The 72,089-nt window shown below is 44.8% G+C and overlaps 1 protein-coding gene across 1 annotated transcript; it reads right to left on the bottom strand.

Annotated features, from left to right (window-relative positions):
• Positions 1 to 4,597: 4,597 nt before the first annotated feature.
• On the bottom strand, positions 4,598 to 58,423 carry ITGAM (integrin subunit alpha M). Its single transcript, XM_080678522.1, has 30 exons — positions 58,345 to 58,423; positions 56,712 to 56,817; positions 50,880 to 50,983; positions 50,501 to 50,571; positions 50,202 to 50,319; positions 44,209 to 44,339; positions 43,630 to 43,775; positions 42,124 to 42,277; positions 41,073 to 41,223; positions 37,467 to 37,540; positions 34,271 to 34,400; positions 33,898 to 34,040; positions 18,931 to 19,071; positions 18,630 to 18,839; positions 16,007 to 16,137; positions 15,765 to 15,928; positions 13,946 to 14,100; positions 13,707 to 13,838; positions 13,481 to 13,554; positions 13,118 to 13,259; positions 12,900 to 13,019; positions 9,807 to 9,886; positions 8,905 to 8,988; positions 8,493 to 8,568; positions 7,645 to 7,752; positions 7,372 to 7,455; positions 7,124 to 7,240; positions 6,930 to 7,031; positions 6,578 to 6,688; positions 4,598 to 5,926 (listed from the first exon to the last, which is right to left on the bottom strand). Exons 1-30 carry the CDS (start codon positions 58,406 to 58,408, stop codon positions 5,855 to 5,857), a joined length of 3,495 nt encoding a protein of 1,164 aa, XP_080534648.1. The 5' UTR covers positions 58,409 to 58,423; the 3' UTR covers positions 4,598 to 5,854.
• Between the last annotated feature and the right edge of the window lie 13,666 nt (positions 58,424 to 72,089).

Consider the following 72,089-nt stretch of genomic DNA (forward strand, 5'->3'; position numbering starts at 1 on the left):
TAGGGGTATGCAGGAGGCAGCCAATCAATGATTCTCTCTCATCATTAATGTTTCTACCTCTCTCTTCCTCTCTGAAATCAATAAAAATATATATATTTGTTAAATGCAACTATTCCTGGATATTTATTTTGTATCCTACTACTTTACTGACTTCATTTATTAGTTCTAGTGGTTTTTTGGTGGAATATTTAGGGTTATATACAGTGTTATGTTATCTGCAAAGGACAATTTTACTTCTTCCTTTTCAATGTTGATGCCTTTTTTCCTGCTTTTTGTGTGATTGCTGTGGCTAGGACTTCCAGTATTATCTATATATATAAAAGCCAAGCGACTGCAACGCTGGAACAACCAGAATGACCAGTTGCTATGACGTGCACTGTGGCTGGCCAACCGGCCCAATGGGGGGGTGGCCCCTCCCCCTGGTTGACCCCTGGCTGGATTGGGGGTGGGGCCGGCCAGCCAACTGCCCATGGCTCCTCCCCCTGGCCGGCCCCACCCCCGATCGGCCACCCTCATCCCAGTAAGGGGATGGGCCAGCCGGCCAACCTCCCGAATCTTCTCCCCCTGCACCCGGCCCAATTGGCCCCCATCCAGGGGGGCCAGCCAGACTCCACCAGTGCATGAATTCTTGCCCCAGGCCTCTAGTGTTGAATAATTTCGAGTCGTGAAAATGGACATCCCTATCTTGCTCCTAATCTTAAGATAAACATTTTTCGTTTTGGCTCATTGAGTATGATTTTGGCTGTAGATTTGTCATATATGGCCTTTATTATATTGAGGTATGTTCCCTCTATTCCTACTTTGCTGAGAGTTTTTATCGTAAGTGTATGCTGGATTTTATCAAATGCTTTTTCTGCATCTGTTGATATGTTCATGTGATTTTTATCCTTCATTTTGTTTATGTGGCATATCATATTTATTAATTTGTGGATACTGTACCTACCTGCATCCCTGGAATAAATCCCACTTGATCATGGTGTATGTATTACTGGATCAGGTTTGCTAATATTTAATTGAAGGTTTTAGCATCTATGTTCATCAAGGCTATTAACCTATAATTTTTTTTGTATTGTCTTTATCTGGCTTTAAAATTAGGATAATGCTGGCCTCATAAAATGAGCTTGGAAGTCTTCCCTGTATAGAATTTTTTGGAATGGTTTGAGAAGAATAGGTGTTAGTTCTTCTTTAAATGTTTGGTAAAATTCATGTGTAAAGTCATCTAGTCCAGGACTTTAGTTTTTTGGGAGGGTTTTGTTTTTTACTGCTTCAATTTCTTTAGCTGTAATTAGTCTGTTCAGATTTTCTGATTTTTTCTGACTTAGTTTTGGAACATTGTATGTTTCTAGGAATTTGTCCATATTGTCCAGTTTGTTGTTTGTAATATTTTCTTACAATCCCTTGTATTTCTGTGGAGTCACTTGTTACTTCTCTTCTTTCATTACTGACTTTATTTATTAGGGTCCACTCTCTTTTTTTCTTGATGAGTCTAGTTAAAGGTTTGACAATTATGTTTATATTTTCAAAGAACCAGCTCTTGGTTTTATTGATCTTATGTATTTTTTTTAGACCCCATTTTAGTTATTTCTGCTCTGATCTTTATTATTTCCTTTCTTCTACTTACTTTGGGCTTTGTTGTTCTTTTTCTAGCTTCTTTAAGTGTGAAGTTAGAATGTTTATTTGAGGTTTTTCTTGTTTCTTGAGGTAGGCCTGTAATGGTATGAATTTCCCTCTGAGGACTGCTTTCGCTGTGTCCCATAGATTTTGGATTGTGTTCTCGTTTTCATTTGTCCTTAACCTTTGCCATTTTAATTATGATGTGTATTGGTGTGGGCCTTTTGGGGTTCATCCTGTTTAGGACTCTCTGTGCTTCCTGAATTTGTGTGTTTTTTTTTCTTTCATCAAGTTAGGAAAGTTTTCAGTCATTTCTTCAAATTGCTCCCTTGCCCTCTCTCTTCTCTTTCTGGTACTCTATGATGCAAATGTTGTTAGACTTCATGTTGTCCCCAAGGTCCCTTAAATTATCCTCATTTTTTAAATTGTTTTCTCCTCTTGTTTGCTTCTTTTTTTCTACCCTATCTTACAAATTGCTGATTTTATCCTCTTCTTCATCCAACTTACTATTTATTCCTTCTGGTATATACTTAATTTCAAATATTGTATTCTCATTTCTGACTTGTTCTTTTTTACAGTTTCTATGTCATTTTTTATGCTTGCTACCTCTTTTCTAAAAAATATTTTTTTATTAATTTCTGAGAGGTAAGGAGAAGAAGAGAGAGATAGAAACATCAATGATGAAGGCAAATCATTGATTGTTGGCCTCCTGCATGCCCCCACTGGGGATCAAGCCTACCACCTGGGCATATATCCTGACCAGGAATGGAACTGTGAACTACTAGTTTATAGGTCAATTCTCAACCACTTAGCCACACTGAATGGGCTTGCTATCTCTTTATTGAAGTTCTCACTGAGTTCCTTGAGAATCCTTATAAACATTTTTAACTCTATATCTGGTAAATTGCTTGCCTCCATTTCATTTAGCTCTTTTTCTGGAGATTTCTCATGTTCTTTCATTTGGGGCATGTTTCTTTATCTCCTCATTTTGTCTGCCTCTTTGTGTTTGTTTCTATCTATTCTATCTATATCTGCTATGACTCCCAGTCTTGGTAGAGTGTCCTTATGTAGTAGATGTCCTGTGAGACCTAGTGGCACTGTCTCTTTGATTACCTGATCTGGGTGCTCCAGGAATGTCTCTTGTGTGGGTTTTGTGGTGAGTCTTGATTGCTATTGGCCCATTTGTGTGGGGGATCTACCCTCAGGCTGGCTTACATGTGAGCTGCTGTGCAGGTGCTGACCACATGAAGAGGAATTTGCCTCAGCAAGGTCTGATGCCAGCCAAGATGTCCCCTTGGATGTGCTGCTTGTGCAGCTAACTGGATCCTACCATGATATTTTCTGAAGCTGGCCACTTGGGTGTGTTGTTTCTGGGGCCTTTGGAAGGGACTCTGGTGTAGGCCCATGTCAAGTGCTGCCTGTGACTGACTCTGGGCAACCTGTTTGGAGCAACAAAGTAATCCACAGTTTGCTGGCTGCCTCTGCTGAAGCTAAATGTGCAAGGGAAGGACCAAACTATGCACCAAGGCCGGGTTTTATCGGCACAGGCTCTGGGGCAGCTCAGCAAAAGTCCCAAGTCTCCCTGAGATCCACCTCTGCCTGCTGGTTGCCTCTTAGGCTCAGTCACTAAAAGAGCCTCTGGCAATATTCCAGTTGCATGAGATAGGTTCTCAGTGAGTCACCAGGTAGAGGTGAGTGGTCTTCATCAGATTGATACAGGTTCAAACGCTGTACTCCTGCTGGGTCTGAGGCCACTCAGAAAAAGTCCCAGGGTATACCAAGTCTAGCTGCCCCTCGCCAAGCGTCTGCAGACCTTTGTTGTGTGGCGGGGTCTCAGGAAGTTGTCAGAGTGAGGCCAGCAGAGTTTATCAGGCCCAAACAGACCAAGATTTGGCCACGTGAAGGTATTCAAGTTGCATAAGGTAGGTTCTCAGTGAGTCAGGGTCCTGCACTGGTTGGGCTTGGGAGGGAAAAATGACCCCTGTCCTAGAGCCACACAACTCAGTCTGTCCGAGATTCTGCCCAGACCTTGGCAGAGTGGGGCCACCAGATGTTGAGAGGGTGGGGCCACCTGGAGCCTGGAGGGAGGGGCAAAATGGTCTCCCATGAAGGGAAGGCACCAGTCAGGCTCATGGGTAAGTGGGGGGAGAATGGCCCCTGACCCAAAGTCACACCACTCAGGCACTGATACCCCCTGAGTCTACCCAGACAGCCACACCCCAGCCCAGGCAGTTGACTACTCAACAGTGTGCAAGCTCTGCAGGGAGAGCTCTGTGAGAGGGAGTCCAGTGGGTGGGGCAATTGCTTTTCCCCAGGCTGATGCCATATGGAGGGGAGTGCTCCACCCAAGAAAGATGGTATCTGCGGTGCAGTAGAGGGACTCAGCACAGAGTTCCCAGCAGCTGTCCCTTTAGCTGTCTCTCCCAGAGCCACAAACTCATCTCTCCTCACATGATTCCAGTCTGCTATGCCCTCCCATTGCTAGAGCCCATGGAAGGTGGGGGGGGGGGGGCTGCAAATGAGATTTTGTGCATTGGCCCTTTAAAAGGGCACCTGTGTCTCTAGCAGACTCCCATCTCTCCCTGGCAGACAGAATCCCTGCTGATGTTCACAGCCAGATGTTATGAATGAACCCCTGTGCCTGAGAGGGCACCTGGCTCTACTGTTCTGGGCTGGGGAGCCTGTCTGAGGGTGAGACCCTGTGCCCCTCACGGGGAACCTCTGCAGCTGAGCTATCACTCTGGGATCTCGGCTGCCACTCATGGAAGCAGGGCCAGTGCTTTCTGTGTCTCTGCCCTTCCTACCAATCTCAATGTGCCTTCTTTTGCAAGTCCTCAGTTATAGGCCTTCTATTCTCTATTGGTATTTTCTGATACCGCTCTGAAATAAAATTCCTTCACTTAAATTCTTATTTTGGGTTTGCTTTTGGGAGAATGCAAACCTCTGGGAATATATCCTTTAAATTATCTTTACACATATGCAAAAATGACATATATTCAATTTATTAATTCACCATTGTTTTAATCACAAGAGATTGGAACTAATATATCAGAAGGAGACTGATTAAGTGCATTATGATTCATGACACAATGAACTACTGTTGAGCTGTATAAAAGACTGAAAAAGTACCTTATGTCTTATATGAAACAATGGCTGAGCTATATTAATGAAAAAGGCCTGATGCAGAAGAGGATAAATAACCTGTGCTATCATTTGTGTGAAAAGTGTGTGTGTGTGTGTGTGTGTGTGTGTGTGTGTGTGTGTGTGTGTTTGCATATGCCTAGAGTCTTTGGGAAGGAGACCTGAAAACACATGGACTTGACTGCCCTTCAGAAGTGACTTAAATGGCTGGGGCGATCAGGCTGGAAGGAAGACTTTTGACTTATACCAGTGGTCGGCAAACTCATTAGTCAACAGAGCCAAATATCAACAGTACAACGATTGAAATTTCTTTTGAGAGCCAAATTTTTTAAACTTAAACTATATAGGTAGGTACATTGTTATTAACTTAATTAGGGTACTCCTTCAATTGCACTGTACGTGCATGGCCACATGTGGTATTTTGTGGAAGAGCCACACTCAAGGGGCCAAAGAGCCTCAGTTTGCCGACCACTGACTTATACTATGAACATGTTTATCAATTCAAAAACTAAAAGTAACGTTAAAACAATCAATAAATGATAAAGGGAGGTGTGTCATTGCCTATTGGACGTTTTTAGCTCTGGTGTGGAGTGGGTTTGGGCAGGCTCCTGTTGGCCAACCAGGTCTGGGCCTTAATGTGGCTTCTCCATGCAGCCTGGGTCTTGGCTGTCCAGCTTCTGCAGGTGTGCGTGCTCGCCCACGAAGGGAGGCCTCTCTTCCTTCAGCAGGGACAGCATCTGTTGCCTTCCCTTTGAGTCCTCCCACAGGAACTGCCATCACCTCTGTCCTGGAGGAAGGCTGAATGGCGCCTTCACCCACTCGCGAGCGAGCCCAAGCATTCCCAGTGACTGAGAGGGTTTGCCAAAGCTTCTGGCCCCCATGCACGAGACATCTGAGACACACAACCCACACACTCACGCGCGTGCACACACACACACACACACACACGGATGGAAATGGAAACCTAAGCAGGTCTTTTCTGAGTGAGACATCACCACCAGTCTCCGGGTGGACGGACGGACGTGTCTGTCTAGCAGCCTGTGCGTTGGTCTAACCAGAGTCCTGCTTGCCGCAGGAGACACCACGCAGCGGGCAGGAGCAGCTACTGGGGTGGGGCGGCTTCAGGAGCGGCTTCACTCATCATGTCCTTGTACTGCCGCTTGAAGAAGCCGAGCTGTGGGGCAGGATCAGGGGAGTCAAGGCCGCCAAGGCCAGGGCCATGCAGACCCCGAGTGGAGACAGAGGGACCAAGAGGAGCAATGAATAATGTGTCAGAGTATAGAAGGGACCTGGGAAAAGTGGGGCAGGGAGGAAGATGGCATCAATATTGGGGCCTTAGCTGGTATGGCTCAGTGGCTAGAGTATTGGCCTATGGACTGAAGGGTCCCAGGTTCTATTCCAGTCAAAAGCACGTGCCTGGGTTGCAGGCTTGATCCCCAGTAGGGGGCGTGCAGGAGGCAGCCGATCAATGATTCTCTCTCATCATTGGTGTTTCTATCTCTCTTTCCCTCTCCCTTCCTCACTGAAATCAATAAAAATATATTTTAAAAAAATACTGGGGCCAGGAAAGAAAGAAAATAAAATAGAAGAAGGAGGAGAACTGCTCCAGATATAGTGGTCACTCTGTACCAGGCATTCTAGGTGCTCTGCACGAATTAACACAATTACCTTCACCAAATGGGGATTTATGTTCCCATTTTACAGCTGAAGAAGCTGAGGCCCTGGGACTTGCCAAAGGTCACACAGCGGGCTGCACTGCAGCAGTCAAACCCGAAAGGAAGCAGCGAGCGGGCTGGAGGGACAGGCAGAGGGCGCCCAGGGGTACCTTGTACAATGCGGCTGTGATGAGGCCGAGGAGCACCAGCCCCCCCACGGAGCTGCCCACGATGAGCGGGACCGGGTCGTGCACCTCAGATGGCTCCACCTTGGTCTCTGTCTGGGGCAGGGAAGGGGAAGAGAGGGAAGCACCAGGGGAGATAGGCTCTGGTTTCTGGGGGTTCCCCAGGCAGACCTTGCACCCTGGACCTAATAACTAACCCCTCCCCGTGCCCCCAACCCCAGCCCTCACTCCCCCTCCTCCCCACCTCTCTCAGTCTCCCTCTCTTTACCCAGACAGCCCCACAATCCAGCCTCCCCTCCCCCTTCCAGGAGCCTCTCTGTGCCCCAGACAGAGATACCTGGGCCCTCACTAACGCCTCCTGTCCTGGGAGCTGGACAAACCTCGGGTCGTCCAACAGGATCTCCGCTGTGCTCACAACCTGAAGGTGGTTGTGCGGAGTCTGGGGAGAGAGAGGCAGAGCTGGGCCCGGGCCTCGGCAGGCAGCCTAGGCAGCATCATGTCCAGACCCGCTGGGCCTCAGGCCCCGCATACCTTGATGTACCAGTCAAACGAGAGGCTGCCTGTGAGGGTGACGCTGAACTCCTCCTGGCTGCCGAAGGATGCAGCGATGTCACACTGGACTCGCAGGCACACTGCGATGGAGCAGTTCTGGGGAGGGCGAAGGAGGGGGACTAGGGAAGCTGGGTGCAGAGCACGCTCCACGCGCCGCCCCCGGCACCCAGCAGGGCGCAGTGCTGAGTCTGCGCATGGCCTGAAGCCAGGGTTACCCCTGTTCTTACCAGCACCGGAGCCTTGCTCAGCTCAGCCAGGAAGCTGGAGCGAGGGGGCACCCTCTCCTCCCTGCGGCATGTCCTGTTCAGGTTCTGAGGAAAGAGGGGGCACTGTGAAGGGAGACGTGTGGCCTCCTGGGTGCACCCCAAAGGAGGGGGAGATGTCCTAGGTCCAAGAGACGGTTAGAAATGGCTCCAAAACCCAGCAGAGGAAACAGAGATTTTAGGAAACACCAGGGCTGTAGAGGGAGGGGCCCACTCCTCAGGCCCCGCTGGGCTTACCGGGGAGAAGACGGCGTCGGGGTCGCCCCACACCGGCACCTGGTTCAACCGGATGGGGATCCAGAGCACCACACTGATGCGGGGGCTCCTCTGCCCCAGGTTGTTGAACTGCAAGCGGCGGGGGCGGGTATGAGGGCGCTGACCTCGCTGTGCTGCACTCTGCCCCCACCTGCCCAGGACACCCGAGGACCAAGCGCCTGCCACCTGCTCTTTCTGGGAGGCACCCGCTTACGGCCAGCGGGGCTGGTGCTAAGCGGCGCTCATCCACTTACTGTGGTGGACAGGGGCTGTTGTTAACCTCGCTGAGCCCGGTTCTTTATCTGTAAGCCAGGCGGTGCCTCCACCGCAGTCATTATGAAGGTAAAAGGAGTGACTATGTACGTGTGTGTACAGCCGCCCTTCTGCACCCAAGGGTTGGGCGTCAAAAATATTCAGAAGAAAATGTTATGTTGTTGCTGATGTGTGCTATGTAGTTAGGCCTACGGCGGTTGCCTAACCTGTGCTGACTTCTTTTTCTTGTCATTATTCCCTAAGCAATACAGAACAGCAACTGTTTACATCGCATCTACACTGCACTCGGGATTCTCAGCAATCCAGGGTGTGCGTGGGTTATGTGCAAATACGGCACCATTTATCCAAGGAACGTGAGCATCACGGATTTGGGTAAAGGGGGGATCCTGGAACTAACATCCCGCGGATACCGAGGGATGACTGTATGCACATACGTGTGTGCACGCCTGTGTGTGTAGAGTGAGAGCGAGCTTGGACAGAGCCTGGCGCACAGCAGGCCCCCGATGCACGCTTCCCATCAGTATTCTGCACCCGGGCCCGCCCTCTCGGCTCCCCACCTGATACTGATGGTTTATAACATGGCTGGTCTTCTTTGAAGCTGGGAAGCTGAGATATTTGATGGAGTCCTCACGGCTGATGGTAGAAAGAAGAAGGAGCAGGTGAGAGAACATCAGGAATGTACTGGAAGGGGAGTCTAAGACTACGTGTGTAAGGGGTAAATAGGCACATGGTTAATGCAGGCCTGAGAGGGTGTGAGCAAGATGGAGTGCAGGGGGTGATGTGTGTGGCTGGACCTCACACACATGTGCATGCACATGCACGCGCACACGCATGCACATACACACGATCATGCACACATGCACATTTATCCTCAGAGCACACAGGCACACGTGTGCAGACTGACACACACAGGTGCTCAATGGCCCGTCCAGCCCATATGCAGCGGGAGGGGAGTTCTGGGCGCAGCACCTGGCGACCACCATGTAGACCGCGTACTTCACAGGCAGTGCCAGCTGGAACTCCGTTTGGTTGGTTCTCGGTGAGTTGTTCTCACTGAAGGGAGACAGAGAGCTTTCCTTCTCCCTCTCCCTCCCCCTGTCCCTCCACCTCAAACCAACCACCCAGTTAGTTCTTTCTGCATCCCAGCCACCACTGTTCTCCACCCCTGCCTCCCCCTCGCCCAGGCCCACCCCCACTTCCTGGATGTCTGTGCTGCCTTCTTCTCACTGGTCCCTGAATTCGAAACTGCTCTCCCCTCACCCCCCCGTCCACCCCCGTCCCCAAGCCCCAGCCCTCCTGGGGGTGGTCTTTCTACCATGCAAATGTGACCCTGTCATGCCCAGGTCACGCTGCAGATGTCCTGACAGCACCGATCAGCCAGTTTATGACACTATCTCAGTTTATGCCAACATCTCAGCCACTCCTTAAACCCTGTGTCATGTGCCTGGGCCACGCTCCCACACGGTCCCATCTTTCCAGTCTCCGGCTCTTCCTCTGCACGCTCTTCCTTCATTCTGTCTTCACACTCCCCTCAATTTATGCCTTTATTTGGCCCACTGACAGCCTCAGCACATCTTCTCCGGGATTCCTCTCTGAACATCAAGCTCCCGAGAACACAGGACAGCCCATTTCAGTGTATGGTAATCGCCTGCGCTCCTGTCTACCTTTGCCACTAAGTGATAACCTCTGTGAGAGCAGCCACAGTGTCTCGTCCATCCCTGTCCCACTAGCACTGGGCCCAATGCCTGGCACAGGTGGGTGTTCATTCAGTGTTTGTTGAATGAATGAGCTGAAGCAAGAACCAGTTGGGGGGGGCGGGCAGTGGTTCACCCTGGGCAGAGGGCGTGACCTAACACAGAGGATGCCTGTACCTGGTCACATTGGCCTTGAAAAGCAGTCTGTCTCCAAGGGAAGCATCAGAGTCCACGTCCAATGTGATGTTAAAGGTGACCTGGAGTTGGAGAAAGGAGAGACTAACAAGAAAAGGAGGGAAGAAACAACCAGATGTTCCTTAATTGAAGCATGAATAAGTCAAGTGTGGTGCATCCATCTAACGAAATAGCACTCAGCAGGCAAAAGGAATGAAGTTCTGCAACGGGGATGATCCTTGAAAACCTGCTGCTGCGTGAAAGGAGCTGGTCACAGAGGACCACACGCTGTAGGATGCACTGGTATGACATGTCCATGATGGGAGAATCTGGAGGCGGACAGGGGGCTAGTGGTTGCCTGGGGCTGGGAAAAATAGGAGAACGGGGGCTGATGGCTAAGGGGAGCACAGTCATTTCTTGGGGTAAGAAAATATTCTAAAATGGATCGTGGTGATGGACACACAAGTCTGTGAACAACCTAGGAGCCATCGAATTGGAATGCTTTAAATGGGTGGGTGGGAATAACAATGTACCGAGAAACCAAGATGGCGGCATAGGTAAGCACCTAAACTGCTGCCTCGCACAACAATTTCAAAACTACAACTAAAAGACAGAACGGACACCATCCAGAACCACATGGAAGCTGGCTGAGTGAAAATTCTACAACTAGAAGGAAAGAGAAAAGCTCACAGAGAATTGGAGGTACGGCAAAGGGTCTTTGTGCGCGCAGAGAGGAAGGGCGGCTGAGAGCCTGGCTGACTTTCTCTGGAGGAAGGGGGAAGGAAGCCCCCAACCGCACTGAACCCCAGTTCTGACTGCACTGAACCCCAGTCCTGGGCGAAACCCCGTGGACCCAGGCTCATACAGGGGGAGTCTGGACTGTCAGGTAGAGAGAAAGGCACTCGGAGACCCGGGGGAGACCCTGGAGGAGCCCCGGCAGGCAGGGTTCCGGAGGCGCCCGCACCAGTGTGCACAAAGGCTGTGGAGGTTGCCACAGGCTTTCCCTAGCAGAAGGGAGTCCGAAGCTCCTGACTGCACTGAACCCCAGTTCCAGGCGAGCCCCTGGGGACCCGCGCTCTTACGGGGGGAATCTGGATTCTCGGGCGGAGACTCAGGAGCCGGGGAAGGCAAAGGTCTGCAGGCGCGTGCATGCCAGTGCGCACAAAGGCTGCGGAGGTTGCCACAGGCTTTCCCTAGTGGAAGGGAGTCAGAAGCTCCTGACTGCACTGAACCCCAGTTCCAGGCGAGCCCCTGGGGACCCACGCTCTTGTGGGGGGAATCTGGACTCTCGGGCGGAGACTCGGGAGCCGGGGAAGGCAAAGGTCTGCAGGTGCGCGTGCGCGCAAGGGCAAGGCTGACTGGAAGCCAAGACTGTCTGCTCCGCCCTGAGACGCCACCCCATCCAAGCTGAGCACAGAGGCTATTGCAATTTGGCAAGTCTAATCCTATAAGGCTGTCTCCAACACCGAACTTCTCCCAGCGTAGACACAGCTGATCCTTACAGCCAACTGGCCTGGAGGTCATTTCCTCCCAGTGATACCAACAACAATCAAGACTTAACTACAACAAGGCTGTACACACAGTCCACAAAGGGGTGTACCAAGAGTGTCCACCTCAGGTTAACTGGGGAGGCCGACCCACTGGGCCATATAGGAAACCTAGCACACAAATCTACCCTACCAACTCAGGGAAGCAGTGAAAATGCGGCGCCAAAGAAACAGATCACAAACAAAAGAAATGGAGGAAAACAAACGACTGGATATAGAATTCAAAACCACGGTTATAAGGCTTTTCAAGAATATCCTAGAAAAGGCCGATAAATATAATGAGACCCTCGCAGATATGAAAAAGGACCAACTAGAAATTAAACATATACTGACTGAAATAAAAAATATTATACAAAGACCCAACAACAGACTAAAGGAACACAAGAATCAAGTCAAAGAATTGAAATACAAAGAAGCAAAAAACACTCAACCGAAAAAGCAAAAAGAAAAGAAATCCAAAAACTTGAAGATAGTGTAAGAAGACTCTGGGACAACTTCAAGCGTACCAACATCAGAATTATGGGGGTGCCAGAAGAAGAGAGAGAGCAAGATACTGAAAACCTATTTGAAGAAATAATGACCGAAAACTTCCCCCACCTGGTGAAAGAAATAGACTTACAAGTCCAGGAAGCGCACAGAACCCCAAACAAAAGGAATCCAAAGAGGACCACACCAAGACACATCATAATTAAAATGCCAAGAGCAAAAGACAAAGAGAGAATATTAAAAGCAGCAAGAGAAAAACAGTTAGTTACCTACAAGGGAGCACCCATACGACTGTCAGCTGATTTCTCAACAGAAACTATGCAGGCCAGACGGGAGTGGCAAGAAATTTTCAAAGTGATGAATAGCAAGAACCTACAACCAAGATTACTCTACCCAGCAAAGCTATCATTCAGAATTGAAGGGAAGATAAAGAGTTTCACAGATAAGAAAAAGCTAAAGGAGTTCATCACCACCAAACCAGTATTATATGAAATGCTGAAAGGTATTCTTAAAGAAGAGAAAGAAGAAAAAAGTAAAGATAAAAATTATGAACAACAAATACATATCTATCAACAAGTGAACCTAAAAATCAAGTGAATTAAAAACCTGAGGAACAGAATAATCTGGTGAATATAATAGAATCAGGGGCATAGAAAGGGAGTGGACTGATAATTCTCAGGGGGAAAGGGGTATGGGGGGGTTCAGGAAGAGACTGGACAAAAATCATATACCCATGGATGAGGACAGTGGGGGGGGAGGTAAGGGCAGAAGGTGGGGTGGGAACCAGGTGGAGGGGAGCTATGGGGGGAAAAAGGAGAAACAATTGTAATAATCTGAATAAAGATTTATTTAAATAAATAAATAAATAAATAAATAAATAAATGGGTGGGTGGTGTGGTATTTGAATTATATCTCAGTAAAGCTGTTTCTCAAAAAAGGAAGCTATACGAATAAGAGGAAGGAGGAGGGGAGAAGGTGAGGGGAGTGGGGTAGGAGGAGGAGGAGAAAAAGGGAATTCAGAAGAAGAAAAAGGAGAAAAGGTGAGGGGGGTCCGCAGCCTGACCTCTGAGTTGCCTGGGAAGATGGGGTGGTTTATGCTGCAGCTGCCGCTGTGCAAGGTCCTGGTTTGGGTGGAGGGGTCAGACTCACAGCTCACACGCCAGGATCGCCATGAGTGCTGGGACTGGAAGGCAAGGGAGGCAGACAGAGGTGGTGACGTCAGCCACGGGCCTGGGGACCCAGAAAGCAAGGCCAGGTGGAGCCTGAGAAGTATTTGGCTACCTGGACCCCTGACACCATCCGATAGGACAAGCCAGGCGGGTAAAAGAAGGCGACCCGAGTGCTGTAGGAGTCCTCGCCCTGGTTCCTCACAGTCACCGTCACGTTGAAGTTCCGGGGACCACCCACCACCAGAGTGTGCAGGCTGTGGGGGGAACAAGCCAAGCCATGAGATGCTGAAGGCTTCCCTGTGGGAAGTCGGCTCTGGGGGAAAAGAGGCGTGGACACTTGGAGAGAGAAGACAGTGGATGGGCAGCCACGCAGACACCTCCAAAACAGCTGCTGTCCCCGGCTCCTGGGGCAGGGGAAGCCGAGCACCAGGTCTCGGCATAGGCTTAGAGGCAGCAGCGAGGAAGAGAAACTCACTTCGTGAAACTGAAGCTGATGCTGAGGTCATCCTGACAGACACTGTCATTGCCACAATTCTTCTCAAAGGGAAACTGCAAAGAAATAGGGTCAATGAAACGAAATGAAACGATTTCATTGTGAAATGAAACAATAAAATAAAATATTGAAATGAAATAAAATGAGTTTCAACCATCTTGGCATCTGGTCCCTCCCATGCCCTGCAGGACCCACCTCCAGGACTCACCGAGGCTGTGAAGAGTGTCTGAGCATCAACAGCCAGCACTGGCCGCAGGTTCCCATAGGAGGACAAGGGCTGCCCCTCCAGAGAGAAGTTGAGGCGCAGGACAATGGGGGTCACTGAGTCCTCTACACATTCCTGAGAGATAGTGGTGGTTGGGGGTCTGCCTTCTCAGCTTCCCAAGCCCCCCTCCCCCAACCCCCGTCCCCGGTGCTTAGAGGGCCCTGTGGCTACTTCCTGCTCACCGGTAACTGTATCTTCAGTGTCTCACACGTCTGACTCAGCCCCAAGACCCGTGTCTGTCTGCGTGTGCTGTTCTTCGTCTCATCAAAAATGGCCCGGGGACGTGGGCGAGTGGAGTCTAGAGCCAGGTCATAGATGACAGTGCTCTGGATCTCTCCTGAAGGGGCAGGGCATCACAGTGGTGAGCAGCCTGGCTTGGGAGTCAGACAGGCAGGTGTGCAGCCCAGCTTCCCTGCTCCCCAGCTGTGTGACTTTGGGCAGTTTATCTGACCTCTTTGAGTCTCAATTCCTTATTTTTAAATTGAGGACAATAATTGTACCTTCACGGTGGTGAAAATGAAATGAAATAGTGTCTGCAAAGCACATAGCACAGTGCTTACCACATAGTAGGTGCTCAATACATGGTAGCTGTTCTGTTACATACTAGAAAACTACATGTTTTTTTCTGGCTGCTTTTAACTTTTCTTCTGTCTTTGGTCTTCAGCAGTTTGTGCCTTGATCTAGTACAATGTATAGTGTTGTGTACACCAGTGTAATGTACCATGGTGTGATTTCCTTTCTATTTATCCTACTTTGATAGAGAATCTTGATATCTTTCACCAGTTTTAGAAAATACTTCATCACTATTTTTTTAACTGTTACTTCTTTCTTGTTCATTCTCTCTCTCTCTCTCTCTCTCTCTCTCTCTCTCTCTTCCTATTGGAATTCCAATCAATGTTTATTAGATCTTTCACCATGTCCCATACATCTCTAATGGTTTCTTTCTATAGTTTCATCCTTTTTTCTCTTTCTGTTAATCTGTATATTTTTAATTGCTTTACCTTCCAGTTCACTACAGTAATTCTCTGTTCTGCTTCTAATCTTCTATTGAATCTATTTATTGAATTCTTAATTTCAGTTAGCATGTTTTTCAGGGCTAGAGTTTCCATTTGACTCTATTTTATGAATTTCAAGTCTTTTCTGAGGTTCTCCATCATTTTGAATTTCTGTCTGATGACTCTAATTTATGAATCACCTGTGGGTCTATTTCTATTGTCTATTGTTTCTCCTGATTGCTCGACTCAATGGACATTGTCCCAATAGAATGAACAATTTGTTTACAAAGGCCCCTCCTAAATCTCCATTTCCCCAGCAGCACAAAGCTGCTGAATTTCTGCTCAGCTCTTTAGCTCTCCAGTTGCTGTCATCAGCTGAGTTCCTTGGAGTACTGACCTGCAAATGACTTAAAAGGCACTTCTATGTAGATTTGGGGGTACTTTCTCTGCAATCCTCTAATCTCCAAGACTTTGCTTTCAATTTCTAGCCATGCTGACTGCCCCAAACTCTGCCTGCTGTCTCCTCAGCCCAGTAAGATTCCTGCTAGAAACGTAATTCTATGAACTCCCCTATTTCTCTCTAGTACCACCACTACTATCCCTCACCCCAGCACAATGTCGCTCTTTAAAAGTAGAAAAAAGAAATCAAGTTCCTTACGATGAAATGCATGTCTGAGTGCTTTGTGAATTTGTGTTTAGCTTCATCAACACAAACTCCCCTTTAAAAGAGTTCCCCATTAAAAAATAAAAAAGATCCCAGTTAATTCACAGGTGGGGGGGCCCGGTTATCTGGAGAACAGAGAGTAAGAGACTGTCACAGGCTCGCTTCTTCCACAGGGTTTGCTGGGCCTCCCCACCCAGCAGGGGAATCACCCACTTGCTCCAGCCGAGCTTGGAGAAGGCTGTTGGAGCCAGTGAGCACTTTGCTCTGAACTGCCAAGAAGGCTGAGCCACCTGTCAATGCTCCCAGCCACTTAACCTGCTGAGACTTCCCCCGCAGCCTCACCTTGTCTCAGCCGGTCCCCTGTGCTCTTCTGCACACGGAGGCAGACTCTGACCTCCCCAGCAGTTAGGCCTCTCACCATATTTTCCCGACACTCAAACACACTCCTCGCCAATTCCCTGGGCGTGAAGGTCATGGTCACCTCAACTCTCAGCACAGGCTGGGACCTGTAAAGACACCAGAGGTGTCCTTAAGCTGCTCCTTAAAGGGAAGACAACCAGGTATGCTCTGAAAGAGGGTCTCACCTGAGCAGCAGCGCCTGCCCCTGCGCCCCTACAGCCAGGTCCATCAAACCATCCATAGTGAGGTCCTGGCCCCCACTCAGTGACTGACCAAAATACTGGAGCGTGGGGGAGAGCTGGGAGCCTGCAATCCGCTGAGAACAGAAAAGAGGAGGGGAGAAAGGAAGCAGGAAAGAACGGGAAGTGTGTAAGTCAGTTGCCCCAGGTGACCCAAGTCACCATTCAAGTCTCATCTCCCATAATTTCTCAAGGAATTAGGGCAGCCATTCAGCTTTAGACCACAGTCTTGAGATGGCACCCAAAGTTTCCATTAGTCAGCTGGGGTTTTTAGGAAACAAATAGTTTTACAGGAAAGAAGTGGTATAGCATACTATTTGACTCAGCTGAATCTCATTTACATGGTCCGGATAGTGCAAACCCTGAATACTGATCTAACCAAAATCATCATCGTGTAAATATCAGGAGTGGGGGGAGGGGTGGAAGGCATGGGAAGGCGTGGCCAAGGGGGTCTGAAAGTGCTCAGACCTCACCTCCCACAGCGGGAAGTCCATGTTAAAACGACAATCAAGAAGCAGCAAAACCATGTTGTTGGGAAGTATGGAGAATCAGTAACAGTGGCTTCCTGGAAATCCAGGAAATAAAGAGGAAATCGAGTGTAGGTGTGGACATTGCTATTTCCATAATCAGTCTCTAAAATCGATTTTGAGCCTGGCCGACTGGCACAGTGGTCACAGTGGTTGAGTGTCAACCGATGAACCAGGAGGTCACAGTTTGATTCCCTGTGAGGGCACAAGCCCGGATGTGCGGGAGGCAGCCGATCAGTGATTCTCTCTCATCATTGATGTTTCTATCTCTCTCTCCCTCTCCCTTCCTCTCTGAAATCAATAAAAACATATTTTTTAAAAAAGAGATTTGACTCTCTAGTCCATCTGCAAGAATAACACTGAAAGAGTAACAGCCAAATAAAAAGAAATTTCATCTACACACTTTAAAACGGTTAAAATGGTGAGCTTTATGTCATGTATATTTTACCACAATTTTTAAGTGATTTTGTCAACTGAAAGGAAGCATAGGGTGCTGGAAATTTGTATATCTTAATGTAAGTGCTGCTTACTCGGATTCCCCATCATATAAAAATTCATCACTTAAGGTCTGCGTGTTTACAGGGTGTACATTATACCTCAAAAATTTTTTTGAGGAAAATGTATTATATTCTGTTGGGATGAAGTTTTGTTTAGAAATTGTGTGTCCTGTGGTGATTGGGAAATCCACAGCCTATTGGCTTGTCCGAACACCGAGCATCCCTGCCCCAGTCATAGGGAAAAGCAAGTAAAAATGCAAACAATACCACACTAGGCTAGTGTGGTCCTTTTTGCATTTGTTTTTCACTCCAAAGTCTGTGGGGTAGGCGGGCCTGTGTGCAGACTCACAAAGTACCCTCCCCTTTCCCTTGATTTTCTCTGTGGGGTGAGTTAGGGTGCAGGTAAGGGGAGGGAAGCAGGGATTTCACTGCTTACCTTCAATTTATAAATTTGTGCAAGCATGCAAAGCTTTTGTAATAAAAATAAAGTCAAACCAGAGCCTGCAAACTCCATTGACACAGAGAAGCAACAGGCGCCAATGAAAAGAGGCATAATCCTGCTGCTCACACACCGTGGAGAGAGGGTCCCTGACACACAGGCTAAGGAGTGGCGCTTAGCCTCAGGCAGTAAAGAGCCTGAGCAGACACTGGGGCCTATGTAGGTCTAGTGGGTGGAGCGGATCTGTGGTCCACAGTAGTCAGAACTGTGGTTTCCTCGGCAACAGAGTGGGTGGGGTCAGAAACTGACCGGAAGGGGCAGGAGGGAACTCTCCGGGGGGATGATGATGCTCTGCATCTTAGGAGGGTGGGTTACAGCAGGCACATGCATTCGTCAATAGTCATTGACTGGCTAAAGTAGCAACATTTCCTGTTCGTAAATTTGATCTTAAAAATTAACAGTAAGCAAATGTTGAATTCTAGTTAATGATATGCATGCTGAAATGTTTACTGGTGAAGTGAACTGATGTTGCAACTTACTTTGAAATGCATTGAAAAATAAAAGGGACTAGAGAGAGAATGGCTATGCGGTCAAGTAAGTCTAGTAAAATGTTCATTGTAGAATGTAGGTAAATATATGAGTGTTCACTGTACAAGGCTTTCAACTTTGCTTGTAAATTTGAATTTTTTTCTGAATTTCCTGAGAGAGGGGCCCTGAGTGACTGCACAAGCGACAGCCCCTGAATCGTGCGGTTCTGGGAGGCGGCCAATGGGAAGGTCTTCGGAGCAGGCGGCTTACCGCCTAAGACCAGGACTGCCCCCTGCCTGCCAAGAGGAAGACAGTGCCGCACGTCCAACCTGCCATCCATGCTCGAAGCCTTACCCTCACCCGCACAGGGCGTGCGTTGTGCCCCGTGGCCTCCTGGGGCTGTGTAAGAACTAATCTAGAACTGAGGAGTCTGAGGTTTCTGTGCAGTGTGTTACTGTTTTTAAAGGTTCTGAAAGGAGTAATGGGAGAACTAATCTGGCAGCTGTGGGAACATTGAACGAGAAAGGGACAGATCTGCAGAGTCTACTGCCACAATGGAGACAGTGAGGGGGCCTCACCTGGCTGTGGGAGGGGCTGATGTCTAGCCCGGAGGTTCCATGGAATAGGTACACAGCACCCCGGTTCTCCTGCTCTCCCGGAGCCCCGATGGCCACGTCTGTCAGCTTGTCCCCATTCACGTCCCCCAGCACAGTCAGGGCTGCCCCAAAGCGGCCCCAGGGGTGGCCCTGTTCCCCACGGAGAATGGCCTGGCACTGCCACCTGGCCCTCTGCAGAGCAGAAACAGCGCCAGTCCCAACCTGGGCAACCCCTCCACCCCACACCCAGGCCCCACCCAGCCAGGTCTCCTCAGCTACTCACCCCCCGGGGCAAGGGACACACAGACACCTGCCCCCCCCGGGTCGGCTCGTAGTAATGCGGAGCCCCGATGAGGACCAGGTCGGAGCTACCATCTCTGTTCACGTCCACGGAGCAGAGGGAGGCCCCGAAGTAGGAGCCAATCTGAAAGAGATGAGGCCAGGGTCACACCTAAAGCAGAGTGGGGGTCACACCTAAAGCAATTTTCTCCCTGTGAAGAGAAACTATGCCTGCTGGGCTGGAGACGGCTTAGGAGTGGATGTGCGCCTCTCTGCTCTCTGCACTGAGTGGCCAGATTATGATGATCTCTGAACGCATAATAATCTGGCCACTCAGTGTATAGTTGATGGCAAATTCTCATTTGAATGTGCTGACAGAGAGAGGAGAAGAGTGATGGGCAGTGGTGAGCATCTTACCCCAAATAGTGTTATAAGGAGATAATTAAGATAACAAAAAAGAAGTTGAACTGGAAAATACAGACAGAAAAGCCTGGAAGAGCAGACAGATCTTCTCAATACATTGGAAGTTTTTAGTCGGGAGCGAGGGGGGGAGTGTCAAAGTTGGTAGTCTGGCTAATAAGGAATCAACTAACGTGGATTAAAAATAACTATTACTACAGGAATATTTTTGTGTGATATTGAGAAATAATGTCTACCTTTTAAAAGAATTTTCTTAAAAACCCACAAAGATATGTTCAATCTCAATGTGTAGAATTCTCCCACAGGATTCATCCATTTAGTCATTCACCTACTCATTCGATAAACAAGGGTTTGGAGACACAGAGCCCTCCAGGGCTCCCGGGGCAGCGTGGTGGAACAGAGGGAATAGTAACAGGTAAACAGGAACATGTCTACAGGCATTTCGAACTGAGGCAGGTGCTAGGAAGGAACACTGCAGGAGACGTCAAGACTGACTTCTGCTCCTCGGCATTGAGACAGGCCATGCTGACAGCCAACAAAGGCAGTTCAGCTTCATCAGTAGGACTTTTTGTTTGTTTGTTTTAGGTCAGGTTTATTGGGGTATAATTTACTTACAATAAAATTCAGCCTTCTTAGTGTAGTTTTATGGGTTTTGACAAAACACACAGTCATCTAACCACCACCATGGTCAAGATATAGATTAGTTTCATCACCGCCAAATACTCCCTCATGCCCCATGGCAATCAACCTCTTCCCTCAATCACCAGCCCCTAGAAACCACTAATCTCTTTCTGTCCCTATAGTTTTGCCTTTTCCAAATGTTATATAAAGGGAATTATATGGCATGTAGCCTTTTGGACTACATACTATATAGTATTTAGCCTTTGGGTGTGGCTTCTTTCACTTGAATAATGCATTAAGATTCATCCATGGTGTTGCATGTATCAGTAATCCGTTCCTTTTTATTTCTGGTTAGTATGCCATCATACGTACCACAGTTTGTTTAGCCATTCCAGTTGAGTGACACTTGGGTTGGTTCTAGTTTTGGACAAGTATGAATAGAGCCACTAGAAACATTCACATACAGGTTTTCGTGTAAATATCTGTTCTTATTTCTCCTAGGTAAATAGTAAATACCTAAGGATGGGATTGCGGCATGGGAACTATATGTTGAACTCTATATGATATTGACAAACTGTGTTCCAAAATAGGCATGCCATTTTGCATTCTGACAGCATTGTATGAGTGTTTTAGTTGCTACACATCCTTGCCAGTATTTGATATTGCCCTTTTATTTTCATTTTATGCCAACAATGCTAATACATGTGCAGTAGTCTCTCACTGCAGTTTTAATTGCCTTCCCTAATGATTAATAGCATGGAACATGTATGTGTTCATGTGCTTATTTCCCATCCATATATCTTCTTTGGTGATATATAGATATTTTGCTTATTTTTTTATTGGATTGCTTCTTATTGTTGAATTTTAAGAATCCTTTGTATATTCTAGTTATTTCCTTTGTCAGATATGTAATAAAAAAGGTAGGAAAATTTACAAATATTTTCTCCAAGTTTGTAGCTTATTGTTCATTCTCTTAACAGTGTCTTTCACATAGCAAAAACTCTTCATTTTAATGAAGTATTTTTTATCAATGTTTCCATTATAGACTATGTTTATAGTATTACTAGAGGCCCAGCACGTGAAATCATGCAAGACCCAGACCCGCTGCGCCGGCGGGACCCAGACCCGCCCTGCAGGAGCCACAGGCCCCGCCTCCGCTATGCCAGCCCCGCTGGCCCCACGTGAGGCCCGCTTCACCGTGCTAGACACAAGTCCTGGCCCACCAGAGGTGCTCCACGCACCTCCTGGTGACTGGTTGTTTGGTCATTCCACCGTTACGGCGTCACGACCACAGACCTTTTATGATATAGATATCTAAGAACTCTTTGCCTAACACAAGGTCACAAAGATTTCCTCCTATGTTTTCTTCCAAAAGTATTGTAGTTTTAGATTCTACATTTAGCTCTATAATCTATTTTAAATTAATCTTAATGTGATATGAGACATGGGTAGAAGTTTTTGTTTTCTTGTTTTTTATTATGCATGTCCAATAGTTCCGGCATCATTGAACTCTCCATTCAATTGTCTTTGTGCCTTTAACGAAATCAATTGACTAGCCCTGGTTGGTGTGGCTCAGTTGGCTGGGCATCATCCCATGCACTGAAAGGTTGCTGGTTTGATTCCTGGTCAGGGCACATGCCCAGGTTGCAGGCTTGATCCCCAATAGAGGGCATGTGGAAGGCAGCTGATCAATGTTCTGCTCTCACATCAATGTTTTTCTCTCTCCCTCTTTCTTCCTCTCTCTCTAAAAAAATCAATTAAAAAAATAAACTGACTAAAGGCTTTCAGTCAAGATAGTGGAGTAGGTAAACTGTGTGCTCACCTCCTCCAGTGATCACACCAAAATTACAACTAAACTATAGAACAACCATCATTGAGAACCACCTGAAGACTAGCTGAACAGAAGTCCTATAATTAGGGTTACAAAGAAGAAGCAATGTCAAGACTGGTATGAGAAGTGGAGATGAGGAATTGGCAGGTCCAACACCCACAGTGTGGCGATTAAGAACTGGGAGAGCTATCTTGTCTGTGAAGGCCCCCTCTGAGGAGTGAGGGGTCCCAGCATCATACTAGGCTCCCCTGGCACCAGCGGTAACCAGTCTTAGCTTGAAGCTTCGTTTCAATTAATCAGCCACAAGCACAGCACAAGTGGCAACTTGTCTCAGCTCACATCGTGGTGCCCACTAAAGGGTCCCAAGTCTGACACAGTGGCAGCCAGTCTCAGTTCACAGCATAGCCTCTCCCAAGAAGCCAACCACAGACTATTCTGTGGCTTCTACCAGGTGGCCCTGGTCCCAGCACAAGTGCTGGCTGACTTGGGCCTACCCTGGAGCCCATCTCAAGAGGCTCCAAAACCAACACACCAAGTGGCTGGTTGCACACCACACCAGAGCACCACACAACCAATTCTACAAATAACACATCTAGAGGGCAGACTTGGCTGGCACCAGAGCTCTGCTAAAATGACACCCGCTCTGTGGGGTGAGTCCCTGCACAATAGCTAACCCATTCTAGTCACAGCCAGCCCTCACAGCCAGTCAGCCTGAGGGTCAACACCACCCAATGGCATGCCAACTGCAATCAAGGCTCAACTACAGCAGGAGGGCACACACAACCCACACAGGAGCTGATAGTCTTATGATTTAGGTGACCAGGGAGATTGCACCACTGGACCCCACAGGACACTTTCTACATAAGGCCATTCTCTCAAGACTGGGAGACATAGCAGATCTACCTAATACATAGTGACAAACACAGGGAGTCAGCCAAAATGGGGAAACAATGAAACATGATCCAAATGAAAAACAAAAAGAACTCAACTCCAGAACAAGAACAAAACAAAATGAAGACAAGCAACCTACCAGATGCAGAATTCAAAACACTGGTTATGCCCTGTGTGGTTCAGTTGGTTGGAGCATCATCCTATACACCAGAAAGTTGCAGGTTCGATTCCTGGTCAGGGCACATACCTAGGTTGCAGATTCAATTCCTGGTTGAGGCATGTATAATGAGGTGAAAATTTGATATTTCTTTCACATTGATGTTCTCTCTCTCTCTCTCTCTCTCTCTCTCTCTCTCTCTCTCTCTCTCTCTCTCAAAATCATTAAACTTGTCTTCAGGTAAGGATTTAAAAAAACACACAACACTGGTTATAAGTATCTTCAATAAACTTCAGAGACGTATAGATTAATTCAGTAACAATGAGGCAGTAAACAAAAAAAGAACCAGTCAGAAATTAAGAATACAATAACCAAAATGAAGAATACATTAGAGGAATCAAGAGCAGAATAGATGAAGCAGAGGATCAAATCAGCAATCTGGGGCGGGGTGGGGGGGCCACAGTGAGGCAGGTAGCAGAAAGCACCCAATCAGAAGAGCAGAAAGAAAAAAATAATTTAAAAAATAAGAATAGTTTAAGTCAGTGGTCGGCAAACCACGGCTCGCGAGCCACATGTGGATCTTTGGCCCCTTGAGTGTGGCTCTTCCACACTCAAGAAAATACCATAGCCTGGGCGAGTCTATTTTGAAGAAGTGGCGCTAGAAGAAGTTTAAGTTTAAAAAATTTGGCTCTCAAAAGAAATTTCAATCGTTGTACTGTTGATATTTGGCTCTGTTGACTAATGAGTTTGCCAACCACTGGTTTAAGGGACCTCTGGGACAACATCAAACATACCAACATTCACAACATGGGGTATCAGAAGGAGAAGAGAAAGAGCAAGGGACTAAAACCTGTTTGAAAAAATAATGATTAGAAATAGACATACAAGTCCAAGAAGCACAGAGAGTCCCAAACTAGATGAACCAAATGAAGCCCACACCAAGACATCATAATTAAAATGCCAAAGGTTAAATACAAAAAGAGAATCTTAAAAGTGGCAAGAGAAAAGCAGTTAATTATCTACAAGGGAGCTCCCATAGGACTATCAGCTGATTTCTCAACAGTAACTTTGCAAGCCAGAAGGGCATGATATGAAATATTCAAAGTGATGAATGGCAAAGACCTGCAGCCAAGATTATTTTACCCAGCAAGGCTATCTTTTAGAATCATAGGAAAAATAAAGAGTTACCCAGACAAGAAAAAGCTAAAAGAGTTCACCACCACTAACCCAGTGTTACAAGAAATGTTAAAGGGACTTCTTTAAGAAAAAAAGAAAAGATCAAAAATACGAATAAGAAAATATAGTAAAGAAAAAGTTCTCATGGACAAAGGCAAGTATTTATATAAAGTAGTCAATCAAGCAAATATAAAGCTAGCACAAAGGTTAAAAGATCCAGAGACATAGAAGCATGCAACAGACTGATGTATTCCAGAGGAAAGGTTAACCAATGGATTTATATGAATATATGCATAACCCATGGACACAGACAATAGTGCAGGGAAGGCCTAGTAAGGGTACAAGAACAGGGTTGAAGGGATGTCCACTTCCACCACTTTTATTCACCATAGCATTGGAAGTCCTACCTGCAGCAATCAGACGAGAAAAATAAATAAAAGACATCCAAATTGGAAAGGGAGAAGTCATTATTTGTAGATGCCATGATACTATATATAGAGAACCCTAAAGATTCCACACACAAAAACACCTATTAGAACTGGTAAATAAATTTGGTAAAGTAGCAGGATACAAAATATTCAGAAGTCAGTTGCATTTTTATACACCAATAACAAACTATCAGAAAAATTAAGAAAACAATCTCATTTACAATTGCATCATAAAATAGCTCAGAATAAATTTAACCAAGGAGATAAAGAACCTGTACTCAAAAAACTGTAAGATATTAAAGAAAGAAATTGAATAATACATGCACAAAAATAATGGAAGGCTATGCTCATAGATAGTAAGAATTAGCATTGTTCAAAAAAAAAAAAAAAAAAAAAAAAAAAAGAATTAGCATTGTTCAAATGTCCAAACTGCCCAAAGCAATCTACAGATTCAATGCAATATCTATCAAAATACCAATGGCATTTTCTCACAAAACTAGAACAAATAATCCTAAAATTTATATGAAACCACAAAAGACCCTTAATAGCCAAAGCAACATTGAGAAATAAGAATAAAGCTGGAGATATCGTGCTACGTAATATCAAACTATACTGCAAGGCTGCAGTAATCAAAACAGCATGGTACTGGCATAAAAACAGGCACATAGATCAATAGGATAAAAATAGAGCCCAAACATAAACCCATGCCTATATGGTCAATTAATTTATGACAAAGGAGGCAAGAATATAAAATGGTGTGAAGACCGTCTATTCCATAAATGATGTTGGGGAAACTGGGCAGATACACACAAAAATAAAATAAAATAAAATAAAACTAGACCACTCCTTTGCACCATGTACAAAAATAAACTCAAGATGGATTAAAGGCTTAAATGGAAGACCTGAAACCAAAAGACTCCTAGAAAAAAAAACATAAGTAGTAAACTCCTTGAAATTGCTCTTAGCGATATTTTTTTTGGATATGTCTCCCAAGGCAAAGGAAACAAAAGAGAAAAAAAATAAACAAATAGGACTACAGCAAACTAAACCATCAGCAAAATGAAAAGACAACCTACTGAATGGGAACACATATTCGTCAATGATACATCTGATGGAGATTAATATCCAAAATATAGGGTGTCCCCCAAAAATGTATACACGCTTAACAGCTCATAGCTCAATTGGTGTTTCCTTCTTTTCAGATTTAGCCCATTGGAATTAATAATTACTCAAAGTGTGTATGCATTTTTGGGACACCCTGTATATAAGGAAATCATACAACTTAACACCAAAAATAATCTGATTTAAAAATGGGCAGAGGACCTGAACAGACATTCCTCCAAAAAGGACATGCAGATGGTCAATAGACATATGAAATGATATTCAACATCACTAATCATCAGAGAAGTGCACATTAAAACTGCAGTGAGATAGCACCTCACCTGTTAGAATAGCTATCACCAATAAATCCACAAACCAGTGTTGGCAAGAATGTGGAGAAACGGGAACTCTTGCATACTGTGGGAGTAAAAATTGATGCAGCAAATATGGAAAATAATATGAAGAGTCCTCAAAAACTTAAAAATAGAGCTACCTTAATGACCCACCAATTCCACTTCTGAGTATTTATTAAAGAAATCCAAAACACTAATTTAAAAAGATATTTGGCCAAAACCGGTTTGGCTCAGTGGATAGAGCGTCAGCCTGCGGACTGAAAGGTCCCAGGTTCGATTCCGGTCAAGGGCATGTAACTTGGTTGCGGGCACATCCCCAGTAGGAGGTGTGCAAGAGGCAGCTGATCGATGTTTCTCTCTCATCGATGTTTCTGACTATCTATCCCTCTTCCTTCCTCTCTGTAAAAAATCAATAAAATATATTAAAAAAAAAAAAAAAAGATATTTGCATTCCTATGTTTATTGTAGCATTATTTACAATAGCCAAGATATGGAAGCAACTTAAGTGTTCATCAACAGATAGTTGGATAAAGAAGAAGTGGTACATATATACAATGGAATATTAGCCATAAAAAAAGAATCACATCTTATTATTTGCAACAACATGGATTGTCCTGGAGCGTACTACTCTAAGTGAAATAAGTCAGCAGAGAAAGACAAATAGCATATGACTTCACTTATATGTGGAATCTAAAAAACAAAATAAATAAACAAAACAAAAACAACCTCATAGACACAGAAAACAAATGGGTAATTCCCAAATGGGATGGAGGTGGGGGGATGGAAAAGGTGAAAGATATTAAGAAGTACAAATTAGCAGTGATAAAAATAGTCAAGGACATATAATCAATAATATTATAATAACTATGTATGCTGTCAGATGGGTACTAGATTTATCAGGGTGATTGCATTGTAAGGTATAAAAATGTCTGATCACTCTGTCATACACCTGAAACTAATATAACACTGTATGTCAACAGTAATTGAAAAAGAAATTTTAAAAAAATCAGTTGACTATATATGTGTCAGTCTATTTCAGACTTATTCAATTCCACTGATCTTCATAATCTCTCCTTTTGCCAATGTCTCACTCTCCTAATTATTATAATTTTATATTAAGTCTTCAAATCTGATAGTGTATGAATCCTCCACTAAATACCTAGTGGTATTTATCTAAGTTCTTTTACAAAACTGTTTTGGAAATTCTACTTTCTATGATTTTTCATATAAATCTAAAAATTAGCTTGTTAATTATACATAATAAACTACTAGGATTTTGTATGGGCTTGTGTTCTATCTAAAGATCAACTTGGGGAGAGTGGACATCTTAACAATATTGAGTCTTCTAGTCCATGAACACAGTATATTTATTTATTTAGGTCTTTGATTTCTCTCATTAGCGTTTGTAGTTTACAACATACAGTTATTGCATAACTTTTGTTAAAGTTACACATCAGTATTTCATAGTCTTTGGTGCTATGATAAATAGTACTTTTTAAAATTTTAATTTCCAAATGTTTATTGCCAGTATAGAAATACAACTTATCCTATGTAATAAAAGGCTAATATGCAAATTGACTGACCACCAGGGGGCAGACGCTCAACGCAGAAGCTGCCCCCTGGTGGTCAGTATGCTCCCACAAGGGGAGCACCGCTCAGCCAGAAGCCCTGAGCCGGCTCACAGCTGGTGAGCATAGCGACAGTGGCAGGAGCCTCTCCCGCCTCCACCTCCGTGGCAGTGCTAAGGATGTCCGACTGCTGGCTTAGGCCCAGACATCCCCCAAGGGGTCCCAGACTGCTAGAGGGCACAGGCCGGGCTGAGGGACCACCCCCCCCCCCCCCCCCGCGCCAAATGCACGAATTTCGTGCACTGGGCCTCTAGTTTATATATATTGATCTTGTATCCTGAGAACTTACTGAAATAACAGTTTTTCGTCAATTCTTTGGAATTTTCCATGCAAACAATCATGTCATCTGCAAATAGAGACAATCTTATTTTTTTCCTTTCCACTCTGTATGCTTTCTCCCCCACATACTCCCACCCCCCTGACTTTTTCTTGCCTTATTGCACTGGCTACATCTTATAGTATGAGGTTGAATAAGACTGGTGAAAGTGGATATTCTTGCTTTCTTTCCAATTTTAAGAGATAAATGTCCTCTTACTTTTAAATATGATGCCAGCTATAATTTTTTGTATAAATGCTCTTATTCAGGTTGAAGATGTTACCTTTAGTTCCTAGTTTGCTGAGAACTAAACATGATAAAAGGATGTATTTTGTAAAAAAAAAAAAAAAAAAATCTGTATCTATTATGTTTTTTCTCTTCTAGTCTGTTGTTATGGTGAATTACATTGATTGCCTTTTTGTCATGATAGCTTTTTAAAAAATATATTTTTATTTATTTCAGAGAGGAAAGAGAGAGATAAAAACATCAATGATTAGAATCATTGATCGGCTGCCTCCTGCATGCCCCCTACTGGGGATTGAGCCTACAACCAGGTCTCGTGCACTGACTGGAAATGCATCCATGACCTCCTGGTTCATAGGTGCTCAAACACTGAGCCATACTGGCTGAACTAATCAAGATAAAATTTACAAACATAAAATTTACTATTTTTAACTGTAACACTTAGTGGGTTTTAGTATATTCACAATGTTGTATAATCATCACCACTAATTCCAGAACATTTCCATCGCCCTGAAAAGAAATCTTATTTCTGTTAGCAGTCACTCCCGATTCCTCCAGGAAAATAAATCTTATTTCTGTTACAGTCACTCACAATTTCCCCACTCCTTCTATCCCCTGGCAACTACTAGTGTACTTTCTGGCTCTATGGATCTGTCTAATATGGACATTTCAGATGAATGGAATCATACCATATGTGGCTCTTTGTAACTGACTGTTTTCACTTAGCATAAAGTTTTTTAAATATATTTTTATTGATTTCAGAGAGAAAGGGAGAGGGAGAGAGAGATAGGAACATCAATGATGAAAGAGAGTCATTGATTGGCTGCCTCCTGCATGCCCCACACTGGGAATCGAGCCTGCAATCCGGGCATGTGCCCTGACTGGGAATTGAACCATGACCTCCTGGTTCGTAGGTCTACGCTCAGCCACTGAGTCACACCAGCTGGGCTATGTCTAAATAGTATTTCATTGTATGTATATGCCACATTTTGTTTATGTATTCATGAGCTAAGTACAATTTGGTTGTTAGAACAGTCATGAAGATGTCAAGTAAAACATAGGGGATATAGTCAATAATATTCTAATAACTATGTATGTTGTCAGATGGGTACAAGAGTTATCAGGATGATCATTAAGTTATAAAATGTCTAATCACTGGGGTGTACATGTGAAACTAATATAATATTGCATGTCAACTATAATTAAAAAATTAAAAATGATAATCAATGAATAGCCATTCTAGTGAAATCTCTACTGTGTTTTTAGTTTGCATTTCCCTAATGACTATTTATGTTGAACATCTTCTCATGTACCTGTTGGCCATTTGCATGCCTTCTCTGGAGAAATGTCTATTCAAATTCTTGCCCGTTTGAAAATTAGATTATTTGTCTTTTATTGTTGAGTTGTAAGGGTTCTTTATACAGGGTGGGGCAAAAGTAGGTTTACAGTTATTTGTATGGAAAATAATGCAATAATTAATAAATAACAATACAAGAGTAAACCCTGTGTTTCACAACTGTAACCCGATTTTCGCCCCACTCTCTATTTTCTAAATACCAGAACTTTATCAGATATTTTATAAATAGTTTCTCCCATTCTTTTCATTTTCTTTATAGTGTATCAATGCTCAAAAGTTTTTAATTTGATGAACTACAATTTGTCTATTTTTTCTTTGATTTCTTATGCTTGTGGGATCATATTTAAGAAATCTTTGCCAAATCTATGATTACAAAAATTCACCTATAGCTCCTTCTAAAGGTTTATAGCTTTAGTTCTTACATTTAGGTCTCTGATCCATTTTGAGTTAATTTTTGTATATTGTGAAGTAGGGGGTCCAAATTTATTCTCTTTCATGCAGATATCCATTTATCACAGCATCGTTTGTTGAAAAAATTATTTTCTTCATTGAATGAACTTGGTATCATTGTCAAAAATTAATGACCATAGACGTATGGGTTTATTTCTGTACTCTGAGTTCTATTCCATTGATCTATAGGTCTATCCTTATGCCAGTACCATACTATCTTGATTATTATAGCTGTAGTGCATAAGACTAACTGAAACTTTAAGCAAATATAATTGGTCAGGAGGATCTATGGGAGGAGCTAGTTCTTATGACAGTTCTCACACTCTATGTAACCAGGAGGACCCTACTGGAAAAACTGTTTATAATAAAGCGCTAAGGTTCTGATTTCCCTGTCCCTTAACTTCCTTTTCCCTTCTATAAATACCCCTTGTCTTGGCACGCAGGCCAGAGTGTGCATGTGGCTTGCCATGTCTGCATGCACTGGGTTGCAGCCCTTCCTTTTTCATGAATAAGTCCTTTTTGATGACAAAATACCTAGCAGATATTTTTCAGTCAACAGTAGTTAAGCTTTTCCCTGAGCCATGGTTGGAGCGTCATCCCCATGGACTGAAGGATCTTGGGTTCAGTTTTGGTCAAGAGAATGTGCCTCGGTTTCAGGCTGAATCCCTGGCCCTGCAACTACTCTCTCTAAAAGTAAATGGAGAAAAAGTATCCTCAGTTGAGGATTTAAAAAAAAAAGTTTTGAAATTGGAAAGTGTGAGTCCTCCAATTCCGTTCTTCTTTCTCTTTTTTTAAAAAAAATTATCTTTATTGTTGAAAGTATTACAGATGTTCCCTGTTTCCCCATTGACCCCTCCTCCCCACCTCCATTCCTTACCCTGGTCTTCACCCCTATTGTCTATGTCCATGGGATTTGCCTATCCTATATAATGAAAGCCTAATATGCAAGTCTACTGAAAGGCAGAACAACCAGTTGCTATGATGCACACTGACCACCAGGGGGCAGACACTCAACGCAGGAGCTGCCCCCTGGTGGTCAGTGTGTTCCCACAGGGGCAGCGCCGCTCAGCCAGAAGCCAAGCTCACAGCTGGCGAGCACAATGGCAATGGCGGGAGTCTCTCCTGACTCCTAGGCAGTGCTAAGGAGCAGCGAGCTGAGCAGTGAGCAAGCAGGCAGGCAATAAGAAGTGAGGGGTCCTGGGCTGCAAGAGGGCACAGGCCGGGCTGAGAGACCCTCACCAAGTGCCTGAATTTCATGCACCAGGCCTATAAGTTCCTTGGCTGATCTCTTCCCCCGCCCCCTACCCCCTTCCCTCTGAGGATCTTCAGTCTGTTGCATGTTTCCATATCTCTGTATCTATTTTGTTTGTCAGTTTATTTTGTTCATTAGATTCCACATGTAAGTGAGATCTTCATTCTTCTTTTTCAAGATTATTTTGGCTATTCTGGGTCCCTTGCACTTCCATTTGAACTTTAGAATCAGTTTGTTCATTTCTGCATCATTGTTGAACAAGCCCTACATTCCTGGGATAAACCAGACTTGGTCATGATGTATTATTACCCTTTTTGGAGATTGCTGAATTCAATTTGCTAATATAGTTGACCCTTGAACAATGAAAGGGTTTCGACCTATCCCCTCTCATGTAAATGAAATCCACATAGCAAACTTAACTACTAGTAGCCGACTGTTGACCAAAAGCCTTACCAATAACATAAATAGTTGATTAATACATATTTTGTATGTGTTTTACATTGTATGCATTCATGACACACCTTTTTCTTCATTTTTTCAATATTTCTAGGCTATACAGTTTGTGAATTTTTCAAACTGTTGCAAATCTCCAAAAATTTTCCCCATATGCTATTTATTGGGGGGAGGGAGATAAAGTAGACCTATGCAGTTCAAACACATATAGTTCAAGAGTCAACTGTATTTTGTTAAAATTTTTAAAATATTTATTGGATATTGGTCTGTAGTCAACAAAGGGTCTTAAACTGAAGACTGATAAATAGTTTCTCACTTAGTAAGCTCACCCTCCCTCTATGGATTAGAGGGAGGCAACATGGGACTTTGGGGGACCAGTAGGAAGGTTACAGCTGGATCTACAGAAAAGATGATGATGGCCTGGACCAGGCTGTAGCAGTAAAAATGGAGGGAGGGGGTAAACTTGAGATGAATCTGTTTCCTATCCTCCTCCTCAGTGTTTTCTCCCACCTCCTCCCTTCCCCATTCACACTCCAAACTCATACTTTCTCCTTCTGACGGTTTTCTTTCCTCACTCTTCACTTCTCTAGTTCTTCCCCTTACGCACTGCCTTCAAGAAGCCTTCCCTAATGCTCTTGTGTGGGTGCCCCTCCATTTGCTCCCATTTGACTGTTCCAGTTTAAGTATTGTTCACCCTTGGTTGTAATTTGCATGTTTAACATTTGCATGTGGTGGGGAAGTTTACCAGCTGGCCCTTCCCCAGACGATTCTGGACCACACACACAAAACAGAGAAGTAGCAACACACCCACCCTGGACTTTCTGGAATCCCCACACATTCTCCCCTACCCTACCCCTTCTATGTGTCAGGCTCTGGTGCCATCATGGTCAATATGTGTCGGTAAAACCTTTAAAGAGCATATGAAGAATTTGGCTATTGACAAAGAATTATGACAAAATCTTACAGAGCAAACTGATTTCATCCACACGTGATGCATTAATTGCAGACCAAAGAGAACCACAGATGAAAATTAAAGGAATACACACAGAACTACAGGCGCAGTATCATGGATACAGTCCTATTTCAGGAATTTGCAAGGATAGTTCTGACTAAAGATTTTTGCCTCACATGCCACATAAGATGCAACCACACTACTTTTGCAGGGGTAATATTTAAAATAAGGAACTGTTAGGACTGCTCAGGCTCTGAGCAGGGACTTAGCCAGAGTAGGTCCTACAGGTCCCCTGAGGTGCCCTGCCTGATTTCATAGTTGCTGGGGAAGTTCATAGAGTACTGGGGCCCTAGCCGGTTTGGCTCAGTGGATAGAGCATTGGCCTGCAGACAAAGGGTCCCAGGTATGATTCTGATCAAGGGCATGTACCTCAGTTGCAGGCTTCACCCTGGCCCCAGTCCTGGTCAGGGTGCATGCAGGAGGCAAGCAATGGATGTGTTTCTCTCACATCAATATTTCTCTCTGTCTTTCCCTCTCTCTTCCACTTTCTCTAAAAATCAATGGAAAAATATCGTTGGGTGAGGATTAAAAATAAAAAAAAAAAAAAGTACTGGGGAAGGGACCATTTTGCAAGGTAGGGGCCACTGCAGGAAATAGCTATTTACTGACAGATAAGGAATTATTTCAATGCTTTAATAACTAATATGTTTATATTGATTATGTACCGTCAAATACCAGCTCCGTATACAGGAAAACTCATAGAGAGCTCTGTACAGGTCAGTGTTATTATTTACTAGAGTCCTGGTGCACGGATTCATGCACCAGTGGGGTCCCTCAGCCTGGCCTGCCGGGATCAGGCCAAAACGGGCTCTCCGACATCCCTTGAGGAGTCCCGGATTGCAAGAGGGCATAGGCCAGGCCAAGGGGCCCCACCCATGAACGAATCTGTGCACTGGGCCTCTAGTATGCATATAAGATCTTTGGTTAATCTCTTCTCGCCCTCCCTCCTCCCCACTTCCCTCTGAGATTCATTAGTCTGTTCCATGTCTCCATGCCAGTGGTTTCTGCTCCTGTGTTGAGCATCTGCCCCCTGGTGGTCAGTGTGCATCATAGCTGCAGGTTGGACAGCCGAATGGTCGGATGGTCGCTTAGGCTCTTATATATGTATTGTTGTGAGAGTATTCTCAAATGCAAAGCTGATCCTGTGAGTCTCTAGCCCAAGGCCCTCTGAGGTGCCTTTATCAACCTCTGCCACACATGGCACCTGGCGATGCACCCTGGAATCTCTTCGTCCCCAGGTGCCTCTATGTGCACATTCATGGCCCACATGCTCTGCACTCACCTGGCTGCCCTTCATAACTGCATTGGCCTCCCAGGCACCAGCGCTCTGTCTGAACATTGCCACCAGGCCAGTGTGCTGATATCGAGGAGCCCCCAAGGCCAGGGTTTGCACCCGGCCCCGCGAGATGACTTCGGCAGCATAACCTAAAGGTGATACCCAAGAGAAGTGTGTTTTCTTGTAGACCCTGCCCCCTCTAGCAGGCCCACACTTGATAGGTTGGGATAACTGGACCCTGCACTATATTTCTCTTTGTTAACATAATTAAAATAAAATTTTGAAATTTCTGTCTTTAAACCTATTCCAAGGGCCTATGAAAGATCCAACCACATCAGGTTGAGTTGTACCACATCGTGACCCGGTCCTCCCCACTTACCCAAGTAAGCATCGTTCATGTCTGAATCTACCCTGGTTGTGTTGATGAAGGCGACTTTATCCTCTGACATATGCAGAAAGGCTCCACCAGCCCAGTCAAAGCTCCCCACAGCACCCAGCAAGGGACCATTCTGGGAAAGAGAATAGAACGGGATTGAACAATCTATAGATTCAGTGCAATCCATATCGAAATTGCAATGGTATTTTCCATAGAAATAGAACAAACAACCCTAAAATTTGTATGGAATCACACACATACACACACACACACACACACAAAAAAAAAACACAACAACAAACAAACAAACAAAAAAAAAACACCTAAATAACTAAAACAATTTTGAGAAAGAACAAAGCTAGAGGCACTATAATTCCTGATTTCAAACTATATTGCAACACTATAGTAACCAAAAAGTATGGTATTGACATAAAAACAGACACATAGACCAATGAAACAGAATAGAGAGCCAAAAATAATTCCATGCATATGTGGTCAACTAATTTACAACAAAGAAGCCAAGAACATACAATGGGGAAAGGACAGTTCCTTCAACAAATGGGGTAGGGGAAACTGGACAGCCACATTCAAAAGAACGAAACTGGACCACTATCTTACACCATACACAAAAATCAACTCAAAATGAATTAACTATTGAACGTTAGATCTGAAATCATAAAACTCCGAGAAGAAAAGAGAGGCGGGAAACTCCATTCACATCAGTCTTAGTGATGGTTTGTTGTTGTTGTTGTTGGATTTGACACCAAAAGCAACGGCAACAAAAGCAAAAAATAAACTAGTAGGACTACATCAAAAGCTGTGCACAACAAAGGAAACCATCAATAAAATGAAAAAGGCAACCAATAGGATGAGAGAAGATATATATTTCTATCACATGTCTGACAACGGGTTAATACATCCAAAATAGATAAAGAACTCATACAACTCAATAGCAAGAGAACAAACAACGTGATTTAAAAATAGGTAGAGGATCTGAATAGACATTTTTCCTAAGAAGACATACAGATAGCCAAGAGGTACATGAAAAGTGCTCAACATCACTCAATAAAATCAAAACCACAGTGAGATATCACCTCATACCTGTGAGAATAGCTGTCATCAAAAAGGTAAAAAATAACAAGTGTTGGTGAGGATGTGCACTGTTGTGGGAATGTAAATTGGTGCAACCACTATGAAAAACAGTATGGAATTTTTTCAAAAAATTTAAAAAAGAATTACTATACAAACCAGGAATTTCACTCTAGGCATTTATCTGAAGGAAACGAAAACACTAATTCAAAAAGATAGCTGTGACCTCAGGTGAAGCCTCTGCCTGGTTCCCCCCAACACCTTCCAAATTTATATTTCTTATCTAGTCTTGCTTCATTTATGTGGAGCCCTTCTCCAGATTCCTGAACCCTTGCTGCAAAAAGACTGTGGCATTTATGGTGCCCGAGACAGGGACTGGAGAAGAAGATTCGCCAGAGTGAAAAGAAAGAAGTTGTTCACCAGTAAAGGTGGGGATCACCGGAAAAAAGAAAACTCCTCCAAGCCCATGTGGATTCCTGCAACAATGGATCCGAGAGAGGAACTGACCAGACTACTCCAACCACAGATAGCAGTGGCCCCAAGCAGCACGCTGATGAGACAGAGGAGAAACAGTCCAGAGATTGGGGATAGTAAAGATGCCTTGCCATGCTAGCATTGGTGCAAGTTGCCCTAGACCAGCCTTGGGCAAACTACGGCCCGTGGGCCGGATCCGGCTGTTCTATCCAGTTCTCTTGCTAACCTCCGCTTCTTTACTTTGAATTTATATTAGTTTACACAAACACTCCATCCATGCTTTTGTTCCGGCCCTCCGGTCCAGTTTAAGAACCCATTGTGGCCCTCGAGTCAAAAAGTTTGATCAGCCAAAGAAGGCCGGACCTGCATTGCCATTGCTCACTGTTTGTCCACCATCCAGAACTGGAATATCATTGCTGTCATGTCACAGAGGACAGTGATTGAGAAGGGAACCCATAAAAAACTGTTGGACAGTGATTGGGAAGGGGACTCAAAGAACTGATGGCCCAGAAAGGAGCATACTGCAAACTGATTCCTTTGATGCCTGGCAGCAATTTAAAAGGACATGAAAGAACTCAATCCTTTTCATAGAATTTAAAAATCTTAAAAGGACCCGAGTCTGCAAATGGCATACAATCTTATTAAATTTATTAAATCAAAAAAGGGGATAAAAAAAAAGATAGCTGCACCCCGTGTTTGCTGCAGCATTATGTACAATAGCTGAGACCTAGACGCAAATGAAGTGTCTACCAGTGGCTGGATGATAAAGAAAATGTGGTAGATACAATGGAATATTTCTCAGCCATAAAAAAAGAAGGAAGAGACAGAGAAGCATCGATCAGACCGTCAAACCTCAGAGGGAAGGTAGGGGAAGGTGGGGGTAAGGGGGAGAGATCAAAGGACTTGCATGCATGCATTTAAGCCTAACCAATGGACACAGACCCCAGGGGGGTCAGGGCATGAGTGGGGGATGGGGGGCAATGGGGGGATAAGAACACATATGTAATACCTTAATCAATAAAGAAAAAAATAATTTTTTTTAAAGAATGAAATCCTGTAATTTGCAACAACATGGATGGACCTGGAGGGCATTAGGCTATGTGAACAAAGACAGAGAAAGACAAACACTATATTATCTCACTTATATATAGAATCTAAAGAACTACTCATAGATACAGAGAACAAATTGATGGTTGCCAAAGGCAAGGGATAGGGAGTGGGCAAAATGGATAAAGATGATCAAAAGGTACAAACTTCTAGTTATAAAGTAAATAAGTCCTGGGATGTGATGTACAGCATGGCAACCATAGTTAATAATACTGCATTGTATATTTGCATGTTGCTAAGAGAATAAATCTTAAAAGTTCTTATTCCAAGAAAAAAAATTATAACTATGTGAGGTGACAAATGTTAACTAGACTTACTGTGGTGGTCATTTCATTTCCCAGTGTACACACACATAGACTCATGATGTTGCACACCGAACAGGGTTGACAAAGAAGCGAGAAAGGACCATTGCTGATCACCAAAGAGGTGCCTCCCAAAAAATGCCCATCACAGAGAAGAGCCCCCAACCCATTTGCCTCTTCTCCCCCTTCTTCTTACCACCCCCCACCATGTAATGAAGGGCACTTACGGAGGTTATGGAAGCACTGAAGCCTTCCTGAGACATCTCATACTCGAAGGAGCTGGTAGTTCCTGTCTGAGTACCTGTGAGGAGGAGAACTTTCCACATTAAAGAAGGCAGAGCCCTGACCGATTGGGCTCAGTGGATAGAGCGTCAGCCTGCGGACTCAAGGGTCCCGGGTTCGATTCCAGTCAAGGGCATGTACCTTGGTTGCGGGCACATCCCCAGTAGGGGGTGTGCAAGAGGCAGCTGATCGATGTTTCTCTCTCATCGATGTTTCTGACTCTCTATCCCTCTCCCTTCCTCTCTGTAGAAAATCAATAAAATATATTTTTTTTAAAAAAAGAAAAGAAAAGAAGGCAGAAGAGCCTGGCTGGCGTGGCTCAGTGATTGAGCATCGACATGAACCAGGAGGTCGCTGTTCGTTTTCTGGTCAGAGCACATGCCCAGGTTACAGGCTGAATCCCCAGGAGTGGGTGTGCAGGAGGCAGCCGATCAATGAGTCTCATCATTGACGTGCCTATCTCTCCCTCTACCTTCCTCTTTGAAATCAATAAAAATATATATTTTTTAAAAGAAGGCAGAAGAGCCTGGAACACGGGCTGGAAATTCAAATGCTATGGTAGCCAGTCCCACCCCTCCCTTAGGATGGGGCTGGACTGCAGGTGGGCAGGGCCCAGAGCAGCTCTGAGGTGGAGAATAACTATCAAAGTCTGCAATAAAAAATGGTCTCCAATAAAACTACATTGCAAAAAAAATGGGAACAAAACAAAATGAAAGAGTAAAAAGTTCAAGAGACAGAACCTGAAGAATTTGTAGTGGAAAAAGTATTGGACTGACACTGAGCAAATGGTCAGTGGGTCATTCCCTCACGCCAGAGGGACTCATAGGCTGACGATGATTGGGAACCTGAAGGACATTTAGAAGGTCCAGAGCTCATGGAAGCATTTCTTCATTCTCAAAAAGCTGGTAAAGAAAAAGTTAGTACAAAAAGAAAATCTTTATCTGCAGTGAATCTGATGACAGTAAATCAAAGAGAAGAGCTGCTGCTGATAAGCCACGTGGCTGGCAGAGGTGTGATCCTGAAGGACCACTCGGTGCCACAGACAGTGGGAGTCAATGTTTCTCATGAGACAGGGGATGCAGACGTTGCAGATGTGGTGCTGGCAAAAGACGCAAATAGGAAGTGTCCTCAATTGTAATTACTTCAGATGAGGAGAGTCTAACTTGGCATTCTTGTCCAGAAGATGAAGCCCAATAACTGCATTGCTTCCCATATATAGTTATAGTAGTTATAGTTATAGTTATAGTTTAGTTATGGTTATGGTATAGTTATGGTTTGAGTTATGGTTATGGTTATGGTTTAGTTATGGTTCTGGTTCTGGTTCTGGTTATAGTTATAGTTATGGTTATAATTTAGTTATGGTTCTGGTTATAGTTATAGTTTAGTTATAGTATAGTTATAGTTGTTATAGTTATAGTTATAGTTATAGTTATAGTTATGAGTATCAGTATGGGTATGGGTATAGTTTAGTTATGGTTATGGCTAGTTATAGTTACAGATGAATCTGGGTCTTGGGTTTTTTATTTGTTAGCATAAGAAATAACTACATTCTAATGAAAATCAAGTTTGATGTCTGTTTTGAAGGAGCACTGGGGGAGTAGCTGGGCGGTTGCACCTGTGGCATGGGCCCTTTGAACAAAGGCTCTCTGCAGTTGCTTCCTTTATCAGAAAAGAACACTGGATGCCATGGTGTGTTTCTCCCTCTGCATTAGAGAAGCTTTTCTAAATGTTGGGGGAAATCCCCATCGTCATGACTCAGTCAGAACCTGTGTCAAACTCATTTATACCTAAGGATCACTGCGGGTTTTCTGTTTATTTGGGTGATTTGGTGTATATACATAAAACACATATGTAAGTGGGTTTTGTTTCTTTCTTTTTCTTAAACATTCACCAAAACAAGCACAGCATCCACAGCCACAGATAAGTGTGTGTTTCTGAGCTGCCTAAGAAATAAATCACTAAATTTCCCCTGAGGCTTTAACCTCCAGAATTAAATAGATAATTGGTAATTAACTGGGCAATCCTATATAATAAAAGGCTAATATGCAAATCAACCAAACGGCAGAGCGACCGGTCGCTATGATGCACGCTGACCACCAGGGGGCAGGTGCTCAATGCAGGAGCTGCCCCCTAGTGGTCAGTGCACTCTTACGCTGCTCAGCCAGAAGCCTGGTTCACAGCTGGCAAGTGCAGCGTGGGTGGCAGGAGCCTCTCCCGCCTCCACAGCAGCGCAGGGAGTGGGCCTAAGCCGTCAGTCGGACATCCCCCAAGGGCTCCTGGACTGTGAGAGGGCACAGGCCAGGCTGAGGGACCCCCACCCCCAAGTGCACAAATTTTGTGAGCCGGGTCTCTAGTTTAAATACAATGTAAACAGTTTAAATCAGACCATTTAAGAGCAGCCATATCAGAATCTCTATCCATATCTACAATCATAAATACAAGTTTATTTGAAAAACCCCTGAAAGGAAAGTTTCATCACTACCAACAAACTCCTACCCAAATGGGAAAACTAGTGGGTTAATCAGGCCAGCAGGCTTACTTAAAGCCGCTTCCTCACAAGCCATCCCTTTACCTGGAGTTGAAATCCCTGTGCCACGTTGACTACAGTGTCCTGATTCATGGACTATGTAAGATTTTGTTCATGGAAACCTAATCAGGTAGTTAGAGGCCTTGGCCATTGAGGACCTGCTGGACTAGGTGGTGAACAAGCTGTTGTCATCTAAACTCTTGACCCGCCTGTTTTCTCTTTAGCCCAACTCATCCCTTACACGTAGCTCTGTCTCAGCATTTGGGGTACTGGTTCAGCAGAAGCCAGGAAAAACAGTGACTTTGTAGTAAACAGTGTTACCCAACTGTACATTGTTGACTTTATTGTAAATACTGGTAAACAGTGGTCAATAAATAGTTTTATATTCCTGTAAAACACACACACACACACACACACACACACACGCTTTGGTGGCCAAAGAGAGGCTCAGGTGAGAGCCATGTTAAACAAGAAAGCATATGCCCCGCCCCTTTTAAAGGGATGGTGGCTCTTTGGTTCCAGCCACTTTTTGCCAAGTGGGATTGTGGTTCTTTAGGTGTATAATATTCCAGCTTTTCAAGAGTAGCCATAAATCCAAATTGTATGTGAACCTTCCCCCAATTTTAAATTCTTTTATTCAGAAAACTTTTATCGAGCACCCTCTATGCACCAGGCACTGTTCTAGGCACTGGGAAAACAGCAGTGAACCAAACAGACAAATGTTGGCAACATCCACATTTTTAGAAAAATACTGTGGTGGGGGGGTTGGCTCCCCTACCCTCCAAATGTTCAGCCTGTGGCCAAGAGCTGCAAAATTGGGGCGGGGGGAGTCTAGATCCTTCTATTCCAAAGGAACTGACCAAGTGGAGCCAGAGTTGCTGGAAATGGAGGAAGCGGGGAGCGAGCTGACGCTGAGGGTCAGGATACCAAAGGTTAGGAGTTTCTAGTTTCTGAAGAGGAATGTGTGTTTCAGAGCGAAGGGCTGCCTCTGGGGCTGTTCCAGAAACATGGAACCTGAGCTCACCCTCAATCGCAAAGATCTTTTCCTGAAGCTGGTTCTGAATGGTCTTCAGAGCTTCAAAGTTGGTCACCTGGAACACGTGGTCGCGAGACGGCTTAGACGCGATGGTTTCCAGCTCTTCGCGGGACTTCTTGCTAGTGAAGGCAGTGCCCACCTGTTACCAAGGAACAGAGGCCGATCAGGCCAAGAACATTCTGGCAAAGAGCATTCTGCAGGAAAAGTATCTGAAACAATGTGTGTCACAAGAGGGAGCTCCAGAGGCCCCTGGGCCAGGCTGCCAAGTAGAGGAGAGCGGTTGTACTCTATGTTGGGGGGCAGCTGGGACTGAACCCCGCCTTTGGTCTGTGAACTGTGCTACCTCCTGTGGGGGGTGGCCTTCCCCCGAGGAAGGGGCGCCTTTTCCTTTTATGAAGGTGTTAGCACTTGCCACGCCGTGCAACCTTTCCTGTCACACAAGGCTCTGTGGTAGTTTGATGACACTGGTGATCCCAACCCTTTACCCATTCCTCAACCCAAGCCATTTCCCCAAAGCGTTGCTGTGCCTCCTGTTCCTGGCGGAGTGACCTGCCTGCTCATTTCTCTGCGGTCAGCCACATGCATGTTATTACGTGTGATGCAAACAGAGGCTTGAAAAAGTGCTTGCAACATCTCCACTGGCTCTTTGTTCCTCTGCCTTCACCATAAGGACATGCCAGGCCAGGCCACTGGAGGGTGAGATGCAGCATAAGAGCCTGGTTACTGCTGCCCCGCAGCTCCCGTCCAGCAGAGGACGCAGGAGAGCGCCCAGCCATGGTCAGCGGGGCTGCGGAGGGAGCCGGGCTGAGACCAGAAAAACTGCCCAGCGGACGCCAGGCTCCCTCATTGTCTTAATCCACTGGATTTGGGTGAGTTTCTGACACAGCATCGTTGTGATAGTGGTTCACTGATACACCCACATAGGGGTTAGGCGTGACTGTTGCCACTTCCATTTTATTCATATTTGCTCATCGCAGGAGGGTGTATCCAAGCAGAAAGCCTCCGCAGAGGCATCAAGCCGGGGAGCCACATTTCCTACCCCAATGACGTAGCGAATGATGCCCTCCCTGTCCGCCTCCGGGATGACATCCTGGTACGCCAAGGGATCATCAAACTTTTCTCCGTCAGTGATGACAACGAGGATCTTAAGGGCATTCTTCCGGGCTCCGTTGTTGCTGTCAAACAGTTCTCTTCTGTGCGGGGAGAGGAGGGAAAAGTCAAGTGCAAGCAGTGGAGATAGCTTGATGCTGGGAGGGGTCAGCCGTCAGCAGCCGCTGGTGAGACTCAGCGGCGCCTGGTCTAGGGCGGGCTTGGGCTCCCCTGAGCTGAACACGGGTGAAGGCAGCAGGAGAGGGGAGAGGGGAGAGGAGTGGCGAGAAGACACCGTCGCTGCTTCTCCATGCTTTTGCAGAGGGTGAGTTTTTTAACTGAGTATTATTTCTTTTAAATTAAAAAGTATATATACACACATATATATTTAATAAGCTTAATTGCTTATTTAATAAGCTTATCTCCTGCACTTTTGTCCCACCCCCACCTTTGCCTCTACACACACACACACACACACACACACACATACTCACATACTCACACATACACACTCTCACACATACACTCACACACTCCCACACACACCCTCACACACACATTCACACACACATTCACACACACACATACACACACTTACATACTCACACATACACTCTCACACATACACTCACACACACTCACATACACACATTCACACACACACTCTCACACATACACACACACATACACACATTCAGACATATACACACATTCACACACACATACACACACTCACACATACACTCACATTCACACACACTCACACATACACACATGCACACTCACACACATACACTCACACACACTCACATACACACACTCTCACACATACACACACATACACACATACACTAACATACACATACTAACATACACACACTCTCACACATACACACACACACATACACACACACTCACATACACACACTCATACACACATACACACACATTCACACACAAGTCTCACACATACACTCACACACTCACACACAGACTCACATACACTCACACACACACTCACACATACAAACATACTCACACATACACATCTATACACATACACACACATACATACACTCACTCACACACATACACACATACACACACACATATACACACTCACATACACACACACACACTCTCACAGAAATCAGAGTGAACGTTCCAAGTAGAGTGATGGTTCCATCTCCCCACTGTTTAAAACCTCCCGTGGATCCCCTCTGGCCTCAACTGATCTCTCCAGCCTCCCTCCAGCCTGCCTCTCACTTCCTCCTTCACTCTCACCTTTACTCACAACTTGTTTTGTCATGAACAGGCCCTCCTCCACACCTTAGCACGCTGTTCCCTCAACCAGAAATATCCTTTTCTCCCTCCCGGCCTGAACAACTCCCCTCATCCTTCAAAACCCAGCTAAAAGGATCACCCCCTTCTCACATCGCAAGCAAGAAGAGCTTACACTACTTTGCGGATTCCCGTGGCTGTGTGCGTCCTCCCGTTCAGCTGTCTGATTGGCCTCACCAGTAGCCTCGGGTCCGGGTTAGCCTTGAAATCTTGGAAGGTGAAATGCGTCTGGAACTCTTCAGAGTACTGCATCAAAGAAAACTGGGGACGGGGACCTGGCATTACACTGAAGAAGATGCCTCCCCCCCGTAGCCATCTCCCAGAAAGCCCTGCAGAAATCTTAAAGCACTCTGGTCTCCAAATTCTACACTGCCCCCCTCTTTCTGCCCCACCAGGAAAGACACCTGCCATCAGCTCTCAGTACTAGAACTCAGTCAGAGACGACACGGGGGTTTCATCTCCCGTGCCAACCCCTATCAAACAGTCAGAGCTGCCCACTTTACAGAGAGTTGGAGGAATACTGAGGCTTCATCCAGACAGAGCAAGAAGGAGAATCATGAAAGAAAACCATGATCAACAGACCATTTGTCCAAGTCTGTAGTTGAGGGAGGAGAGGAAAGTGGTGGCCTTGCAGCCTTGCTATGTCCTTGCAGCCTTGCATGGGCTGTTCCCTAACCTCCCCATTGGCCCTCACCAAGGTTTTGGACTTTGTGAACTGATTCATCACAGTTGAGACGAAATCCTTCATCCGCTGAAAGTCACTTGGGATGATGCTGCCAGAGCCATCAATCAAGAAGGCGATGTCACTCTCCTGCTGGGGGCACTCTGGACCACGGAAAAGAGTGTGGAGTGATTAAGTACTTCGGCTTCCGGTGCTACCTGTAGGTTAGCTGCTGACCATGAGGCTCAGAGCTAACAAGCGTCAACCCATCTCCAAGTTAAATGGAAACATGGACAGCCCCGCCGGTGTTGCTCGCTGAGCATCAACCCATGAACCAAGAGGTCACTGGTTCGATTCCCAATCAGGGCACATGACCGGGATATAGGCTTGATTGCCCAATAGTGGGCATGCAGGAGGCAACAACTGATGATGTTTCTCTCTCATAGATGTTTCTATCTCTATATTCCTCTCACATCCTCTCTCTCTAAAAATCCATTAAAACGTATTTTTTAAATAAAAACATGGACAAATTGGTATGAAAAACAATTGGTTAATTCTGCCCAAGAGAGTCAGGGAAAGTGGTGATATTAGAGCTACCTCATGAAGAATGAGAAATAATTTGCCAGGAATACAAAGGAAGAAACAAGTTACGAGGGGAGAAGGGGAGGAATAGCACATATAAAGGTATTCCTTCTGCCCTCAGCCCCAAACCTACTTTCTACCCTCCCCACTCCACTCTGCAGCCTGGGAGAAGTGGGCCCACCTGGTCCAGAGCAACAGGGCTCTTTTACCCTCTGGTTTCTAGTTGGATTTGCCCAGTTAGGAGCTTCAACAGGAGACTGGAGGGAGAAAAGTGAGATCAGAGTATTCTCCTCTTGGCTCCCTCCCTGCAAGGTTGCTCTAGTCAGCTGTGTCCCTCAGCAGATCTCCCTTCCTCTCAAGGAGGCCTGCTCCACACACTTCCTCTCCTCTGGATTCTGGTGACTTTTCCGTTTCCTTGTCTTATCAGCTCAGGGGTGGTGACAGCTCTGCTGGCTCTGGGTTCCTGGACTGTCCCTAGTAGCTTAGACCCTACCACATCTTTATAATTAATCCCTTTGTAAATAGTCCCTTTGAGTTATCTTAACTGGAGTGTGCCACCTGTTCCAGTAGAGACCCCGACTGATACAAAGGGGATGGGCCTTAAAGAATTCTGGCAGAATCCAGGAATGGACCTGGAACTACCCGGGTAAACCTATATGATGGAGATGGAAACGGGGCTATGACATTAAGCAGAAAAACAGTTGGAAAGAGCCTCTCTATCCCAAAAAAGAAATATGACTTTACCCCTTAGGCAATGGGGAGCCACTGATGGTTCTTAGGGAAGGAAGAGAGATGATGTGTTTATGTTGTAGAAAGACTGCCATAGGAGTGAAGACTTTTAGCAGCTTTATTCATGATGTGAAATAGTGGAAATAACCCAAACATCCTTCAATGAGTGAATGGATGAATCGGTGAATGGGACTGTGGGAAATCCGTGCAATGGAATACTACTCAGCAATAAAAAGGAAAGAACTACTGACACACATAACAATGTGGGTGAATCCCAAATGCAAACTCAAAAGGTTATGATTCCATGTACATAACATTCTTGAAAAGACAAACTATATAGTGATAGAGAACAGATCAATGAGTACCAGGGGCTAGGGGTGAAGTGGGGGAGGCAACTGACTATAAAGGCAGAAAGGTTTTCTTAGGGGGGAGTGGAACTCTTTTACATCCTGTTCATGTTGTTTTCACACAAATAGATACATTTCTTAAAATTCATGATACTGTACACTAAAAATAGTCATGGGGCTGTAAGGCAGGGCAAAGGAAAATAGTCAATAATATTGTAATAACTATGCATGGTGTCAGACGGGTAAGAGATTTATCGGAGTGATCCCTTGGTAAGGCACATAAATGCCTAATCACTATGTTGTACACCTGAAACTAATATAATATATATCAACAGTAATTAAAAAATAAACTTTTTAAAAGAAGAAAAAAGGTCAATTTTTATGGTAGGACATTAAAAAACTAAAATTACCCAAAAGTATTGGCTTTTTAAAAATGAACAAGCAGCGCCAGCCAAGTGTCTCGGTTGCTTGGCAGCCTGCTGCACCAAAACGGTTGTGAGTCTGAGTCCCAGTCAGAGCACATGCCCAGGTGGTGGATTCGATCCCCAGGAGGCAACCAATCAATGTTTCTCTCTCACATCTCTCTCTCTCTCTCTCTCTTTCTCTCTCTCATCAGTAGACATACCCTCGGGTGAGGATTTAAAAAGAAATTTTAAAAATACTAGTAAACAAACAGATTCTAAGGTTTATATGGAATATATACAAAAATTAGCCAGAAAAAAATTTTTTTTAATCTCAAAGATACGTTAAAAATCATCAAGGCACAGTGCAGTGTGTCCAGCATGCCACCATTGTCATACATGGAGCATCTCTAGAGACGACACAGAAGCAGGCAGCAGGGCTGCCTCCAGAAAGGAAGCAGATGCTGGGGACCCAAGACGGAGAGTCTCACAGTCTATCCCTTAGTGCCCATTGAATTTCCAACCAAGTGCATCTTAGAAGAAACAGAAATGGTTTTTCAAAGAAGAGTCTTGAGCTCCTGAGAGTGAGGACCGAAGAGAGAGATGTGAGAATGGGAGCTGAAGCCACAGAAGTGGAGGCGTCAGGCAGGAAGAACACATGGAGGGAAGAGAAACTGTCACCGGTGCCCTGGGCAGGGGGGGCAGGCAGGGCAGGCAAGGGAAGGTGGGCAGGCAGGGCAGGCAAGGGAAGGTGGGCAGGCAGGGCAGGCAGGGGAAGGTGGGCAGGCGGGGAAGGTGGGCAGGCAGGGCAGGCAGGGGAAGCAGGGCAGGCGGGGAAGGTGGGCAGGCAGGGCAGGCAAGGGAAGGTGGGCAGGCAGGGCAGGCAAGGGAAGGTGGGCAGGCAGGGCAGGCAAGGGAAGGTGGGCAGGCAGGGCAGGCAGGGGAAGGTGGGCAGGCGGGGAAGGTGGGCAGGCAGGGCAGGCAGGGGAAGCAGGGCAGGCGGGGAAGGTGGGCAGGCAGGGCAGGCAAGGGAAGGTGGGCAGGCAGGGCAGGCAAGGGAAGGTGGGCAGGCGGGGAAGGTGGGCAGGCAGGGGAAGGTGGGCAGGCAGGGGAAGCAGGGCAGGCAGGGCAGGCAGGGAAGATGGCCTGGCAATGATGCTTAGCAGAAACCCTCTGCAGGGGAGAAGCAGGAAGAGGAGGGGAGGGGAGAGGGTGGGACACCTGAGGCTGAGGTGTGTGGGGAAGGAAGGTCTGCAGGTCACCTTAAGCAGGGTTGGGCAAACTTTTTGACTCGAGGGCCACAATGGGTTCTTAAACTGGACCGGAGGGCTGGAACAAAAACATGGATGGAGTGTTTGTATGAACTAATATAAATTCAAAGTAAAGGAGCGGAGGGGAGAGCAAGAGAACCCTCCGCTCTTTCGGCTCCGCGGGCCGGATAGAACAGCCGAACGGGCCAGATCCGGCCCACGGGCCGTAGTTTGCCCACGGCTGCCTTAGAGAGATCAGTGAACATGAGGACAGAAAGATGCTCGCCATTCAGGGTCACAGATGCCATTTGCAAGAGTACGGTCGGTGCAGCGGATGGGCAGAAGCCAGATGTCAAAGCGTGAGGTCAGGACGTGGGGGAGATGGAGTCAAAGGAGAAAGAAAGCCCTTTGAAGACGTTTGGTGAAGGGAAGGGGAGTGGGCGGAAGGTAGGGCAGCGAGCAGGGAGGGGAAGGTTATATTTATTGGTATAAATTGTAGTCCTTGGTTGTTTCTAAGATGTGGGTATCGGCAGCAGGTTTACATTCAAAGGAATGGGAGACATTTACCGTCCTGGAGGGAATGAGTGATTGACGACACGAGCCCCAGGTCGGTGACGTGAAAGAACCTCTGAGGCCCAGACGAGAGACTCACTCCCGGAAAGGCCGCGACAGGGCCTCCTCTAACCCCAGTGAGACGGTGCCTGGTGCCTTCGAGGGGATTTGGACGAGGAGAGGGGGCCTGGAGGGAGTTCCCGCCTGGCAGCGTGGTTTTCTCTGGGAAGAAGGAGGTAGCTATCCGGTGAGAGTGGCGTGCAGAGGAACAGAGCGTAAGGGGAAGAAACTGTACACGGAGGACACTGCCCTTGGTTCCAGAACCAACGTGGAGACAAGCAAAAAGATGGCCAGGCAAATGAGAGAAAGCAGCGGCAGAGAGCAGCTTAAAAAAAGGTCCACTCGCTCACTTTCAATCAACAAGTGTTTAGGGAACCAGGTGTGGTAGGCAACGGCCAAGATAGTCACCTCCTCTTGAGTTTTAACTAGATATTTTTTAAATAGAATGACACTCTCTTTTAGTGAGTGAGTGAGTGAGTGAGTGAGTGAGTTGTTAATCCTCACCTGAGGATATTTTTCCATTTTTAGAAAAGATGGGAGGGAGGGGGAGAGAGACACAGAGAAAAACATTGATGTGAGAGAGACACATTGATTGGTTGCCTCCCACATGGGCCTGGATCGAGCCTGCAACCAAGGTACATGCCCTTGACTGGAATCGAACCTGGGACCCTTCAGTCCACAGCTATGCTCTACCCACATAGCCAAACCAGCTATAGCTTAGCTGAACTTTTTTTTTTTAATATATTTTTGTTGATTTCAGAGAGGAAGAGAGAGGGAGAGAGAGAGAGAAACAACAATGATGACAGAATCATTGATTGGCTGTCTCCTGCACGCCCCACACTGGGGATCAAGCCTGCAACCCAGGCATGTGCCCTGACCGGGAATCAAACTCTAACCTCCTGATTCTTAGGTCAATGCTCAACCATTGAATCATGCCGGCTGGGCTCAGCTGAACTTTTTGACTCACTTCGAAGAAATTGCAGAAGTTCTGAGCTGTAACTTCTGAGATTCGTTTATGAAAAGACTGTGACTTCTGCTTGGGTGCCTGTTCTCTCTTGTCTCTCAATCTTTATCCCCACCCTGAGGGAAGCCAGCTGCGATGGTGCTCACTGCTCACTGTGGAGGTCCGTGTGACAAATAGCTAGGGGAAGCCTCTAGCCACCAGCCAGTGAGGACCGAGGCCTCGGTGCAACAACCTGGAAGTGAGCTTGAGGTGGCTTTTTCCCAGTCAAGTCCTCAGATGAGACAACAGCTCTGGTGTGACAACTTAACTTCCATCTCATGAGCAACCCTTAGGCAGAGGCACCCAGCGAGGGCACGCCCAGATTCCTGATGCATAGAAGCTGCAAGATAATTAATCTTGTTTTTAGCTGCTGCATTCGGGGGAATTTGTTCTGAAGCAATAAATACAAACGCATAGAGCAGTGAACAAGCTAGGCAACATCCTTGCTATCATGGAGCCGACATTCCAGAAGAAAGGATAGATGAGAAACACGTAGAAAATGGAAATGCAGACACGAGGACGGTAACTAGGGCTATGTGGCAGGAGTCAGGGTGGGGCTGGCTGGAAGGGCCCTCAGGGAAGGCCTCTGACAAGGCGGCATTTGAGCTGAGATGGCGATAATGGGTTGTCAGCTGAGGTCTTGGGAAGAGCAGGCCAGGCTGAAGGAATGGTGAGTGCAAAGGCGCTGAGGCAGGGGCTGTTGGGTGTGGTTCTTGGAGAAGAAAGACAGCCAGTGTGGCTGGAGCACAGAGGCTGTGGGAGAAAGGGTGGGAGAGGAGCTGGAGAGGTGGGCAGGGCCTCACCACCTGAAGCTTCGGAGGCTCTGGCCAGGAGACTAAGGCACTTACTCTAAGGACAATGTTTGGAATGTCACCTTACAAAGATGAGGGGCTGTATCAGGACTTTTCTTGAAGTGCAAGACCCTAGCACTTCACCCAAGTGTCTCTCTCTCTCTCTCTCTCTCTCTCTCTCTCTCTCTCTCTCTCTTCGGAAGACCTAGACTTCTAACTCATGGCCAGACTATGAGCGGTCCCCAGTCCAGTGCTGTCCCTGCCTCCAGTCTCCTGCTGCCCATCTTCACTCGATACCAAACACAGCCTACCTCTGAGGGCCTTTGGGAACCTCTGGGGTGGCTGCCGCAGGTTGGATCCAAACAGGAAGCAGAAGCCGTTCACATAGGTGTTCTCCTTGCACATTTGGTGTAGGGTGGGGCCGCAGGCCTGGAAGGCAGGGTGTAGGTCGAGGCAGGGGCGGGGGAGGGCGGGGATGGGGGGAAGGGCCCTGTCCCCTGCTTTCTGTCCTTTTACTCCAACTTCTCCATCCTCTTCAAGACCTCAGCCCCAACAGCCCCAGGTCTCCACGCCTCCCCTCAGACCCTCCTGTAACCCAAGGGCAACTCACCAGCAGCCGGAAAGGGCTGGTGGCAAATGCCAGAGACAGACCCAAGGACATGTTCACAGCCTCCGGGGGCACTGAGAGGACAGGCATGTACATGGTTACATTCAGGAGATGAAAGGGCCTGAGTAGAAGCTAGACAGGGGTCACCTCGACCTGGGAGACACAGGCTGGCAGGTCAAGGGGGCACCCGGGTCATGGGAAAAGAATATGAAAGGAGTGCCTGAGGGTGCCTGGGGTAGAGTCGACCTACAACACAGAGGCTGGGAGCTGACCCCTGGGGCCCCAACCGCAGACCCTCCCCCCAGAACAAAGGGAATGCCTGGCAAGTCCAGGGATGTGCACAGGAGGACCCTGGCCCGGCTTAGGAAGGGGCGGGGCTCACCCTGCAGCTGGATGGGCTCACAGGAAGACGTGCTGTAGTCACACTGGTAGAGGCCTCCCGTCTGATTGGCGGTCTTTATCTCCTGGGGGGCTCCCACCACCACCCTGCGGAAAGAGTTGGGAACAGATTGCCACAGGAATCCGAGAAAATGGACAAGTGGAGAGAGAAGGAGACCAGGGAAGAAGTCCTGCCCCGGGGAAGTGGGAGCCAACCTGCACAGCGTCTCCAATTCCTAGAGACAGGGGGCTCAACAAAGAAAACCTGGGAAATTTTTAAATCTCAGCGTGGGAAGGACACAAAACAAATAGATTATTAAAAATGGTTCCATTCGCTCTTCTCGTGGCACCCAGAGGTGGCGGCTACTTAGCATGAAGCGGGGCATCTCTTTCCCAGTAACCGGCTGCCAGAATTCTGCTCGCTGACGAGGGCGATGGTCGCAAACTTCTACCTTTTGTGAGAAGCGGGTGGCCACAGAGGCTGGAAGGGTTATGTAGTCGGAGTCAGTGGTGGGAACTACAAACAAAGTTTCGCGTGAAGCAGGTGTCCTGCCACGGTGAGTCGCCCGCGGCCGTGTGAGAGGCGTTCCTGTTACAGACCAAGGAGGACGGAGAGAGAAAGTCACGCTGTGAGGGGCTGCATTGGGGGAGAAAAAAGGGGAGAAAGATATTCCTGGTCTCATTGATACTGCTGTGCCTCCTGGCCTGGGGCCCGAAAGAGCTAGCAGAACCCACAAACTTTTCAATCTCTGGAGAAGATGATGTCCACCAGCGTGTTGTGAGAAAGCCCCTCCACAAAGAAGCTAAGAAACTAGGACCAAAGCACACACGGCTCAGCGTCTTTTTGCTCACGGGGCCTGCAACACCAGGCGGGCGTGCTGCTCTGAAGAAACAGCGCACGCAGGAAAATAAGGAAGGGGCCGCAGAATATGCTAAACTTTTAGCCAAGAGGACGAGGGAGGCTACAGGAAAACGTAAGGAACAGATTGCCAAGAGACCTAGGCTGTGCTCTCTGAGAGCTCCTACCTCTAAGTCTGAGCTCAGTCAAAAATGAGGTTTTTTCTTGCCCTGGCGGGTGTGGCTCAGTTGGTTGGAGGGTCGTCCTGTGCACTGAAAGGTTATGGATTTGATTCCCAGTTGGGGCACATACAGAAGGCAATCGATGGATGTTTCTACATCGATGCTTCTCTCTCTCTTTCTCTCCCTTACCACCAGTTTAGCTTAGTGGATAGAGCGTTGGCCTGCAGACTGGAGGGTCCTGGGTTTGATTCGGTCAAGGGCACATGACCAGGTTGCAGGCTAACCCTAACCCAGGCGTGCAGGAGGCAGACGATCAATGATTCTCTCTCATCATTGATGTTTCTATCTCTCTCCCTTCCTCTCTGAAATCAATAAAAATATATTTGAAAAATAAAATAATAAATAAAATCAATAAGCACATACTTGGGTGAGAATTTTTATGAGATTTTTGTCAAAAGTAACAAATAAATACGATCAGACATCAAAAAAAAATTTAATTAATAAATAAATATGGTTAAGTTAAACCACACAATCATTTTAAATAAATTTCTGTCTGTGATAAATTACCATAAGCAACGTTAAAAAAACCAAATGATTAAACTGGTGGGAGAGAGATTAGCATACTCAGCCTACTTCCCTCATTATAGTCATAGCTCCTACAAACCAATAAGGAAAATAATAACAATAACCCCAAAGAAAAATGGGCTACAGATAAGACAAAAAGGGTGTTCACAGAAAGAAGCAAAAGAAAACATTAAGCACCGTGGAAATATCACTTTTGATGAGATTGTCAATATTACCTGATAGACGTGACACCAATCTTTAGCTAGAGAACTCTCTGGAACTATTAAAGAGGTCCTGGGGCCGGCCCAGTCTATGGGTTGCAGTGCTAACAGCTGTCACTGACATCAGCAGTGGCGTAGTGAAAGACCCAGCTAGCTGAGAACTACAAAAAAATAGTTAATTTAAAGATCATTTGAGCCCATCCGGTGTGGCTCAGTGGTTAAGCATCGACCCAGGAACCAAGAGATCATGGGCTGGGCTGCGGGTTGGATTCCCCAGTAGGGGGCAGGAGGCAGCTGATCAATGTTTCTATTTCTCTATCCCTCTCCTTTCCTCTCTCTATAAAATCAATAAAAACATACATTTTTTTAAAAGATCATTTGACAACAACAACAACAACAAAATAGCATAGTACTGGCATAAAACCGGCCATAGATCAATGGAACAGAATAGAAAGCCCAGAAATAAACACATGCCTCTATGGTCAATTAACACTTGCCAAAGAGGCAAGAGCATACAATGGGGTAAAGACAGTCTCTTCAGTAAATGGTGTTAAGAAAATTGGACAGGTACATGTAAAAAAATGAAACTCGACCACCTTCTTATGCCATATACAAGAATAAACTCAAAATGGATTAAAGATATAAATGTTAGACTCGAGACCATAAAGTCTTAGAAGAAAAGATAGGCATAAAGATCTCTGGCATTTACTGTTCTCAAAACAGCCTGGTACTGGCACAAGAACAGACATATAGACAATGGAATAGAATAGAGAATCCAGATATCGACCCAAACCACTATGTGCAATTAATATTTGATAAAGGAGGCATGAACATACAATGGAGTCAAGACAGTCTCTTCAATAAATGGTGTTGGGAAAATTGGACAGATACATGCAAAAAAATGAAACTAGATCACCAACTTACACCATACACAAAAATAAACTCAAAATGGGTACAGGACTTAAACATAAGACGGGAAACCATAAAAATACTAGAGGAATCCACAGGCAGCAAAATCTCAGACATATGCCAAAAGAACTTGTTCACTGATACTGCCCCTAGGGCAATGAAAGCCAAAGAGAAAATAAACAAATGGGACTACATCAAAATAAAAAGCTTTTGCACAGCAAAAGAAACCATCAACAAAACAACAAGAAACCCCACTGTATGGGAGAACATATTTGCAAATGTTATCACTGATAAAAGTTTAATCTCCAACATCTACAGGCAGCTTATACAACTTAATAAAAGGAAGATAAATGATCCAATAAAAAAATGGGCAACGGACCTACATAGAATCTTTTCGAAAGAAGACAGAAGGAAGGCCAAGAGACACATGAAAACATGCTCAAAGTCACTAATTATCCGAGAGATGCAAATCAAAACGACAATGCGATACCATCTCACACCTGTCAGAATGGCTGTTATCAACAAATCAACAAACGACAAGTGTTGGTGAGGATGCGGAGAAAAAGGAACCCTCGTGCACTGCTGGTGGGAATGCAGACTGGTGCAGCCACTGTGGAGAACAGTATGGAGTTTCCTCAAAAAACTGAAAATGGAACTCCCATTTGACCCAGTAATCCCACTCCTGGGAATATATCCTAAGAAACCAGAAACACCAATCAGAAAGGATATATGCACCCCTATGTTCATAGCAGCACAATTTACCATAGCTAAGGTTTGGAAACAGCCTAAGTGCCCGTCAGCAGATGACTGGATCAGAAAACTATGGTACATCTACACAATGGAATACTATGCTGCCATAAAAAAGAAGGAATTACTACCATTTGTAGGCACCTGGATGGAATTAGAGAACATTATGCTAAGTGAAATAAGCCAGTCAATGAAAGAAAAATACCACATGATCTCACTCATTTGTGGATAATGAAAAACATTATAAACTGATGAACGAAAAGATAGATACAGAGGCAGTAAAGCATCAAACAGACTGTCAAATTACAGCAGTAAGGTTAGGGAGAGGTGGGAGAAATAAGAGATCAACTGAAGGACTTACATACATGCATGTATATAAGAGTAACCAACGGATGCAAAACATTGGGGGGTGAGGCATGTATGGGAGTGGGGTTTGGGGGGACAATGGTAAGATATGTACACATATAATACCTTAATAAAAAAAAGATCTCTGGCATTTCTCATAGCAATATTTTTATTGATATATCTACTCAGGGAAGGGAAACAAAAGAAAAAATAAACAAATGGGACTGCATCAAACTAAAAAGTTGTGTTTTTTTTAATATATTTTATTGATATTTTACAGAGAGGAAGGGAGAGGGATAGAGAGTTAGAAACATCAATGAGAGAGAAACATCGATCAGCCGCCTCCTGCACACTTCCTACTGGGGATGTGCCCGCTACCAAGGTACATGCCCTTGACTGGAATCGAACCTGGGACCCTTCAGTCCGCAGGCCGATGCTCTATCCACTGAGCCAAACCAGTCAGGGCAAACAAAAAAGTTTTGTACAGCAAAGGAAACCATCAACAAAATGAAAACACAACATACTTAATGGGAGAACATATTCACCAATGATACATCTGATAAGAGGTTAATATCCAAAATTTATAAAGAACTCATACAACTCAACATCAAAAAAAATTTTTTTTTCAATTTAAAAATGGGCAAAAGACCTGAATAGACACTTCTCTAAAGAGGACATACAGATGCCCAATAGACATGAAAAGATGCTCAAGGTCACTAACCATCAGAGGAACTCAAATTAAAACCACAGTGAGATATCTCCTCACACCTGTCAGAATGGCTACCATCAACACACCCACAAGTGACAAGTGTTGGCCAGGATGTGGAGAAAAGGGAACCCTCCTGCACTGTTTTTGGGAATGTAAATAGGTGCAGCCACTGTGAAAAACAGTATGGAGGGGGGTCCTCAAAAAATTTAAAATGTAATTGCCTTATGACCAGCGATTCCATTTCTGGGTCTATGTCAGAAGAAACCCAAAATACTGATTCAAAAAATATATGCACCACTATGTTCATTGCAACATTATTTACTCACAATAGCCAACCTATAAAAGCAACCCAAGTGACTATCAATAGACCAATGAATAAAAGATTGTGGCCAAAACCGGTTTGGCTCAGTGGATAGAGCGTCAGCCTGCGGACTGAAAGGTCCCAGGTTCGATTCCGGTCAAGGGCATGTAACTTGGTTGCGGGCACATTCCCAGTAGGAGGTGTGCAAGAGGCAGCTGATCGATGTTTCTCTCTCATCGATGTTTCTGACTATCTATCCCTCTTCCTTCCTCTCTGTAAAAAAATCAATAAAATATATTTAAAAAAAAAATTGTGGTACATATATACAATGGAATATTACTTGGCCATAAAAAAGAATGAAATCCTACCATTTGTGACAGCATGGATGGACCTAGAGGGGATTATGCTAAGTAAAATAAGTCAGTCAGAGAAAGACAAATACCATATGATTTCACTTACATGTGGAATCTAAAGAACAAAACAATTAAACAAACAAAACTGAAATAGATTCATAGAAACAGAGAGCAGACTAATGGTTGCCAGAGGGGCAGGAGGGTGAGGGACTGGCTAAAAATAGTAAAGAGATTAAATACAAATTGGTAGTTACAAAATAGTCATGGGATATAAAGTACAGCATAGAGCATAGTCAATAATAATGTAATAACTGTGTATGGTGTCAGTGGGTGTTGGCAATATCAGGGAAACCCTTTATAAAGTATATGACTGTCTAACCTCTATGCTGGTATATGCTGTATACCAGAAACTAATACAAAATAAAATTGAATGTAAACTGTAATTGGGGGGGGAAATGTTTAAAACCTCCTAGGATAGGAACTGGGAGAAAGGAATGTGGGAGATTTTTCTCTATCATACTCCTTGGCATTAACTATTCAAAAATAAATCAAGAAAAACAAAACAAAATAAAAAACAGAGGAAATGCCGGGGGGCGGGGGGAGGTTTCAAGGATGTAATCTTAGAGGGAAAATGTGTGAGGCAGGGAGCTCCATGAGTGGCCCTTACCGGGATCCCTCAAGCTGGACCACGCTCTGACCGAAGCTCCTTGCATTCTCTCGAAAGATCACTGGGTTTTCAGTGTCCAGGTTGAACCCATGACATAAGGCCAAGGCTGGAGGGAAAACAGAGGGGTGAGGGTCAGGAGGAGAGAAGGACATAGTTAAGAAAGCAGTTCGCCCCCCTGCTCCGTGCATCTTCCTGTGGGATTCACCCTCACCCAGCATGGAGATGTGGGGCTCCCACATGCAGCTCTGAGAGCCTGGGGCAGAGCTCAGCACACTTTTTCCAGAAAGGGCCCGATAGTAAAAATTTTAGGCTCTGTGGGCCCACAGGCAAGTAGAGTATATTATGTACTTATATAATACTTATATATTATACTAGAGGCCCAGTGCACGAAATTCGTGCACTCGGAGGGGGTGATCTCTCAGCCCGGACTGCACCCTCTCACAGTCTGGGAGCCCTCAGGGGATGTCCGACTGATGGCCTAGGCCGCTGCCGTGGAGGCGGGAGAGGCTCCCACCACCACTGCTGTGCTAGCCAGCCATGAGCCCGGCTTCTGGCTGAGCAGCGCTCCCCCTGTGGGAGCACACTGACCACCAGGGGACAGCTCCTGCATTGAGCATCTGCCCCCTGGTGATAAGTGCGTGTCATAGAGACCGGTTGTTCTGCTGTTCAGTCAATTTGCATATTAGCCTTTTATTATATAGGATATTATATAAGTATTATATAGGTAGGTGCTTATATACAAGAGAGCAAATGCATTCCCACAAATTTTTCATTGAGGAGATTCAAAATATAATAATTGAGTACACTTTTTGTTATACAAATTTGCTAATGACACAAAGGGAATTCTTTGGGGGAGATAACATTTCTCACGTCACTGGGATTAAATTAGTGTTCCCGAGCATGAACCGATTACAAATGTCCATCTACAACCCAGGGCTCACAGACTCTACAAGTCAGTGGTGGAACCTTTGCATTATGCCCATAGGCCTCAGTTTGCTGACCCCTGGCGTAGCCCACCAACGCGGGCTTCCAGCCCCTCTCTGAGCCCCACCCTATGTTCCCACCCTGCTGATTTGCCCAAGACCAAGTTCCTAAATTCTCTCGTTAGGCAATTTCCTTCCTATGAACTCGCAAGCATTTCATTCCTGGTCTTTGGCTCATTCGCCACAAACACAGGCATAAAAAGAAAACAAACTGAAATCATTTGATCCATCCATCATTCAACAAACATTTACACCTGGGTCCTTAGGAAATAGAACTGGGGGCAAAGTGGTGGTGAGGTGGGATCCAAGAAGAAACACTCTGAGGAGAGGACCCAGTACCTGCTGTGCACACTTTGGCCTGTCATTTCTCCTCTCTAGTCTCAGGTTCCTCATCTGTGCAGCAGAGGGGCCAGCCAAACCCCCTTGCACAGCCTATGAATTCAGTCTTTCCTCCAAGCTCTCTGCTCATCTCATCTTGGTCTGGCTCTACTCTCCGCTCCTTCATGAATCTCTTATCCTTCCCCAAATCCTCTTTGTCTCTCCCCAATCTAACCCCTTGATATTCTGCACCCCTTCTCTCTACTCGCTGACTCATAAGTTCCCCTCCTGCTCACCCTAAGCACCTCCCCAGCCCCAGGCCCCTGGCACACCTGTTAAGAGAAGGACTCCATGAGTCATGGCTGGAGAGAGCAGGCACCCTGTGACTGTGCGCATCACCAAAGCCAGGAAGAACATAAAAAGAGAAGTAGTCGAAGCAGAAATATGCTAGAGACTCAAAGGAAGAGGGCGGGGGCTTAGTTAGCACATAGCATTCTTGACCACCCTCCTGTGGCCACACTCAGCTCTTTCCCCCCCCCGCCCCCCACCCACCAAGAACCACCCCCCCACCTTGCCCAGCTCCCTAACCCAAACCAGAAAGGTCGCTATTTCAAAGGTGTTGTTTGCCTACCAGCTTCTGGGCTTGTGAAAGCATTGTGAAAAGCAAGCCAAGTAGGCTCAGGGCCTGCCTCCTGGAACATGTGTTCTAAACATTAACACAGACCATGCAAGTGTGGGAGGTCACCCTCTGGGTCTCCCTGAAAGCACGCTTTGCAAAATGCCCTGCCCTCCTGCCCAAGGAGACAGGAGCACCCTTCAGCCAGAATTGTCCTCCTTTGTAGCCATCCATAAGGACAGCTCAGACACAGAGACCTATATTACTTTGTTTTTTTTAAAAAAATACCTCAAACCCTTTGCCCAGGAATTTTCACTTCCAAGAATTTATCCTAAGAAATAGCTCAGGAGTACAATCAAAGCGGATGCATAAGCTGGTGCATTGCATCATTGCTTTTCATCGTGAAACACCGGAACAGTCTCAATATCCACCAGCAGAGAAGTGGTTGAATGATGCCTCACCTGGGATATATCCTTACGTTCCATCTAGTCGCTTCTGCTTCTGTTTCAAAGACACAGGAGCACCCTTTCATGAAATATATGGAACACCAAACTGGAACTTGTATGTGACTGCTAATGTAACCCCCAAGCCAATGATTTTTTTCATTCTATCTCTAACACATTTTCTCTTGGCCCTAGTTCTCCTTTCTTAATAAACAAAACAAATAGACGCTTGCTCTCTGAAAAAAAAAAAATCTATACGTTTTGTTTTAAAAATTACCTGTTTAAAAATATGCATGTGTGGGAAACCCAAAATGTTAATAGTCATTCTCTCTGGATGGCAGGATCGTGGGTGTGTTCCAGTCATCTATTGCTGCATAGCAAAGCATGCCAAATCTTAGCGACTTAAAAGAGCAGCGTATTATTGTCTCATGGTCCTGTGGATTGTCTGGCCTCAACAGTTCCCACTGAAGGATCTCACGTTGCAGTGAGACAGTGATGCGCTGGAGTCATCCAAGGTTCAATTGGGCGAGACTTTCAAAATGGGTCACTCGCACTGCCATTTAAGTCCTTTATCCATTTTGAGTTTATTCTTGTGTATGGTGTAAGTTGGTGGTCTAGTTTCATTTTTTTGCATGTTATCTGTCCAATTTTCCCAACACCATTTATTAAAGAGACTGTCTTAACTCAATTGTATGTTCATGCTCCTTTGTCAAATATTAATTAAGCATAATGATGTGGGCCTATTTCTGGGGTATCTGTTCTATTCCATTGATCTATATGCCTGTTCTTGTGCCAGTACCAGGCTGTTTTGATTACGGTGGCTTTGTAGTATAATTGATACCTTAGTATTGTGATTCTCCAACTTTGTTCTTCTTTCTCAATATTGCTGTGGCTATTCGGGGTCTTTTTTGGTTTCATATAAATTTTTGGAGCATTTGTTCTAGATCTGTGAAATATGCTGTTGGTACTTTAATAAGAATTGTATTGAATCTGCAGATTGTCTTGGGTAGTAAGAACATTTTAATGATGTTGATTCTACCAATCCGTGAACACAGTATATTCTTCCATTTGTTTACATCTTCCTCTATCTTTTTTTCAACGTCCTATAGTTTTCTGAATACAAGTCTTTTACCTCCTTGGTTAAGTTTATTCCTAAGTATCTTAATTTTTTTTTTTTCTGCAATGGTAAGTGGGATTGTTTGTTTAGTTTCACTTTCTTTTTTTTCTTTTTTTTTAAATTTTTTTGTTGATTTCAGAGAGGAAGGGAGAGGGAGAGAGAGAGATAGAAATGTCAATGATGAGAGAGAATCACTGATTGGCTGCTTCCTGCACACCCCACACTGGGGATCGAGCCTGCAATCCGGGCATGTGACTTGACCGGGAATCAAACTGTAACCTCCAGGTTCATAGGTCCATGCTCAACCACTGAGTCACACTGGCCAACCTAGTTTCACTTTCTGATAATTCATTATTGGTGTATAAAAAAGCCATAGATTTTTGAGTGTTGATTTTATATCCTGCTACACTGCCAAATTCATTTATTAAATCTGGTAGTTTTTTTGGTGGAATCTTTATGGTTTTCTATACACAATATCATGTCATCTGTGAATAATGAGCGTTTTTACTTACTCCTTTCTGATTTGGATGCCTTTTATTTCTGCTTGTCTTATCACTGTGGCTAGGACTTCCAGTACTAAGTTAAATAAGAGTAGTGAAAGCAGACATCCCTGTCTTGTTCCTGTTCTCAGGGGAAATAGTTTTAGTTTTTGCCCATTGAGTATGATGTTCGCTGTAGATTTGTCATGTATGTCCTTTATTATGTTAAGGTATGCTCCCTCTATTCCCACTTTGCTGAGAGTTTTTATCAAAAGTGAGTGTTGGATTTTGTTGAGTGCTTTTTCTGCATCTATTGACATGATCATGTGATTTTTGTCTTTCAATTTGTTTATATGATGTATCACATTTATTAATTTGTGAATATTGTACCAGCCTTGCATCCCTGGAATAAATCCCACTTGGTCATGGTGTATGATCTTTTTAATATAATGCTAGATGCAATTTGCTAATATTTTGTTGAGGAGTTTAGCATCTATGTTCATCAGGGATATTGGCCTATAAATCTCTTTCTTTGTAATGTCTTTTTGGAATTAGGATAATGCTGGTCTTATAAAAAGAGCTTGGAAGTGTTCCTTCCTCTTGCATTTTTTAGAATAGTTTGAGGAGTATGGGTGTTAGTTCTCCTTTAAATGTTTGGTAAAACTCCCCTGTGAAGCCATCTGGAGCAGGGCTTTTGTTTACTGAGAGTTTTTTTATTACTGCTCCTATTTCATCAGTTGTTATTGGCCTATTCAGGTTTTCTGATTCCTCCTGATTCAGTTTTGGGAGGTTGTATTTTTCTAGGAATTTGTCCATTTCATCCATATTGTCCAGCTTGTTGGCATATAGTTGTTCATAGTATTTTCTTACAATCCTTTGTATTTCTGTGGTGTCAGTTGTTACCTCTTTGCTTTCGTTTCTGGTTTTATTTAGTTGGTTCCTCTCCCGTTGTTTCTTGATGAATCTGGCTAATGGTTCATCATTCTTGTTTATCTTTTCAAAGAACCAGCTCTTGGTTTCATTGATATGTTGTTTGTTTGTTTAGTCTCAGTGTCATTTATTTCTGCTCTCCTCTTTATTATTTCCTTCCTTCTACTTACTCTGGGCTTTTCTTGTTGTTCTCTTTCTAATTCTTTAAGTTGTAGAGTTAAATAGTTTATTGTTAATTTTTCTTGTTTTTTGAGGTAGGCCTGTAGTGCTATGAACTTCACTCTCAGGACAGCTTTTGCTGAGATTGGGTTATTGTGTGTTCATTTTCATTTGTTTCCAGAAGTTTTTATTTCTTTCTTGATCTCACTGATAATCTATTCATTGTTTAATAACATGCTATTTAGACTGGCCAGTGTGGCTCAGAGGTTGAGTGTTGGCCTCTGAACCAGGAGGTCATGGTTCAATTCCCAGTCAGGGCACATGCCCCGGTTGAGAGCTGGATCCCCAGTGTGGGGCATGCAGGAGTCAGCCAATCAATAATTCTCTCTCATCATTGATGTTTGCCTCTCCTCTCTCTCTCTCTCTCTCTCTCTCTCTCTCTCTCTCTCTCTCTCTCCTTACTCTTGGAAATCAATAAAAGTACATATTTTAAAATAATATGCTATTTAGCCTCCATGTGTTTGAATGTTTTTGAGTGTTTTTACTATAGTTGATTTCTAATTTCTTTCCTTTGTGATCTGAGAAGATGCTTGATATTATTTCAACCTTCTTGAACTTATAGAGACTTGTTTTATGTCCTAACATGTGATCTATCTTTGTGAATGACCATGTGCACTTGAGAAGAATGTACATTCTGCAGCTTTGGGCTAAAGTGTTCTATAAATGTCAATTAAATCTATCTGATCCAATGAGTCATTTAGAGTCACTGTTTCCTTGACAATTCTTTGTCTGAAAGATCTATCCAGTGAAGTCAGTGGGGTGTTAAAGTCCCCTACTATGACTGTATTGCTGTCAATCTCTCCCTTAACGTCCTCTAGAAGTTTTTCTATATATTTAGGTGCTCTTATATTGTGTACATATATGTTTACTAGGGTTATATCCTCCTATTGGATCGATCCCTTTAGTATTATGTAGTGACCTTTGTTGTCTCTTGTGATGGCCTTCATTTTGAAGTCTATTTTATCAGATATGAGTATTGCTACCCCAGTTTTTTTCTTTTCCATTTGCCTGGAAAAGTTTTTTTCACTCCTTCACTCTCATCCTGTGTGAGTCATTTGTCTTGAGGTAGGTCTCTTGTAGACAGCATATAGTTGGGTCATGTTTTTGTATCCATTCAGCTACCCTATGTCTTGATTGGAGCATTTAATCCATTTACATTTAAAGTTGCTACTTATTAATTGCCATTTTAATGTTGTATGCCTATGTTTCTCTCTCTCTCTTTCTCTCTCTCTCCATATATATATATTTCCTCTTCTCATTACAGCAGTCCCTGTAGTATTTTTTGCAGTGCTAGTTTGGTGGTGATAAACTCCTTTAACCTCTTTTTTGTCTGGGAAGCTCTTTATTTCACCATCTATTTTTTAATGATAGCCTTGTTGGATATAGTAATATTGGTTTCAGACCCTTGCTTTTCATTACCTTGAATACTTCATGCCAATCCCTCTGGCCTGTAGAGTTTTTTATGAGAAATCAGCTGACAGCCTTATGGGAACTCCTTTGTAGGTATCAGTTTGCTTTTCTCTTGTTGCCTTTAAGATTCTCTCTTTCTCTTTAATTATGATGTGTCTGGGCATGGACCTGTTTGGGTTCTTCTTGCTTGGGACTCTCTGTGCCTTCTGGACTTGTGTGACTTTTTCCTCCACCAGATTAGGTAAGTTTTCTGCCATTATTTCTTCAAACACTTTCTCTATCCCTTGCTCACTTTTTTCTCCTTCTGGCACTTTAATTATGTGAATATTGTTGCGATTCATGTCATCCCTCAGCTCCCTTAAGCTGTCCTCCTGTTTTTAATTGGTGTTTTCTTTTTGGTTCTCTGATTGGGTGATTTTTTTTTACCCTGTCTTCTAATTCACTGATCCAATCCTCAACTTCCCCTAATCTGCTGTGTATTCCTTTCAATGTGTTCTTTAATAGTGCTATGTCATTCTTTATTTCTGACTGGTCTTTTTTCATAGTTACTATATCTTTTCTCATGCTGTTGAGATCTTTGCCATCATTATTCTGAACTCTATATCTGATAAATTTATTATCTTCATTTTGTTTAGCACTTCTTCTAGAGAACTCTCTTCTTCTTTCATTTGGGGTTGGTTTTTTGTCTCCCCATTTTGACTGCCTGTTTGGGTTTGTGTCTATGTATTAGGTATATCTGCCACAGCTCCCAATCTCTAGTGCAGAACAATTTCAGACACTGTTTCTGAAAGGCCCTGAGTACCCTGTTTGGAGCTATCAGCAATCCAAAGCTTGTGGCTCTCTCTGCTGGGCCTGGGTGTCTTTGGAAAGGACCAAGATATGCACCAGGGTCTGCTTTTCCTAGCACAGGCCTAGAAGGAGATCAGGCAAAGACTCAAAGCCCCTGGAGACCCACCTCTGTCGGTAGTCTGATTGTATTCTGGCTTGATTAGCCTCAAGCTATCTACCACAGGGTGGGGTGATAGATCTTCCAATAGGGTGGGGCAACTGCCTTCCCCAAGGCAAAAACTGCCTGGATACCAAAGGTCCATGGAAAAAGATTTCCTCCGCAGTGAGGAAACAACTCAGCAAAAGAAACTGGGGTGGCTGCCCTCCAAGCTCCAACCCCAGAGCCCCCAACCCTGGACTCTCCTTACACACTCCAGTCCACTCTGCCCTCCCTCTGCCAGAGCCCAAGGTGAGTGGCTGCACAAGAAATTTTGTGTGTTGGCCTTTTAAAAGGGTGCCTGTAGACAGCAACTCTCCTGCTTTTCACAACCAGATGTTCTGTGGGCACCTATCTCAGTTCTGGTTCTCTGGGCTGGGTAGCCCATCTTGGGGTTTAGACCCAAGAGTTCTGAATGGGAACACCCCACAGCTGAGATATCCCTCCAGACCTTCAGCTGCTGTCTGGGGGAGCCCAGCCAGCCCTTTTGCATCTTTGCACTTCCTACCAGTCTCTATGTGGTCTCCACTTTCCATCCTTAGTTATCAGGGCTCTCTCCAGCTAGTCTTCAGTTGATTTTTCAGAGTGGTTTTTCTGTGTTTTAGTTGTATTTCCAGTTTGGTCCTAGGAGAGTGTTAGTGTAGCTTCCACTTACTTAACTGCCATTTTTTTAAGTTTTCTTAAAATCTTTATTGTTCAGATTACAGATGTTCCTCTTTTTTCCCCCCATAGCTCCCTCCACCTGGTTCTCACCCCACTCCAGGCCTTCTCCCCTACCACACAACACACATGCACACACACTGACCTCCTCCATAGGTGTCCAATCTCTTTCTGCACCCCCTGCAACCCCTTTCCCCTGAGAATTGTCAGTCTGCTCCCTTTCCATGCCCCTGATTCTATTACATTCACCAGTCTGTTCTGTTCATTAGGTTTTTTATTCATATGATTTTTAATTTCACTTGTTGATAGATATGTATTTGTTGTCACTTTGTTGTTCATAATTTTTTCTCTTTATTTTTTTCTTCTTCTTCCTCTTCTTAGAGAATACCCTTCATATAATACTGGTTTGGTGGTGATGAACTCCTTTAGCTTTTTCTTGTCTGTGAAGCTCTTTATCTGAGCTTCAATTCTGAATGACAGCTTTGCTGGGTAGAGTAATCTTGGTTGTAGATTCTTGCTATTCATCACTTTGTATATTTCTTGCCACTCCCTTCTGGCCTGCATAGTTTCTGTTGAGAAATCAGCTGACAGTCATATGGGTACTCCCTTCTAGGTAACTAACTGTTTTCCTCTTGCTGCTTTTAATATTCTCTCTTTGTCTTTTGCCCTTGGCATTTTAATTATGATGTGTCTTGGTGTGGTCCTCTTTGGATTCCTCTTGTTTGGGGTTCTGTGTGCTCCCTGGACTTGTAAGTCTATTTCTTTCACCAGGTGGGGGAAGTTTTCTGTCATTATTTCTTCAAATAGGTTTTCCATATCTTGCTCTCTCTCTTCTTCTGGGACCCCCATAATTCAGATGTTGGTACACTTGAAGTTGTCCCAGAGGCTCCTTACACTATCTTCATATTTTTGGATTCTTTTTTCTTTTTTCTTTTCTGGTTGGGTGTTTTTCGCTTCTTCGTATTTCAAATCTTTGACTTGATTCTTGGGATCCTCTAGTCTGCTTTGAATCTCTGCATGTTATTCTTTATATCAGTCAATGTATGCTTAATTTCTGATTGGTCCTTTTTCATATCCTTGAGGATCTCAGTAAATTTCTCAGAGGTTTCTAGAAGATTCTTGAGTAACCTTATAACCGTGGTTTTGAACTCTATATCCAGTATTTTGCTTTCATCCATTTCTTTCATTTGTTATTTCTTTCTTTGTCTCTGCATTTTGGCTGCTTCCCTGTGTTTATTTCTATGTACTTGGTAGTTGCTAAGTCTCCTTGAGTTGATAGAGTGGCCTTGTGTGGTAGGTGTCCTATAGGGCCCAGTGGTTCAGCCTCCCCAGTCACCTGAGGTGGATGCTCTTGGTGCACCACTTTGTGAGTTGTTTGCACAGTCTTGTTGTAGTTAAACCCTTGATAGCTGTTGGTTTCACTGGGAGGAATTGACCTCCAGGCTAATTGGCTGTGATGACCAGCTGTGTCTATACTGGAAGATCTGTTGCGCAGGAGACACCCTTATGGGGCAGGACTTGCTTCAGTGGAGCTTTGGTGCTCACTGAGTCTGCCCCTTGAGAGTGTCTCTTATGGATGTGAAGAGTTATAATCTGGTATGGTCTCACTCTGACCATTGGGTGCACTGGCTCTTGGATCCCCAAGGAGGTGCAAGTCAGCCACTGTCTGGGGCCACCCAGCAGGAGCTACAGAGACATCTGCAGATTCCTCCTCTTTGTATGGGGTTTGGAAGTGCCCAGACGAGGCCCAGCTGTGAAGCAAGGCAGACTGTTGCTGCCGGGCCTTGGGCCTTTTTTTGGAAGCTCTGGGGCTCTCTGACCCAGCTGCAGTTTGACAGGTTTTAGGCAGAGAAAGGACAGGCCATTCATATGCAAAAAGCTGATGCACACAGCTTGGGTGGGGTTGTAAATTGGGTGGGGCGGGGTCTCTGGGAATCACAAGGGCAGAGCAAATAGCAATGGCTCCCAGTCAACCCTGCACCTGAGAGGTCCCCGGGTCTCCACGTCCAGCGTCCCCATGCAGGAACAATAATCGCTGCGAGCACCTCTGAGAGAAAGCCGCCCTCGCGTTCCTGTCCCGATGCCAGACAGTCCTGTTTCTCCCCATATGTGTCTGGGTCCCCAGAGTCTTGGCCGGAACTGGAGTTCAGAGCAGTCGGGAGCTTGTATCTCCCTCCCAGTTAAAAGAGCAGCACATCTAGCACATCCGCGCCTCCGCACCTCCTACAGTCTCACTGTGCCCTCTTCACCTCTCTGGTTGTGGGACTTCCACCCAGCCAGCTTTCCCGTGGGTCTGGGTGGTAGCTGTTCTGCCTTTTAGTTGTAATTTTGATGTGGTGGTGAGAGGCAGCACGTATACGTGTTTATCTATGCCACCACCTTGGTTCTCCCCTCAGCCACCATTTTTAAGACCCTTTTTTTTCCCCAGAGAGTGGAAGGGAGTGGAGAGACAGAAAAATAGAAACACTGATGTGAGAGGAACACAACGATGGGTTGCCTCCCACACATACCCCAATCAGGAATAGGGATTGAGCCTGCAACCAAGGTATGTGCCCTTGACCAGAATCGAACCTAGGACCCTTCTGCTGGCCTACTCTTTATGCACTGAGCCAAAGGCAACCCAATTGCTTTTTAACTGCACATAATTTAGAATTAATATTCAGTGAATAAAATCTAGTTTAAGGTGTCTGGCTTAATTAAAACAGACATATCTTTAGAGATAATGGCTTATCACTTTTCAGTCTTGTGAAACCTTCAAGGAGTTATCTAAAAATGATTATTAAAAGTTATCTAAAACTGATTATGGAAATAAATGGAATAAGAATTTCTAGGTGAAATTTTAGCAGTTTCCAAAATCCTTTGGTTCCTTAAAGTCTTCTATTAAGATCCAGATACTTGTGATAAGGCCTGATTAGGATGTTAGAGTGATTGAAAATGATTGCATATAGAGAATAAGATATATGTGCTTGATAAAAGAAGGTATGAGGAAAGGAAATACATTTTGCTGAAGGAAAAGAGTGTGATTTTATCCTAGAGTAAAATAATTATTCTAGAATAAGAAAGGAAAAAGAACAAAAGCTGAAAGTTTTATGAATATTGCAGATGGTTTGTGTATGTTGCAGGTTAATGAAGAAAGAAATTCAAAAAAGAAATCTTATGTATGGTCAAACTAACTAAAATTGGAACGGATTTATTTAAGTTAATTTTAAAAGTATGCTGATACAGCCCTGGCTAGTGTGGCTCAGTTGCTTGGACATCATCCTGTGCACTGAAAGGTCACAGGTTCAATTCCCGGTCAGGGCACATGCCCAAGTTTCCGGCTTGATTCCCTATAGGGAGCAATGTATAGTGTGGGGAGCATGTAGTATAGGGAGCATGTAGGAGGCAGCTGATTGATGTCTCGCTCTCTCTCTCTCTCTCCCCCTCCCTTCCTCTCTCTCTAAAAATCAATAAAGTTCCTTTTTCTAAAAAGTATGCTGATACAGAGTTGGAATTTGGGGTTCTCTCTGTGTTAAAAGGACATATTTTCCTGCACTATTAATATGCTCTTGATAAGAAATTATAAAGGCAAAAACAAAAATTTATGTTTATTTAAAGTCATTTCTTGTGGTCTATATTATCAAATCTTTGATTGCTTAGGTAAACCAAACCTTCTTAAGATTGAAAAAGCTAAATTTTGGTTCTAAGCATTTAAATTTCTGAAATTGCTTGTGAAGCCTTTGTCACTATGATTAAATGAATAATTAAAGTAAGGAAATCTCTCTTTACAAATGGGAAACATGAAACTAATCAGGCCTATTTGAGGTTTGAAAAATAAATTTTATCCAATTGGCCTCTTTTTCAAGGATAAAAATGGCCTAGTGGTTATTTCTATGTGTTCTCATTGGGTAGAAGCATTCCCATGTGGAAGGGCTACAGCCACAGTTGCAAAAATACTTTGAGAGCCCTAGCCGGTTTGGCTCAGTGGATACATCGTTGGCCTGCAGACTGAAGGGATCCCGGGTTCAATTCTGGTCAAGGGCACATGCCTGGGTTATGGGCTCAACCCCCAGTAGGGTGTGCAGGAGGCAGCCGATCAATGATTTTCATCATTGATATTTCTATTTCTCTCTCCCTTACTCTCTGAAATCAATAAAAATATATTTTTAAAAAATACTTTGAGAAAGCATTTTTTCTACTTGGCAATTGGAGGACCCACTTTACAAGACAAATTCTATACCAGGAATGCAAAATGTGGTCAATATTGCAGCATCCCCATTGCACTTATCACCCCCAGTCCTCTGGCTTTACAGACAAATCAAAGTAGTTTAAATTCAATTGGAAAAAAATGTTGAATCTTTTGATCTGCCTTGGCCTAAAGCCTTTCCCTTGGTATTGCTTAACCTAAGATCCACTCCCTTTGTAAACATCGATTTCCTTTTGAAATCATTATCAGAAGACTTATGAGGTTAGATCAGGGAATGCACAAATGCATGGAGACCTATTGCAAAGAGTTTATAAAAGCTCCTGAAGCTTGCAGAGCGATCTTCTCACAGAGCTCTCCCAGGAGATGAAGGCCTCAAACATCACGGCCCTCCACCTGGAGCGATGGCCCATTGAAAAGGACATCTCCGCAGATTCCTTCCAGCCGCACTGAAGGAGACCACACTGGGGACTGGGAGCTAATTTCTGTGCTGCAAAATTCAAAGGGTTATGTTTCTCATTTTAAAGAGGCTCTCAAACTCACACCTCCTTCACCTGACTGGACATCCAACCTATCAGAGACCTCAAATTAAAGTTATCCAGAACAGACCACTGGTCAGACAAAAAGCAGATGGCCCTTGGAGCCAACGGCTTTTCCCAGGATCAGCGACCAGTCCAGAAAAGTTAACGCCTGCTATTTTATTTCATAACTAGTGGTCGGTGCACAAAATTCATACATGGGGGAGGGTGTCCCTCAGCTCGGCCTGCACCCTCTCCAATCTGGGACATCCCTCTTGTAATCTGGGACCGCTGGCTCCTAACCGCTCACCTGCCTGCCTGCCTGATTGCCCCTAACCACTCTGCCTGCTGGCCTGCTCTCCCCCAACTTCCCCAGCCGGCCTTCTCGCCCCCAATTGCCCCCCCACCAGCCTGATTGCCCCTAATTGCCCCCCGCTGGCCTGATTGCCCCCAACTGCCCTCCCTGCTGGCCTGATCACCCCCAACTGCCCCCCTGCCATTCTGCTAGCCCCCAACTGCCCCCCCTGCCAGCCTACTCACCTCCAACTGCCCCCCCTCCGCCAGCCTGATCACTCCCATCTGCCTTCCCCTCCTGGCCTGATCTCCCCTAACTGCCTCTGCCTCAGCCCTGCCACCATGGCTTTATCCAGAAGGACGTCCAGAAGGTCTCCTGGAAGGTCTCCCGGTCTAATTAGTATATTACCCTTTTATTAGTATAGATGTTGTCATAATGATTATATTCCTGGGCATATAAGTGAGCTTACTTGTAATTTTCTTGCAACAAGCCCGTCACCTTCCCTGTGTTTTAGATTGTATGTTCTAGTTATTCCACATCATTAGCTTCTGACTATATGGTACTTCCTGATTTTTGCTGTTTTGACCCTTGTAAGTGGGAAACCTTGGCACAGAAATATTGTAATACAGTACAGTGCTTTCAAACCTCAGCTTCCTCGAGGAACCTGTCTGAACGCTGGATGGCCATCCAATGCCTGCCTCTACCTCTGGCAAAACTGATGATCCCACAGTTATTCCTCAGCTGTTTCTCCACCATCTCTGACTTTACTGTTGATTTTACAAACCCCATCTGTAAAGCCATTGTGGTGGCAGGAGACAACCTTATTCTGCCAACGAAGTTGACATTCCAGTAATTTACACACCACCCCTGTGAGAAATCATTCATTACTAAGGACAATTTGCAGCTTAAGGAAAAATTGTAGCCTCACATTTCCCCTGTATAAGGAGCTGTTTTATTCTTTTTGTTTTGTTTTTATAAGGAGCTGTTTTAGACCTATCTGTACATTCCCTTGATTCTGACCAGTCAATGAAGTCAAGTTTTTATGTCCTGGCAGAATGAAGTGCTGGCTATAAAAAGCACATCATTTCTGCCCTAGCTGGTTTGGCTCAGTGGATAGAGTGTCGGCCTGCGGACTGAAGGGTCCCAGGTTCAGTTCCAGCCAAGGGCACATACCCGAGTTGTGGGCTCAATCCCCAGTGGGGGGTGTGCAGCTGACCAATGAATTCTTTCTCATCATTGATGTTTCTCTCTCTCTCTCCCTCTTCCTTCCTCTCTGAAATCAATAAAGAAATATATTTTTTTTTAAAAATTTAAAAAGCACATCATTTCAAATGTGAATCATCTATTTTATCTAGAATCATCCCTTTTATACTAGACCTAAGATAACCCCTATATTGATATTTGATTAGTCATTCAAGTGGAAAGGATCAGTTGAGGTGATTTAGAGCAACATGGGAGGCAAAAACTGATGACTAAGATAGCCTGTTGTATACAAACTTCATGCATATTTCAGGGAGTGTATTGTCCTTTTCCCAACACCTGAAAACAAAGGGGGCAATTTCAAACATAATAAATTTTTCTTCAGATAGGAGTAATATCTTTTCAAATGTTTATTGATTTTAGAGAGAGGAAGGGAGACAGATAGAGAGATAGAAACATAGATGAGAGAGAAACATCCATCGGCTGCCTCCTGCACACGCCCCCCTGGGGATGGAGCCCTCAATCCAGGTATGTGCCCTGACCAGGAATCGAACCAGTGACCTCTTAATTCATGGGTTGACGCTCAACCATTGAGCCACACTAGCCAGGCAGGGAGTAATATTTTAACAACAGTCAGTCCACCAACTTAAGGCTGTAACTTTCCTTTCTTCTCTCTTGGGACTGATTCTATTGAATAGAGTTTGGTATTTTGAAAATAACCTTCCTTTGTGAGTTCCTTATCTTTCACCTCATGCCAGTGCTTAAGTATTAAAATGCATTTTAAGTGATGTCAAAAAGAATAAGCCTAACAATTAAATAGTACAGATAATTGTGGGGATTTAAAATTTATTATTTCTGTGTGTATGTGAATCCTTACCCAAGGGTACTTTTTCCATTGATTTTTTTTTTTTTTTTTTTTTTTAGAGAGAGTGGCAGGGACGGGGAGAGACAGAGAGAGAAACATCCATATACAAGAGACACATTGATTGGTTGCCTCCTGCAGGCACCCTGACAAGGGCCAG

Source organism: Plecotus auritus (assembly GCF_963455305.1).
Source record: "Plecotus auritus genome assembly, chromosome: 7".
NCBI lineage: Eukaryota > Metazoa > Chordata > Mammalia > Chiroptera > Vespertilionidae > Plecotus > Plecotus auritus.

Bases quoted from the DNA above. Each gene is read 5' to 3' on its own strand.
- ITGAM (XM_080678522.1), bottom strand. From the start codon at position 58,408: ATGCGCACAGTCACAGGGTGCCTGCTCTCTCCAGCCATGACTCATGGA. The intron at 19,072-33,897 runs GTGAGTGCAGAG...CATCTCTTTCAG, and splicing joins CAGTTATGAAGGGCAGCCAG to ATTGGCTCCTACTTCGGGGC. The intron at 6,689-6,929 runs GTATCTCTGTCT...TCCCTGCCCCAG, and splicing joins AGGCGTTAGTGAGGGCCCAG to ACAGAGACCAAGGTGGAGCC.